Below are 72089 nucleotides of genomic sequence, written 5' to 3'. Positions count from 1 at the left end.
AAATACTCTTAGAATTAAATCTAGGTATCATATTTTTTTTTCTCTCTCCCTTCTCTCCTCTCTTGCCACAGCTCCCTCTCTTCTTCTCCATCTTTTTCTTCTTCTTTTTCTTCTTTTTTTAGCTTTTGCAATTTTACTATGCCCTTTAGAGACTGAAAAATTATTTTCAAGTTAAATTAAATTGAGGTTTCATTCAAATTATGAGGTTATACACTTCAATTCTCTTTATCTTATTTCTATTTTCTGTTAATTTTTTATTTCGATGAACATCACCTCCACTGTTATTTTCTTGAGAATTCAAGAGGTTTATTAAATCTCTTGAGAAAATAATGCTAATTAATTCAATTAAATCTGTAATTGTTTAATTTGATTAATAATGATTAATTTAAACGCAAAACTGACTAATTTATTCATAAGAAAGAATTGTGGGATTTGTGTGCTCGATTACTATAACCAAACAAAAATAATAACATAGAATTATTTTTCTAACCAATGATCAACCGCAAAACATCTCAATTTAATTACCTTCAGCTGAAATTTTTAATTAATTATTTGTTTCACAATTTTCAATTGTATTATTTATTATTTTTCTTTTAAGTTTATTTTTCTTGACTTACCCAAGATAAAACTATTTTCATCAAAAACTCTTTTTTCTCACTTTTTATATTAAACTACTCTTCTATTTCAGTTGGTCATCTAAATTAAACAGAATTAAGATTTTTGTAGGTTTGATGCTCACTTACCCTGTCTACAAAAAAGCCTCCAAAATTTCCACAAGATCTATTTAAAAGAAACAAAAAAAAAAACAAACAGAAAAGAACCTTCCGAAGATGGGGAGGGAGACTCACTCTTCAGGTAGCAAAGGAAGGGGCCCATCTGCCTCAGGAAGCCAACTTTATGGTAGAAACGGGAGAGACTTGTGCTCCTAAACAGAAGAACCAAAAAGAAACGAGAGAATCTCTCTAGATAGAAGCTAGAGAGATGTTTATAAATTGTTTTTTCAGGCAATTAATCTAAATAATCCAAACATTTTCAACAATTCACGATTTGTATTCTATAATTTTTATTTTGAACAATTAAATTAAATGTTTAAGATTTACGATTTTATCCATAAATTTAAATTAATTTTATTAAAATCTAAAATTGTCATTCTCTCATCCTACTTAGCTTTTTTATTATTTTTTAATTTATATTTTTGAATTATTGACTAAAATAATCCAAACACTTTTATAAATTGACATTTATATCCTAATTTTTTTAGATTATTAAATAAAATAATTCAAATTTTTCATGAATTCATATTATCACAATTTTTAAATATTAAATAATTACGAAAATAATTATCAAAACATCTAAAAAATCAGTCAGCATATCCTTACCTAAGTTACCAAAAAAAGAAAAAATCAAATTCCACATTGACTTTTTTGTAGCTTTGAATGTCAAAAGAGAATGAAATTTAAAGGAATGATAATTAAAAAAAAATTGAACAAGGGAGGCTATTTTGGAGAAGAAGACTGTTAAAAAGTGATAAATAATTATTTTCTTCTCAAATTAATCTCCCTTTATCCCTTGCTTCTTTTTCTATTGTCACTCTGTTTGTAACTAGAGCTGCAAAAAAAAGTCACGGATTAATTGTCTTGGTTAAGGATAGAGTTATTGATTTTTTGTATGTATTGATAATTGCATTTCCACCTTTCAAGTTTTAAATATTAGGATATAAATATAAATTTATGAAGATATTTGATTGTTTTGTTTATTAAAAAAAATAAAATATAAATGTGAAGGTACAAAAATATTTAGTTTATTTTTTTATTAGGTAGTTAATTAAAAAATAATATGTTATGGTCAAAATTAATTTGGGATCTGGATAAAAGCCCATGATAATTATCGCATAAACAAATAAAGAACCTTTGTCTAGATAGGTCTTCGCTCGTCTCTATCTTGTGTGTGTTGGACGATGTCTCACGAGATTTGCTGTCTATGTTCTCTAGCGTGTTCGAAGATGCGTACCGAGATAATTCACACTCTGTCGTGTAACCTGAACAAAGATCGATGCTATTCACGCTACAAAAGAACAAACAAATGTGTAAGATAGCATGTGAAGGAGCATTGGTTTGCTCATTTCACGTGAAAATATTCGAATTTCCAACACTCTCTTTCTGCTCCAAATATCAGTTTATGGCAGCTATATATTTGCGCAGATGAAAGAACGGAGAACTTGTTCCATTTCCGAAGTATTATTACCAGAAAGCTAGGCTGCAAAATAACACATATGGAGAAGAGATCTTTTGGGCTCTTATTGTTGCTGTTCATCGTCTTGGCTTCTCGTAAGCTATATTATATCTCTTTCTCTTTCTTTTAAACCAAATATATATCTCGTACATAACAAAAAAGTTTTGGTTTTAATAACTTAATACAACTCTTTTGAAATAACCTTTGACAAGTGAAAATAATTCTAGTTACGGCTTTATGTCTCCTTTAAGAGATTGATACAGAAATTTCTATTTAATGTGTTTGTTACGCATGCCCTGCGTGCAGAGGAGATGGTGCTGCCCATTGAAGCTAGGGTTTGCGAGTCAAAGAGCCATCATTTCAGAGGAGTGTGCACGATAGCCCACAACTGTGCTATAGTGTGTAGGAATGAAGGCTTCTCTGGCGGCAAGTGCAAAGGATTCCGACGCCGCTGTTTCTGCACTAGGCTTTGCTAGTTTTATTTGCATGAAAGGAAGGGACGTTGCTGCAAACCTGTTATGTTTACTTTGTGTTGCTAATAATGCTTGTTCCCTAACCGTTTTGTTCCAATATATTCCTCCTGTTGTTTGAAAAGTTCTCTCTCGTTTCTATTTCTGATATAGAAGTGTTATCTGTTTAATCCCTATTCCATTCATCTCATAATTTTTTTTCATTTTATTTTTTATACATATTAAAAAAATAATTTTTTAATTAATTTTTCAATTATATTTATGTTGAAAATATTAAATTTTATTAAATAATTAAATAAAATTATAATAATTAATTTATATATTATTATAATATAAAAAAATGATAATAATTTTAAAACAACTAAATAATAAAAAATGGATAAGAATTATGGGTTGATGAAATATAATAATTAATAATTTATTTTTTAATATAAAATTACAGAAAAAAAAAAAAAAAAAAAAAAAAAACACTGAAGAGTTGCTGCGTATACCGTTATCACGATGTTCCTAAACCTAAACCCCAGATTTGAACCAACTGAAGCAAGGACCAGTGAAGCAAAACTACCAGCGATCTATGCGATTTTTTTATAAAAATATTTATATGAAGTTTTGAATTACCGGTCAATTTTATTAACGGATTTTATTAATAAATTTTCATCCTTAATAATTTTAACAGATTTTTAAATTTATTGATAAATTTTAATATAAAAAATTTTAATTTTATTAACAGATTTTATTAATAAAAATATTTTAATTTTATTACCGAATTTTATTAATAAATTTTCATCCTTAATAATTTTAACAGATTTTTAAATTTATTGATAAATTTTAATATAAAAAGTTTTGTGTAAAAATTTATTAATAAATTTAAAATTCGTTCGCAATCTATTGATATTATTAACGATTTCAAAATTAGCAATATATAAAATAATTAATGTTGAAATTTATCAAACGAGCTTAAAGTTCGTTAGTAAATTTATTGATAATTCATTAATGAATTTGAATTTGATAGTAAATTTAAAAAAATATTTAAATTAATAACGGATTCTAAATTTATTAATAATGTGTTCGAAAAACTACTAATAAATTTAAAAATATGTTATTAAATTTTATTATTAAATTAATAAATAAAAAAATATTAAATTTACCGATGAATGTCATCTGTTAATAAATTTACATACTACTTAAAATTTTCATACTTTTTTTTTAAATTTACATTTTTCAATTACCAACATATTTACTATCAAATATCAAATCCATTGATAATTTTTAAGAAAAAAAATTCTTTTTTCTTCAAAATTTAATAACTAATTGCAAATTCGTTAATAAACCCATTAATAATTTACATTTATAAATATAACAGTCTATTCTCCTTTTATTATTTTATCATTTTCATTTCTTTCATTTCCTTTTCCTTTCTCTTATTTTCTTTTTTTTTCAATTATTTTCTTTTATTTCACTTTCTTATCTTATATTTTTTTCTTCTCATTTTTTTATCTATCATTTTCCTTTCATCTCTTATCCTTTTTTATCTTATTCTCTTCCCTCTTCTGTTTTTTTTCTTTATTTCTCTCCATAATTTTCTTTTCACTTTCTCTATTTTCTTTTCTATTATTTTCTTCCATTTCTTCTCTTATTCGTCATTTTCTCTATAATTATCATTCATATTATTTTCTATCATATAATTTTCTTCTATCATTTTCTTTCTATCTATATTTTTTCTTTTATTTTCTCTTTATTTATTTTCTTCTATAATCATTTTCTCCTTTTTTTTTCTCTCATTTTTCTAATCATTTTTTTACTCTACTCTCATTCTTCCTTCTTTTTCATAATTTTTATTTTTCTATCATTTTTTCTTTTTCTCTTTTTCTTTCTTTGTTTTTCATTATTTTCTCCCTTTTCTTCTCATTTTTCTAATTATCTTTTTACTCTACTCTCATTCTTCATTCTTTTTCATAATCATTTACTTTTCTCTTATTTCCACTCTCTATATATTTCTAATAAATATTGAACATAAATTAAAAACGTAATAACACTAATAATATAATTTTAAATCTTATTGAATTAATAAAAAATAATATTATTAATAAAATTTATTATTTAATTGAAATAATAATTATTTTAAAATTATTTAAATTTTTAATAAATTTATTCACAGATTTCAATTGTTAATAATTTACTAATGATTTTAGCAATGAATATAACAATTCAATTAATAAATTTCTCAGTATTATTAACGGAATATTACTAACGGACTAAGAAATTAATGTCAGTCAAAATTTGTTAAGGGACTTTCCGAAGTTCCTTTGGACTTGAGCTCTGCAACTAGTGCTGTGCAATTGATCAAATTCACTTTCAAACTAAATTAAATAAAAAAAATAAAAAATTGAAATGCATAATTATTAAGAATCAAACGAGGTCAGGAAGTGGGACTAGACAAATTGATAAATTTTAATTTAATTGGATTCAGTTTGATTAAGAAAAACTCAAAATTTACAGAGCTTTGCAAAACTTCAATAAAAAGTCAATATAAGCTTCTCAACGGTCAACAATCAAATTGTTTTAATAAAAAAAAATCTGTATACTTTATTTGATATGCATTTTTTTTAAGAATTCAATATAAATATATATTAATAAAATCTAATTTATTTTTATTCATGAAAAAATTTATTTTTATAGAATCAATTTAAATAAAATAGAATTCAATTCAACTATTTTATATTAAATAAATTAATAATAAATTTAAATATTAATTTAATTTATTTATTATTCTTATTATTTAAATTAAACATAAATATTTATTTTTATAAATAATAATCATTTTTATGATATTGATTGAAAAAATCCTTATTAATATTTTATAATATTTAAAATCTAAATTTTACATATTTTTTTACCATTAAAAATATAAATTAACATTTTTTAAAATTTATAAAATAATATAATAAATTTTTTAATATTAAATATAAATAAATTAAATATTAATAGTCAATATTAAATTAAATTAATTTTTTAAAGAGTAATTATTAATTAAAAATAAATTTAAAATTAAAATAAAAAAATAAAGAATAAAAGGAAAAAGAAAAGAGTTCTCAAGGTTAATTAAGTAATTTTGATTTACATAGTTTTGAGTAAAATCATTTCTTGTAAAATCTTATCAATTTTAGTATGATTTACTTCTAATGCAAAATAAATTAGTTTTATTAAATATAAAAATAAAAAAAAATTCATTTTTTTTAATTATTATTAATCACCGCGGGCCTCTCCGATTCTGGACGAGACCAGGTCTAAGAGAATAATAATAACCCGAATTTCATGAAGCCTTCCTCCCTAGTTGACCGGCCCAACGTATCAAGTCTCAGCCCAAACACATGAGGCGGGCCGGGTCAGATGCAAGCCTAAGACCAGTGAGAAATGATTCAGCCCGGTGATGTGATGTGAAGGAGAGGAGCTAATCCGGTCATTCCGCAGCCCTATCCGTATGAGCGTTGAAAGAATTAAATGGCCACCTAACGCGAAAGGTGGTCTGATATATCCATATGTATAAATATAATTAACAGAGACAGATAACAGATAACAGTGTAATAGAGAAGTCGTTAAACATTACTAGCAGACAAAAGAAAAAAAAAAAGTGATGAACGTCTTACTCTTCATTTAAGTTTACACTTACGCTACAAAACCTATTCCTTAGATTTTAGAACATCAATAGTAAAATTAGTTAGATATAAGTTTCAAAACTAAAAAATAAACTGAAATCCTCAGCTTGAATTTCAGTTTTAAATTGAAAACGGCTCACCCATGTTCCCAACAAAACTAAAGGAAAAGGCGAGTCCTAGATAGGGGTGAGCATTCGGTCGGTTCGGTTCAAAACCGAACCAAATAAATCGAAAATCGAAATTTTAGTGTTTATAAAAACCGAACCGAACCGATTTTGGTCAGAAACCGAATCGAACCGAACCGGTCTGATTCGGTTCGATTAAGTTCGGTTTGATCAGTTTCAATTTTTAATATTTTTTTAATTTTTTACACTTTATTTTTAATATTTTAAAATTTAATTAAAATATTTTAATTTTTATATGATTTAATTTCTCTATATTATTGAAAAAATATATTATTATCACTAATCGGTTCGGTTTGATTTTTTCGATTTTTTTCTGATTAAAATCGAACCGAACCGAAATAATTAAAATTTCTAAAATTAAAAATCAAACCGAACCGAAATGTATAAAAAATCGAATTAAATTTTTAAATCAGTTCGATTCGATCGATTTTTTCGATTTGAACCGAATACTGCGCACCCCTACTCCTACATAAAGAGTCCCAATCCAGTAGTTGACAAAGGATGCACTCTAGCTTTCTTTCTCTTTTTCTTTTGTTTTTTTTTTTTTTTTTTAATTTTTATTTTAAATTCCTTCTCTCTTTTTACTTTCTATTATGTTCCCTCTTTTTCTTTTATCTTCCTTTATTATTTTTTTCCTTTCTTTTATTTTCTTTTCTGTAATTTCTTATATTTCCTCTTATTTAACATTGCCAAAAAATACTTATATTTAAATATAATAATTATAAATTTATTTTTATTAAAATCTTTAATTTAATTAGATAATTATGTCTTCATGATCTGTCATCATCCACATTGTTCAGCCAGCTAAGTGCCTTCCGCATACCAACAGCTTCTACTATGCATGGTTGGCAAGTCTGCAACACCAAAACTGCCCATACCATCTCCCAAACAACCATCCAGGTGGTCTCGAAGAATCCAACAACCACCAAACTTTTACTTTGGTTAAATCTGCACTATATCATTAGGTTATTGTTGCAAAATATATTAACTTATGATTAAATTTGTATGATATTACTGAATTGTATATAATTTACCAAAAGGAAAATAAATAAATTAATTAATTATTTAGCTATTTGAAAGGTGATGCCTGTTAGAAATTTTAGCTATTTGAAAGGGAAATGGGTCAAATAAAATTATTAAAGTGTTGAAACTGGATTTAATTAACTTGACTGCCCTTAAATACCAACAATTAGCTAATTGATAAATACCAATCTGTCTTTATTTTATATATATATATAACTTGCAATAGAGTAAATCTCTAGCTATTATTTTATTTTTTTTGCAGGAAAATTGTTGCAGAAATTATACATTTTTTAGGAAATTTCTGCAGAAACATAGAGTTTCTACAGAATAATTCCTGCAGAAACAAGTTTTTGCAAGAACCATTTTCCACAGAAACTTGATTCTGCAGCAACTATTTCCTGTAGAAACAAGTTTCTGCAAGACCCCTCCTGCTGAAATATAAATTAATATATTTATAACATCTAACTTCTAGGGTCATTATATGTGAGATGATACAGAAGAGGAGAATGTCCATCTTGCTTGGAATAAAGTTGGAGAAGAAAGATTTTGTGATATTCTCTATATAATCTGGTATGAAATGTTAGTAAAGAAGTTGGATATTGCTTATTTGCATGATCTAGGCTAGATTGGATGAAGACAAAGGTATGAAGTCAGACAGTGGCTTATTAGAGTATACCAGAGTAGAAAAATAAATCACAGGTTGAAAAATTGAATCGAAGATAAAAAATAATGGATTTATTACAAAACATGTTGGTATATCAGTGAAATTTAAAATTTATGAAGATCGAGCGCTATATTTTTCTAAAATTAAGTTATAATATTTTTTTAGAGTTGTGCATAATGTTTTTTATATAAATCTTCACTAGTTATTTAATGTGTTATATTCAAGTCCAATTTTTAAAATGGTTTCAATTTTAAATCTCAGCCTGAATTTGATATGGAAATGTAGATTGAACACTGTAAAAAGACATAATATCTATAATGGCATTTGCAGCAGATTAAGATTTCATTAAAAAATCGTGATAAAAAAGGAAGGTACGAGTTTATTCTAGATTTTCAGGTTTGTTTGCTTTGTATTTCTCTTTTCTTCTATTATTAAATTAAAATATATTAATAATTATTAAAAATACTTAATAATAAAATAAAATTATTAATAATAAATAAATTTATAGTGAAATTATTTAAATAAAATTTTAATTATCTAAATAAAATATTATTACGTTTATAACAAGATTCAAATAATCTAGTTTGTATAATAACATTCAAATGTCAAGAAATTAACTAAATCAATGGCTAATTTTATTTATGGTCACTTAATTTAAATTATTATTTCATTATAATCACTAAATTTTAATTTATTTTAGAAAAATCAGCACTAAGTATTTCAATTAAATATTTAAATGTTAATAATTTTTCTGAAACAAATTGAAATTTAGTGACTTCAATGAAATAATGATTTAAGTTCAGTAATTCTGAGTGAAAATTACCCCTATATCAATAGTATTAAGATAAATAACTAAAAAAATTAAAACAACTCACTAAACTCGTATTATTACTAAAATATTAAAACTCACCCGAATGACTATTTCAAATAAATATTTAAACGTTGATGATTTTTTTGAAATAAATTAAAATTTAGTGACTGCACTGAAATAGTGATTTAAGTTCAATAATCATGAGTGAAAATTACCCCTAAATCAATAGTATTAAGACAAATAATCAAAAAAAATTAAAACAACTCACTAAACTCGCATTATCACTAAAGTATTATACTTGCATGGAAGTTGAAATCTAATTTAAATTTATTAACTTTTAAATTTTTTAATTAATTGTTATTCTACTATTGGCTTGGTGTACCTAAATCATCTAATAATTTGCCTCAAATGTAAAAATTGTAAACACCGAAAATTTACTTACTGTTTTTAATATAAATTAAAACTTTATTTATATAATTTTTATTTTAATGTTATATATGTAAAATATTTCATCAACCCGTGAAAATTACCCTCACATCTCATTTGGTTTTTGGAGCCGCGCCCATTCTCTCCTTATAGCCCTCCAAGCGGCTTCCTCCTTCCACAGCCGGCAATAGAGTTCAACCGATCAGTAGAAGAGCGACATTGCGCCACCAGCAAGCAAGATATGGGTGCAATGTGCGATCAACCGATCAGTAGAAGAGGACATCGCGCCACTAGCAAGCAAGACGCGGGTGCAGTGTGCGACCAGCTGCCTTCCGCGCGCTTGACCTAGTGCGTGCCTAGGTCTAATATTTCACTTCAATCACTTTTTTCTTTTTTCTTTTGCACTTCAGTTTAAGTATTCTTCTTACATGGGTTTTGCTTTTCTTCATATTCAACAATCTTAAATGTTGACAATCTTCCGTATATTTTAGAGCAGGCTTTGCACCGGCCAAAGGAGTCGCTGTAATACCCGGCTAGACTCCGGTATCGGAATTCCTACCGTCCGGTGGAATCTCGGATGTCGGAAACCTCTAGAAGGATAAAATTATGTTTTCATAAAATGTTTTAATGTATTTTAAGATTTTAAGTAAGAAAGAAATTGAATTTTGAATGAAAAAGACCATGGAGGGAAATCCAGGTTCGGCCGCCGAACCTCATGTTCGGCCGCCGAACTTGCATGAGTTTTGGAGGCACTTTAAGCTTCCGAAGATGGCCTGACCAGCCCCTATAAGAAGCCCCATGGCCGAAAATGGGCGAGTTTCTTCCCCATTTCCGGCCAGAGGTGAGTCCATGCCCTCCCGAGGTTGATTTTGATGATTTTCCTCAAATCTTCCAAGTTTTAACAAGTGGTTGTTTGGTTTTTGAAGTTTTTGAAGCTAAGAACGAGTTTTTGGAGCTTGGAGACCCAAGGAGCTAGATCTCTCCCATCTCCAAGTTGGGATTGTCTTTCCTCTCGATCTTCAAGAGGTAAGCTTAGATCCTACCTTTCTAGTATGTTTTAAACAAGTTTTGAGAGGTTGTGCGGTAGAAATGCATGTTTAGGTTAATATTGAGTTTATGGTTAATGTATGTTGTATATGTATGTTTGACGTGTTTGTGTTGGGGTTTAGGTTAGTTTGAGACCCCTATTTGCTTATGGAAGTATGTATGCATGTTTTGGGAGTATTGGATTTGAGTTGGAAGGTTTGGGAGGCAAATGTGCATTGAATGGCTGAGTTCTGCCACTTTGGAAGAACTCAGGTTCGGCAGCCGAAGGGACTTTCGGCCGCCGAACCTGCCTGTGGAGGCAAGCCTTTGGCTGCCGAACCCTGCACCCGAAAGTGGACTTTCGGCTCTGGAAGGGAGTTTCGGCCGCCGAAGGTGCCGCCGAATATGCACGAGTTTCAGATATGGAAAGAACCTTCGGCCGCCGAAAGTGCCGCTGAAGGTGCATGACTTTCGGCTCTGGAGGGACTTTCGGCCGCTGAACCTGCCGCCGAAAGTGTCCTGTTCAGCCTTCCTTTGCATGTTTTATATGATTGTTTTAAGGTGTTTTAGGGGGATTTTGGGGAGTAGTTTAGAGTTATGTTCATGTTTGTTTGGTCCCTCATTTGAGTCCACCTGTGTAGGTTCGGACCCGAGGAACTGAGGACCCCAGCAGTGAGTTAGCTGCTTCAGTAGTGTCTTTTCAGAGCTAGCCTAAGGTGAGTAGAATGGACTTTTATTTCCAAAGCAAATAAATAAATTTGAGCATGTTCATGCATCACGAATGCCATGTGATATATTAGGATGTTTGCATTAGAATTCACGAATATGTTGCATTACATAATATGATGATGATGTGGATGATCCTTTAGCCCTCCCTATGATATGATATGATATGGTGATGATACGGTATGAAAGACCAGTGAGGCCCATTCTACGCCCCTGGCATATAGGAACGTTATATTATGATATGTTAATGTAAGAGAAAGACCAGTGAGGCCCATTCTACGCCCCTGACACCTTGGAATGTTATGTAGAGGGCTATTGGTGACAAGTTCATCCTTGATGTGATTTGTCTGTGATGTGATGCATTTCATGATAGCATATATTTTTAAATATAATGTTTTACTATTCTGCTCACTGAGCTCTAGTAGCTCACCCCGTTCCCTTAATCCCCCAGGTTTGCAGGTACGAGACAGTCCGGGAAGTCAGTTAGAGTAGGAAGTTTTATATATGTAATAGCTAGTAAGTGGACATGAGAAAGAATATGATGTAATGAATAGTGTTGAACAGTCATGTAATGTAATGATGTTTATTGAGGTTTAGAGTTGTGCTTGACCCTAGTATGTTGGTTAAACCCTTTGCTCATGTTCTATAAGATGTTTTATTGATGTTTTATGTAAACCAAACTTAATGTATGGTATGTTACCCCATTGGAGCATTTGGTGAGGGCTCCAATGTGGGGTTTTATGATTATGAGTTGTGCATGCACAGGTTAAGCTTGGTGAATGAAAGAAAAAGTTTAAATTTTATGTAAATGTATGATCATGGATGGGATTGAATAGGTATTCAGGATGTATGTTAGGCTTGCTACGGGTCCCGGCGACCTTATATCGATCTGGATCCTAGCGCCGGTAGCGGTCCGATTTCCGGGTCGTTACAGATTGGTATTAGAGCCCTAGGTTCATATGGTCGGACCTAGAGTGTGTCGGGCTCATAGAGGTTATAGAAGGGCAAGCACAATAGGAAAATCATGTCCACTAAGATAGGATGTAGAGTCCTGTCTTGAATAATGATGTGAAATGCCATGATTTTATGCATGTGCATTAATGATATGTGATGTATGTGATGTGGGTTCATGTGCTTCCACATGAACCATATGATGCTAATGTTTTATGTGATGTGTGCTGTTTTTCAGTAAGCAAGATGAGAGGAACTCGTCGATCTGCACGATTGACTGGAGTACCACCTCAGGATGAGGGCACGGATGCTCGTCCTCCTGCATTGCCTAGGGCAATGTCCTGCAGGTCTAGTAGGGAGAGAACGTCAAGGGACCCTAGAAGGTCTTTTGATGTAAGCAGAAGAGGAACAGTTCAAGGTGGAGTATCAGAAGATGTGAGGGATGATATGGATCGAAGGAGGGATGGCAGTCTTGGTATTAGCATGTCAGAAGAGGGCATGGGAGAGTCTCAGGGAGGCACTCAGGCCTCGGGGTTTGTTCAACCACCCCAATACCCACCCTTTTCACAGAATCCCGAGTATTCGATGGGAGGTATATCGGATTACCCCAGTTTTCACCCTTATCCTTCTCACATGCCATACCCACCTTTCTACCCACCATACCCACAGTACCCTATGTACCCACCCCCATCTTTCTATCCAGGTACAGCAAACCCTAACCCAGGGGATGTTGCACCTCCTCCACCACCAGCAGAACCCATGGTCCCAGAAGCCCAAGTACCTAAACCTAGCTCATCTGGAGGGAGCAAGGTCAAGATGACCGACTACTTGAAGTTGGATGCTCCTAAGTATGAAACAGGTGATGACTTGTTTGAGTACCTCAGGACGGTCAAGATGATTACAGATGAGTTAGGGGCTGATGATAGTAGAGCCATTCAGATGGCTGGGTTCACACTGAAGTGCAAGAATACCCGAGAGTGGTTTAAAAACTATGTGAACCCGAGGTTGGATAGTTTATCATGGGAGGAGTTTGCTAATTAGTTTGCTGGATGGGCTTTCCCTGATAGTTCAAGGGAGTTGAAAATGATCGAGTTTGAGCAGTTGAGGCAGTCGGAGGAGATGAGTGTAGATGAGTACACAGATAGGTTCTTGGAGCTGTTGTCGTTTGCTGGGCAAAATCTTGACACAGATCAGAAGAAGGCTAGGAGGTATATCATGAGGCTTCATTCCAGGTATTCCTCCTTGATCCAGTCAGCAGAGAGGGAAAGTTTCCATGCCATAGTGGATATGGCCCGGAGAATGGAGGCTACTACAATCATTGAAGGGAAAGTAAAACAGTCTGTGGCACAGCCTTAGGGTTCCAAGACCCCTAGTGGGGGAAAGTTAGATCCCTCTTCTTTGAGTTCAGGCAGTAAAAGGTGGAGCAGTACCACCAAAAAGTCAAAGAAGAATAAGTTTTGGAACAAGATCAAGTCAGGCCTGGGATTAGGGAGTGGCTCAAGCTCAGGTGCAGACAATGCAGTATGTATGAAGTGTGGGAAGCCGCACAAGGGAGTATGTCGGTTTGGGACGTCAGCCTGCTTCAGATGTGGGTAGGAGGGACACATGGCACGGGAGTGTCCTAGAGCAGCTTATATGGCACAGTCCCAGCAGACAGCTTCTGGTAGTATGGCTCAGCCAGTAGCTCCAACTGCGACGCAGGCCAGTGGCAGAGGCAGAGGGAGAGGGGCAGCCTCTTCTTCAGCGGGTTTCAGGGGTGAAGGTCCATCAGCTCCAGCGCGGATCTTCACCATGACACAACAAGAGGCAAATGCATCAAACACCGTGGTGTCAGGTAATCTCATCATTGGTTGTTCAGATGTTTATGCCTTAATGGACCCTGGTGCATCTCATTCTTTTATTGCTCTGACAGCCGTTGAGAGGTTAGGTTGGATGGTCTCTAGGTTAGAGTGTCCCCTATGGGTCAGTGGACCCAAGTGTGACCCGTCAGTGGCAGAGTCAGTCTGCCAGTGTAGTCCAGTTTTTGTTGAGGGGAGATGCCTTTCAGCCGACCTTGTGGTTCTAGATTTGACAGATTTTGACGTCATTCTAGGAATGGATTGGCTATCTACCCATGGTGCTACCTTGGACTGCAGAGACAAGGTAGTCAGGTTCAAAGGTCAGGATGGGTCAGAGGTTGTCTTCAGAGGAGACAGGAGGGGTACACCTAGAGGTTTGATATCAGCCCTACAGGCTCGTAGGTTGCTCAGGAGGGGTTGTCAGGGTTTTCTAGCTCATGTGAGAGAGCTGGATAGTCATGTTAGAGAGCTCACCTCAGTGCCGTGGTCAGAGAGTTTTTAGATGTCTTTCCAGACGAGCTGCCAGGTTTACCACCTGCTAGGGAGATAGAGTTTGAAATAGAGTTGATGCCTGGAACCAGACCGATCTCTATCCCTCCTACAGGATGGCACCAGCAGAATTGAAGGAGTTTAAGGAGCAGTTGCAAGAGCTGGTAGATAAGGGCTTCATCCGACCGAGTACCTCACCTTGGGGTGCTCCAGTTCTGTTTATGAAAAAGAAGGATGGATCCCTTAGACTTTATATCGACTACAGACAATTGAACAAAGTCACTACCAAGAATAAGTACCCGTTGCCAAGGATCGATGATCTATTCGACCAGCTAGCCGGAGCGGGTTGTTTCTCCAAGATAGATCTGAGATCCGGGTACCATCAGCTGAGAATAAGAGAAGAAGATGTGCCGAAGACGGCGTTCAGGACCAGATATGGGCACTATGAGTTCCTTGTAATGCCGTTCGGGTTAACCAATGCCTCTGCAGTATTCATGGACCTCATGAACAGAGTTTTCAGTCAGTATCTGGATCACTTTGTTATTGTCTTCATAGATGATATCTTAGTGTATTCCAGGAATGTAGAGGAGCATGCCCATCATCTGAGGATAGTTCTGCAGACCTTGAGGGAACACGGCTTGTATGCCAAGTTCTCCAAGTGTGAATTCTGGTTGAGGAGCATTTCATTCTTAGGGCATATTGTGTCAGGAAATGGAATCGAAGTGGACCCCAAGAAGGTGGAAGCTGTAGCTAACTGGCCTAGACCCATTACAGTGACAAAGATCAAGAGCTTCTTGGGTTTGGCAGGTTACTACAGGAGGTTCATTCAGGACTTCTCTAAGATTGCAGCTCCTATGACCAGATTGACTAAGAAGAATCAGAGGTTTGTGTGGACCGACCAGTGTGAAGAGAGCTTTGAAGAGCTAAAGAAGAGGTTGACGTCGGCACCGGTGTTAGCTCTGCCAACTAGTAATGAAGACTTCACAGTGTATTGTGATGCGTCCCGTGTGGGACTGGGTTGTGTGCTAATGCAAAATGAAATGGTGATTGCTTATGCTTCTAGGCAGCTAAAGAAGCACGAGTTGAATTACCCTACACATGACCTAGAAATGACAGCTGTAATCTTTGCACTCAAGATGTGGAGGCATTACCTTTATGGGGTTAAATGTGAGATTTTCACAGATTATAAAAGCCTGCAGTACATCCTGAGTCAGAGAGAGTTAAACCTGAGGCAGAGAAGATGGGTAGAACTGCTTAGTGACTAAGATTGCAAGATTCAGTACCATCCGGGTAAGGCGAACGTTGTGGCAGACGCCTTAAGTCGGAAATCACTTGGCAGTCTATCCCATATCACAGCAGAGAGGAGACCAGTGGTGAGGGAGTTCCTCGAGCTCATTAATGGAGGTCTACAGTTAGAGTTGTCTGGTACAGGTGCTTTGATAGCCCAGATGAGAGTAACACCTATGTTTCTGGAGCAGGTGGCTCAAAAACAGCACGAGGACCCAGAGTTAGTGAAGATTGCCAGGACTGTTCAGTCAGGCAAGAACGAAGAGTTCAGATTTGACAGTAAGGGGATCCTCCGCTATGGGAATAGATTGTGTGTATCAGATGACGTGGGTCTGAAGGGAGACATTATGATGATGCGGATGAATGTTGAATGATCCTTTAGTCCTCATATGTTATGATATGATGATGATACGGTACGGAAGACCAGTGAGGCCCATTCTACGCCCCTGGCACCATGTAAGAGAAAGACCAGTGAGGCCCATTCTACGCCCCTGGCACAGTTGGAATGTTATGTTATGCTATGTTATGATTATGTAAGAGAAAGACCAGTGAGGCCCATTCTACGCCCCTGGCACAGTTGGACCATGTAGAGGACTATTGGTGACAAATTCATCCTTGATGTGATTAGCTGTGATGTGATGCATTTCATGTTATCATATATTTCAAATGTTTTATTATTCTGCTCACTGGGCTCTCGTAGCTCACCCCTCTCCCTTAACCCCTAGGCTTGCAGGTACAGGGTAGACCAGGAGGTCAGCAAGAGTAATGAAGTCTTATGTATGTAATAGCTAGAATGTGGACATGACAAATTGTATAATGATGTAGAGTTGTGAATAGTTATGTAATGTAATGACATTGAGGATTAGAGATTGTGCTTGACCCTATGTGTATGGTATCCCTTTTAATACATGATCTTAGAGGTTTTGTAATGCTTATGTAAATCAACTCAACACATGTTATGCCACCCATTGGGGGCATTGATGAGGTCCCACAGAGGGGCCAATGTTTATGATTATGTTTATGTTCAGTGCATGCACAGGTTGAGTTGGTGTATGAGAGAATGAATGAAAGAAAAGTTTTAATTTTTATGTATGTTGTTGATCATGTATGGGATTAATCAGGTTCACAAGATGCATGTTAGGCTTGCTACGGGTCCCGGTGGCCTTAACCCGACCTGGATCCTAGCGCCGGTAGCGGTCTGATTTTCGGTTCGTTACAGAATGGTATCAGAGCCCTAGGTTCATATGGTCGGACCTAGAGTGTTGGGCTCATAGATGTTATAGAAGGTCAAGCACAATAGGAAGATCATGTCCACTAGGATAGGATGTGGAATCCTGTCTTGCATGATGATGTGAAATGCCATGATTATATGCATGTGCATTAATGATATGTGATGTATGTGATGAGGGTTCATGTGTGCCCACATGAACCATATGATGCTAATGTTTGCTTGTTATGTGCTGCCTTTCAGAAAACAGGATGAGAGGAACTCGTCGATCTGCACGATTGACTGGAGTGCCACCTGAGGATGAGGGCATGAGCGCCCGTCCTCCTACATTGCCTAGGGCAATGTCTAGTAGGTCTAACAGAGAAAGAGCAGTAAGAGACCCTAGAAGGTCTCTGGATCTGGGTAGGAGCAGATCAGTGAGGGGAACAGTTCAGGGAGGAATTTCAGAAGACATGGGGGATGATATGGATGTAGAGCAGAGGAGGGATGGCAGTCTGGGAGTTAGCATGTCAGAAGAGGGAATAGGAGAGTCCCAAGGAGGCACTCAGGCCTCGGGATTTATTCAGCCACCCCACTACCCACACTTCTCACAAAATCCCGGGTATTCGATGGGAGGTACATCGGATTACCCTAGCTTCACCCCTTATCCCGCACAGATGCCATACCCACCCTACTACCCACCATATTCACAATACCCAATGTATCCACCCCCACCTTACTATCCAAATCCAGCAAACCCTACCTCAGAAAATGTTGCACCACCTCCACCACCTACAGAACCAGCAGCCCCAGTTACTCAACCTTCTAGACCTAGCTCAGCCAGTGGGAGCAAGGTCAAGATGACCGACTACATGAAACTGGGTGCTCCTCAGTATGAAAAAGGGGATGACCCATTTGTGTATCTTGAAAGGGTTCAGGTGATCACAGATGAGATTGGGGCTGATGACAGTAGAGCCATTCAGATGGCCGGGTTCACGCTTAAGTGCAAGAAGGCACGAGAGTGGTTCAAGAATTATGTGAACCCGAGAGTGGACAGCATGTCTTGGGAAGAGTTTGCAAACGAGTTTACAGGATGGGCTTTCCCAGATAGTTCAAGGGAGCTGAAGATGATAGAGTTTGAGCAGTTGAGGCAGACTGATGAGATGAGTGTAGAGGAGTTCACAGACAGATTCTTGGAGCTGTTGCCATTTGCAGGGCAAAATCTTGACTCGGACCAGAAAAGGTCAAGGAGGTATATCATGAAACTCCACTCCAGATATTCCTCCTTGATCCAGTCAGCAGATAGGGAGAGCTTCCATGCCATAGTGGATATGGCCCGGAAAATGGAGGCCAGTGCCATCATTCAGGGGACAGTTAAGCAGTCAATGGCACAGCCTTCTGGTTCTAACACCCCAGACTCTTCTTCTTTTAGTGCAGCAGCTTCAGGTAGCAAGAGGTGGAGCAGTACCACCAAGAAGCCAAAGAAGAACAAGTTTTGGAACAAGGTCAAGTCCAGTCTGGGACTAGGGAGTGGCTCGAGCTCTGGTGCGGATAATGCAGTTTGTGCAAAGTGTAGTAGGCCACACAGGGGAGTTTGCCGGGCTGGGACAGCAGCCTGCTTCAGATGCGGGCAAGAGGGACACATGGCTCGGGAGTGTCCTAGGGCAGCTTTTGGAACGCAGTCTCAGCAGACAGCTTCTGGCAGTGTGGCTCAGCCAGCAGCTCCAGCCACGACTCAGGCCAGTGGCAGAGGTAGAGGGAGAGGAGCAGCCTCTTCTTCAGCGGGTTTCAGAGGTGAAGGTCCATCAGCTCCAGCACGGATCTTCACGATGACTCAGTAGGAGGCAGATGCATCTAACACCGTGGTGGCAGGTAACTTAGTCATTGGTTGTTTAGATGTGTATGCCTTGATGGACCCTGGTGCATCTCATTCTTTTATTGCTCCGAGAGCCATCGAGAGGTTGGGTTTGATGATCTCTGAGTTAGAGTGTCCTATCTGGGTCAGTGGACCCAAGTGTGATCCATCAGTGGCAGAGTCAGTCTGTCAGTGCAGCCTAGTCTTTGTTGAGGGAAGATGCCTTTTCGCCGACCTTGTGGTTCTAGACTTGACAGATTTTGACGTCATTCTAGGGATGGACTGGTTATCTACCTATGGTGCTACCTTGGACTACAGGGACAAGGTAGTCAGGTTCAGAGGTCAGGATGGGTCAGAGGTTGTCTTCAGAGGAGACAGGAGGGGTACACCTAGAGGTCTGATATCAGCTCTTCAGGCTCGTAGGTTGCTTAGGAAGGGATGTCAGGGGTATTTGGCTCATGTGAGAGAGCTTAGCAGTCAGGTTAGAGAGCCCGCCTCGGTGCCAGTGGTTAGAGAGTTTCTAGACGTCTTTCCAGACGAGCTGCCAGGTTTACCACCTGCTAGGGAGATAGAGTTCGAGATAGAATTGATGCCTGGAACCCGACCGATCTCTATTCCTCCCTACAGGATGGCTCCAGCTGAGTTGAAGGAATTGAAAGAACAGTTGCAAGAGCTGGTAGAAAAGGGCTTCATCCGACCGAGCACCTCACCTTGGGGTGCACCAGTTTTGTTTGTGAGAAAGAAGGATGGATCCCTTAGGCTTTGTATCGACTACAGGCAGTTGAACAAAGTCACTACCAAGAATAAGTACCCGTTGCCTAGGATCGACGATCTATTTGACCAGCTAGCCGGAGCAGGTTGTTTCTCCAAAATAGATCTGAGATCGGGATACCATCAGCTAAGGATAAGGGAGGAGGATGTGCCGAAGACAGCCTTCAGGACCAGATATGGGCATTATGAGTTCCTTGTAATGCCTGTAATACCCGGCTAGACTCCGGTATCGGAATTCCTACCGTCCGGTGGAAATCTCGGATGTCGGAAGCCTCTAGTAGGGTAGAAACATGTTTTCATAAAATGTTTTAAAGCATTTCATGGTTTTAAGTATGAAAATTAAATGAGTTTTTGCATGAAAAGTCTTTGGAGGAAAACCCAGGTTCGGCCGCCGAAAGTCAAGTTCGGCCGCCGAACATGCATGCGTTTTGGAGGCACGTTAGGCCCCGAAAGCATGAGTGAGGGAAGTTCAGGTTCGGCCGCCGAAAGTCAAGTTCGGCTGCCGAACATGGCATGCGTGCGGAGGCACTTTCGGCCCCCGAACGTGGCCTGGCCAGCCACTATAAAAGGGGCACTTAGCCGAAATGGGCGAGCTTTCTCCCATTTTCGGCCACAGCTAGCTTCCGACCTCCCTCTTCCCAATCTAGTGTTCTTCCTTCAAATCCCCACCATTTTTCTTGAGTTCTAAGCTTGCATCGAAGGTTTTGAACTTTTTAAACAAGTTTTGGAGCTTTGGGAACCCAGGAGCTCATTTTCGTGGATCTCCAAGTTTAGGTCGTCTCCCTCTCGATCTTCAAGAGGTAAGAGCCGATCTTAAGCTCCTTATATGTTTTAAGTAAGTTTTAAGTTGTTTTATGGGTAGAGATGCATGTTTAGGCTTGTTGATGAGTTTATGGGTTTTGATGTTTTGATGAGCAATGTATGTTGTTTGTGTGTGTTTGAAGTGTTGTAGTTGGGGTATTTGATAGTTTGAGACCCCTAGGTGTGATGTATGGTGCTTATGCATGTTTTAGAACAAGTTTATGCATGATTGGTTGTGTAGGGGGTTGAAATGGGCATGAAGAACCAAGTTTCTGCCCTTTGGCAGAAACCAGGTTCGGCAGCCGAAGGCACTTTCGGCCGCCGAACCAGCTTGGGAGGCAGCTTTAGGCTGCCAAAGCCTGCCCCCGAAAGTGGGAGTTTTGTCTCTGTCTGGGAGTTTCGGCCGCCGAAGGTGCCGCCGAACCTGCCTGACTTTTGGCTCTGGAGGGACTTCCGGCCGCCGAAGGTGCCGCCGAAAGTGCCCATCCCAGCCTTTTCTTGCATGTTTTCTAGGGATGTTTTGAGGTGTTTTTAGGAGGTTTTTGGGGGTATGTTTAGAGTTATGTTCTTGTTGTTTGGTGCCTCATTTGAGTCCACCTGTGTAGGTTCGGATCCGAGGAACCGAGACCCCCGGTTGTGAGATAGTCGTTCAGAGTCCGTTGTTAAAGCTTCAGTCACCAGGTGAGTGGGATAACTCCCTAAGTTTCTAAGTAAAGTAATTGAATAAATGAACAAATGAATGAATCTGAAAGCATACTCATGCATCATTAATGCCATGGAATATTCCAGGATGTTTGCATTAGAAATTCACGAATATGTTGCATTGCATAATTTGATGTTGATGTGGATGGTTGTTGGGTGATCCATAGTCCTCTGATGTTATGTTATGATGATACGTTATGGAAGACCAGCGAGGCCCATTCTACGCCCCTGGCACTATGTAAGAGAAAGACCAGCGAGGCCCATTCTACGCCCCTGGCACTTTAGAATGTTATGTTATGTTATGTAAGAGAAAGACCAGTGAGGCCCATTCTACGCCCCTGGCATTTGGAGATGTTGAGGACTAATGGTGACAATACCATCCTTTATGTGATTAGCTGTGATGTGTTGCATTTCATAAAAGCATGAATAAGAAAAAGTTTAATAATAATAATAATAATAATTATGATAAGAATAAAATAAAATAAATAATAACAAACATAAAAATGGTGAAACTAAATCACATGTTTTTTTTATCTTTCTGCTCACTGGGCTTTATAGCTCACCCCTCTCCCCTAACCCCAGTCTTGCAGGTGCAGTGTAGATAGAGAAGTCAGCAAGAATAAGAGAAGTTTATGTAATAGCTTAGCTGTGGACATGGTTTATTTGTAATGTAAAAGTATGTTATGTAATGTAATGAAAGTTTAGAATGTGCTTGACTGGAGTTTGTTTTAATCCCTTGTGTATATGATCCAAAAATGTTTTATGATGTTTATGTTATCTAAGCCTATCATATGTTATGTTACCCATTGGAGTATTTGATGAGGGCTCCAATGAGGGGTTTATGATATGTTATGTATGCCAGGTTAGGCTTGGAAAGAAAAGTTCTCATTTTTATGTATGTTGTTGATCATGTATGGGATTAAACAGGTTCACAGGATGTATGTTTGGCTTGTTACGGGTTCTGGCGGCCTTAAGCCGACCTGAATCCTAGCGCCGGTAGCGGTCCGGTTTCCGGGTCGTTACAGAGTGGTATCAGAGCCCTAGGTTCATATGGTCGGACCTAGAGTGTCGGGCTCATAGATGTGATAGAAAGGTCAAGCACAATAGGAAATCATGTCCACTAGGATAGGATGTAGAGTCCTGTCTTGCATGAAAGTATGATATGCCATGAGATATGCTATGTATATGATGTGGGTTCATGTGTTTCCACATGAACCATTTGATGCTAATGTTTTGCTATCTGTGCTGTTTTTCAGTAAACAGAATGCGAGGAACTCGTCGATCGGCTAGATTGACTAGAGTACCACCGGAGGATGAGGGCACGAGCGCCCGTCCTCCAGCATTGCCAAGGGCAATGTCAAGCAGGTCCAACAGGGACAGAGCAGTGAGGGACCCTAGAAGGTCTTTGGATCTGGGTAGAAGCAGATCAGTAAGGGGTACAGTTCAGGAAAGAATGTCAGTTGATGGAGAAGAAGAGATGGATGTAGAGCAGAGAAGGGACGGTAGCCTTGGTGTAAGCATGCCGGAAGAGGGCATGGGAGAGTCTCAGGGAGGCACTCAGGCCTCGGGGTTTGTTCCACCACCCCAGTACCCACCTTTTTCACCATACCCCGGGCATTCGATGGGAGGTACATCGGATTACCCCAGTTTCAATCCTTACCCTTCTCACATGCCATACCCACCTTTCTACCCACAGTATCCACAGTACCCTATGTACCCACCTCCATCCTTCCATCCAGGCACAGCAAACCCTATCCCAGGGGATGCCGCACCTCCACCACCAGCAGAAACCGCAGTTACAGAAACCCAAAGACCTCAACCTACCTCATCTGGAGGGAGCAAGGCCAAGATGACCGACTATATGAAGTTGGGTGCTCCCCAGTTTGATACCGGTGATGATCCGTTTGTGTACCTGGAGAAGGTCAAAACAATTACAGATGAGATAGGGGCTGATGACAGCAGAGCCATTCAGATGGCTGGTTTCACCCTGAAATGCAAAAAGGCCCGTGAGTGGTTCAAGGGCTACGTGAAACCGAGGGTGGACAGTCTTTCATGGGAGGAGTTTGCGAATGAGTTCGCAGGATGGGCTTTCCCTGACAGTTCAAGGGAGCTGAAGATGATTGAGTTTGAACAGCTGAGGCAGACAGAGGGAATGGGTGTCGATGAGTACACCGACAAGTTCTTAGAGTTGTTGCCGTTTGCTGGGCAACATCTGGACACAGATCCGAAGAAGTCAAGGAGGTATATCATGAGGCTCCATTCCAGGTATTCCTCCTTGATTCAGTCAGCTGATAGAGAAAGTTTCCATGCCATTGTAGACATGGCCAGGAGAATGGAGGCTAGTGCAATCATCGAGGGGACAGTTAAACAGTCAGTGACACAGCCTTTAGGTTCTAAGACCCCAAGTGGGGGAAGGATAGACCCCCTTCATCCTTGAGTTCAGCTAGTAAGAAGTGGGGCAGTACCACTAAGAAACCAAAGAAGAGTAAGTTCTGGAGCAAGATCAAGTCAGGTCTGGGATTAGGAAGTGGCTCAAGCTCTGGTGCTGATAATGCAGTGTGTGCAAGGTGTGGTAAGCTACACAGAGGGGTATGCCGGTTTGGGACGACAGCCTGCTACAGGTGTGGGCAAGAGGGACACATGTCTTGGGAGTGTCCGAGAGCAGTTCCTACGGCACAGCCCCAGCAGACAACTTCAGGTAGTGTGGCACAGCCAGCAGCTTCAGCCGCAACACAGGCTAGTGGCAGAGGCCGAGGGAGAGGGTCAGCCTCTTCTTCATCAGTTTACAGAGGGGAAGGTCCGTCAGCTCCAGCACGGATCTTCACAATGACACAGCAGGAGGCAAACGCATCCAACACCGTGGTGTCAGGTAATATCATCATTGGTTGTTCAGATGCTTATGCCTTAATGGACCCGGGTGCATCCCATTCTTTTGTTTCTCCGAGAGCGGTCGAGAGGTTGGGTTTGATGGTCTCTAGGTTAGAGTGTCCCCTATGGGTCAGTGGACCCAAGTGTGACCCGTCAGTGGCAGAGTCAGTCTGCCAGTACAGTCCAGTTTTCATAGAGGGAAGATGCCTATCCGCCGACCTAGTGGTTCTAGACTTGACAGATTTTGACGTCATTCTAGGGATGGATTGGCTATCTACCCATGGTGCTACCTTGGATTGCAGAGACAAGGTAGTTAAGTTCAGATGTCAGGATGGGTCAGAGGTTGTCTTTAGAGGAGACAGGGGGAGTACACCTAGAGGTTTGATATCAGCCCTACAGGCTCGTAGGCTGCTCAGGAGGGGTTGTCAGGGTTATCTAGCTCATGTGAGAGAGCTAGACAGAGATGTCAGAGAGCCCGCCTCGGTGCCTGTGGTTAGAGAGTTCTTAGATGTTTTCCCAGACGAACTGCCAGGTTTACCGCCTCCGAGGGAGATAGAGTTCGAGATAGAATTGATGCCAGGAACCAGACCGATCTCTATCCCTCCCTACAGGATGGCGCCAGCAGAGCTGAAAGAGCTTAAAGAACAGTTGCAAGAGCTGGTAGACAAGGGTTTCATCCGACCGAGTACCTCACCTTGGGGTGCTCCAGTGTTGTTCGTGAAAAAGAAGGATGGATCCCTCAGACTTTGTATCGACTACAGACAGTTGAACAAGGTCACTACCAAGAACAAGTACCCGTTGCCTAGGATCGATGATCTATTCGACCAGCTAGCAGGAGCAGGTTGTTTCTCCAAGATAGATCTGAGATCTGGGTATCATCAGCTGAGGATCAGAGATGAAGACGTGCCAAAGACAGCTTTCAGGACCAGATATGGGCACTATGAGTTCCTAGTGATGCCGTTCGGGTTAACAAACGCCCCTGCAGCATTCATGGATCTCATGAACAGAGTATTTAGCCAATACCTGGATCACTTCGTTATTGTCTTCATAGATGATATCTTAGTGTATTCCAGGAATGCAGAAGAGCATGCCCATCATCTGCGGTTGGTCTTGCAGACTTTGAGGGAACATGGCTTGTATGCCAAGTTCTCTAAATGTGAGTTCTGGCTAAGGAGCATTTCATTCTTGGGGCATGTAGTGTCAGAGAATGGTATTGAGGTGGACCCCAAGAAGACAGAAACTGTGGCTAACTGGCCTAGACCCATTTCAGTGACAGAGATTAGAAGTTTCTTGGGTTTGGCTGGTTACTACAGGAGGTTCGTTCAGGACTTCTCAAAGATAGCAGCTCCTCTGACCAGGTTAACCAGGAAGAATCAGAAGTTTCTGTGGACCGACCAGTGCGAAGAGAGTTTTGAAGAGCTTAAGAAGAGGTTGACTTCAGCACCAGTTTTAGCTCTGCCATCTAGTAATGAGGACTTTACAGTCTTTTGTGATGCGTCCCGTGTGGGACTGGGTTGTGTACTGATGCAGAATGAGAGGGTGATTGCTTATGCTTCTAGGCAGCTGAAGAAGCATGAGTTGAATTACCCCACACACGACCTGGAGATGGCAGCAGTAATCTTTGCACTCAAGATGTGGAGGCACTACCTCTATGGGGTAAAATGTGAGATCTTTACAGATCATAAGAGCCTGCAGTACATCCTGAGTCAGAGAGATTTGAATTTGAGACAGAGGAGATGGGTAGAACTGCTCAGTGACTACGATTGCAAAATCCAGTATCATCCGGGTAAGGCTAATGTTGTAGCTGATGCCTTAAGCCGGAAATCACTCGGCAGTCTATCCCACATCACAGCAGAACGAAGACCAGTAGTAAAGGAGTTCTATAAGCTCATCGAAGAAGGGCTACAGTTAGAGTTGTCGGGTACAGGTGCCTTGTTGGCTCAGATGAAAGTGACACCCGTGTTCCTTGAGCAAGTTGCTCAGAAACAGCATGAGGACCCCGAGTTAGTGAAGATTGCCAGGACTGTTCAGTCAGGCAGTGGTAGTGAGTTCAGATTCGACAGTAAGAGGATCCTCCGCTATGGAAGTCGATTATGTGTACCAGATGACATAGGGCTAAAAGGAGACATTATGAGAGAGGCTCATAATGCAAGATACAGCATTCACCCCGGATCCACCAAGATGTATCAAGATTTGAAAAAAGTTTATTGGTGGCCAGCGATGAAGAAAGAAGTGGCACAGTTCGTGTCAGCCTGCGAAGTGTGTCAGAGGGTGAAGCTGGAACATCAGAAGCCGGCTGGAATGCTTAACCCGCTACCGATTCCAGAATGGAAATGGGAAAATATAGCTATGGACTTCGTAGTAGGGTTACCGGCGACGTCCAACAGATTGGACTCCATATGGGTGATTGTGGACAGACTCACCAAATCTGCTCACTTCATCCCTGTCAGGAGTGGCTACTCTGTGGACAAGTTGGCGCAGGTATATGTGGATGAGATCGTCAGGCTGCATGGGGTTCCTGTTTCGATAGTGTCTGATAGAGGGCCCCAGTTCACCTCCAGGTTTTGGCGGAGTCTGCAGAATGCCATGGGTACTAGGTTGGATTTCAGTACTGCCTTCCACCCCCAGACTGATGGACAGTCAGAAAGGACCATCCAGACTATAGAGGATATGCTCAGGATGTGTGTGCTGGACTTTGGCGGTTCTTGGAGGCAGCATCTACCTTTGGTGGAGTTTGCCTACAACAACAGCCATCATGCTAGCATCGGGATGGCTCCATATGAAGCTTTGTACGGAAGGAAGTGCAGATCACCTGTTTGCTGGGAGGAAGTTGGAGAGAAGGCCTTGGCAGGGCCTGAGCTAGTAGAGATTACCAGCAGGGTAGTACCCATAATCAGAGAGAGAATCAAGACTGCTGCAAGCAGACAGAAGAGTTATGCAGACATCCGCAGAAGGCAGTTAGAGTTTCAGGAGGGGGACCTGGTATTGCTCAAGGTGTCTCCAATGAAGGGAGTGGTTCGCTTCGGGAAGAAAGGTAAACTAGCCCCACGATACATCGGACCCTTTGAAATCTTGCAAAAGATTGGGAATGTGTCGTACAAGCTGGATTTACCTGTTTCAATGGCAAGAATCCATCCGGTTTTCCATGTTTCGATGTTGAGGAAGTTTGTGTCAGATCCGAGCAAGGTTCTTAGTGAGCCTGATATGGAGGTCCAAGAGGATCTCACCTATGTTGAACAGCCAGTACGGATCATAGACACCCAGATCAGAAAGTTAAGAAACAAGGAAATCCCGATGGTGAAAGTCCTGTGGAACCACCACAACTTGGAAGAGTGCACTTGGGAGACACGGGAGTCTATGCTCCAGCAGTACCCTCATCTCTTTTAAGGTTAGATCCCTATGTGTTGTTTGGTGAACATTCGGGGACGAATGTTCTTAAGGGGGGAAGAATGTAATACCCGGCTAGACTCCGGTATCGGAATTCCTACCGTCCGGTAGAAATCTCGGATGTCGGAAGCCTCTAGTAGGGTAGAAACATGTTTTCATAAAATGTTTTAAAGCATTTCATGGTTTTAAGTATGAAAATTAAATGAGTTTTTGCATGAAAAGTCTTTGGAGGAAAACCCAGGTTCGACCGCCGAAAGTCAAGTTCGGCCGCCGAACATGCATGCGTTTTGGAGGCACGTTAGGCCCCGAAAGCATGAGTGAGGGAAGTTCAGGTTCGGCCGCCGAAAGTCAAGTTCGGCCGCCGAACATGGCATGCGTGCGGAGGCACTTTCGGCCCCCGAACGTGGCCTGGCCAGCCACTATAAAAGGGGCACTTAGCCGAAATGGGCGAGCTTTCTCCCATTTTCGGCCACAGCTAGCTTCCGACCTCCCTCTTCCCAATCTAGTGTTCTTCCTTCAAATCCCCACCATTTTTCTTGAGTTTTAAGCTTGCATCGAAGGTTTTGAACTTTTTAAACAAGTTTTGGAGCTTTGGGAACCCAGGAGCTCATTTTCGTGGATCTCCAAGTTTAGGTCGTCTCCCTCTCGATCTTCAAGAGGTAAGAGCCGATCTTAAGCTCCTTATATGTTTTAAGTAAGTTTTAAGTTGTTTTATGGGTAGAGATGCATGTTTAGGCTTGTTGATGAGTTTATGGGTTTTGATGTTTTGATGAGCAATGTATGTTGTTTGTGTGTGTTTGAAGTGTTGTAGTTGGGGTATTTGATAGTTTGAGACCCCTAGGTGTGATGTATGGTGCTTATGCATGTTTTAGAACAAGTTTATGCATGATTGGTTGTGTAGGGGGTTGAAATGGGCATGAAGAACCAAGTTTCTGCCCTTTGGCAGAAACCAGGTTCGGCAGCCGAAGGCACTTTCGGCCGCCGAACCAGCTTGGGAGGCAGCTTTAGGCTGCCGAAGCCTGCCCCCGAAAGTGGGAGTTTCGTCTCTGTCTAGGAGTTTCGGCCGCCGAAGGTGCCGCCGAACCTGCCTGACTTTCGGCTCTGGAGGGACTTCCGGCCGCCGAAGGTGCCGCCGAAAGTGCCCATCCCAGCCTTTTCTTGCATGTTTTCTAGGGATGTTTTGAGGTGTTTTTAGGAGGTTTTTGGGGGTATGTTTAGAGTTATGTTCTTGTTGTTTGGTGCCTCATTTGAGTCCACCTGTGTAGGTTCGGACCCGAGGAACCGAGACCCCCGGTTGTGAGATAGTCGTTCAGAGTCCGTTGTTAAAGCTTCAGTCACCAGGTGAGTGGGATAACTCCCTAAGTTTCTAAGTAAAGTAATTGAATAAATGAACAAATGAATGAATCTGAAAGCATACTCATGCATCATTAATGCCATGGAATATTCCAGGATGTTTGCATTAGAAATTCACGAATATGTTGCATTGCATAATTTGATGTTGATGTGGATGGTTGTTGGGTGATCCATAGTCCTCTGATGTTATGTTATGATGATACGTTATGGAAGACCAGCGAGGCCCATTCTACGCCCCTGGCACTATGTAAGAGAAAGACCAGCGAGGCCCATTCTACGCCCCTGGCACTTTAGAATGTTATGTTATGTTATGTAAGAGAAAGACCAGTGAGGCCCATTCTATGCCCCTGGCATTTGGAGATGTTGAGGACTAATGGTGACAATACCATCCTTTATGTGATTAGCTGTGATGTGTTGCATTTCATGAAAGCATGAATAAGAAAAAGTTTAATAATAATAATAATAATAATTATGATAAGAATAAAATAAAATAAATAATAACAAACATAAAAATGGTGAAACTAAATCACATGTTTTTTTTATCTTTCTGCTCACTGGGCTTTATAGCTCACCCCTCTCCCCTAACCCCAGTCTTGCAGGTGCAGTGTAGATAGAGAAGTCAGCAAGAATAAGAGAAGTTTATGTAATAGCTTAGCTGTGGACATGGTTTATTTGTAATGTAAAAGTATGTTATGTAATGTAATGAAAGTTTAGAATGTGCTTGACTGGAGTTTGTTTTAATCCCTTGTGTATATGATCCAAAAATGTTTTATGATGTTTATGTTATCTAAGCCTATCATATGTTATGTTACCCATTGGAGTATTTGATGAGGGCTCCAATGAGGGGTTTATGATATGTTATGTATGCCAGGTTAGGCTTGGAAAGAAAAGTTCTCATTTTTATGTATGTTGTTGATCATGTATGGGATTAAACAGGTTCACAGGATGTATGTTTGGCTTGCTACGGGTTCTGGCGGCCTTAAGCCGACCTGAATCCTAGCGCCGGTAGCGGTCCGGTTTCCGGGTCGTTACAATGCCGTTCGGGTTAACCAACACCCCTGCAGCATTCATGGATCTCATGAACAGAGTGTTTAGCCAGTACCTGGATCACTTCGTTATTGTCTTCATAGATGATATCTTAGTATATTCTAGGAATGCAGAGGAGCATGCCCATCATCTGCGGTTGGTTTTACAGACCTTGAGGGAACATGGCTTGTATGCCAAGTTCTCTAAGTGTGAGTTCTGGCTGAGGAGCATCTCTTTCTTGGGGCATGTGGTGTCAGAAAATGGAATCGAGGTAGACCCCAAGAAAGTGGAAGCTGTAGCTAACTGGCCTAGACCCACTATAGTAACAGAGATCAGGAGTTTCTTGGGTTTAGCAGGTTACTACAGGAGGTTCATTCAGGACTTCTCAAAAATTGCAGCTCCTCTGACCAGGTTAACCAGGAAGAATCAAAAGTTTGGGTGGACCGACCAGTGCGAAGAGAGTCTTGAAGAGCTTAAGAAGAGGTTGACTTCAGCACCAGTGTTAGCTCTGCCATCTAGTGAGGATGACTTTACAGTCTTTTGTGATGCGTCCCGTGTGAGACTGGGTTGTGTACTAATGCAGAATGAGAGGGTGATTGCTTATGCTTCTAGACAGCTGAAGAAGCACGAGTTAAATTACTCCACGCATGACCTAGAGATGGTAGCAGTAATCTTTGCACTCAAGATGTGGAGGCACTACCTCTATGGGGTAAAATGTGAGATCTTTACAGATCATAAGAGCCTGCAGTACATCCTGAGTCAAAGAGATTTGAACTTGAGACAGAGGAGATGGGTAGAGCTGCTGAGTGACTATGATTGCAAGATTTAGTATCATCCGGGTAAGGCGAATGTCGTGGCAAACGCCCTAAGCCGGAAGTCACTAGGCAGTCTATCCCACATTACGGCGGAGAGGAGACCAGTGGTGAAGGAGTTTTACAAGCTTATTGATGAAGGTCTACAGTTGGAGTTGTCTGGTACAGGTGCTTTAGTGGCCCAGATGAGAGTGACACCTGTGTTTCTGGAGCAAGTGGCTCAGAAACAGCATGAGGACCCAGAATTAGTGAAGATTGTCAGGACTGTTCAGTCAGGCAAAGACAGTGAGTTCAGATTTGACAGTAAGGGGATCCTCCGCTATGGGAGTCGATTGTGTGTACCAGATGACATAGGGCTAAAAGGAGACATTATGAGGGAGGCTCATAATGCAAGATACAGCGTTCACCCCGGAGCCACCAAGATGTATCAAGATCTGAGGAAAGTTTATTGGTGGCCAGCGATGAAGAAAGAAGTGGCACAGTTTGTGTCAGCCTGCGAAGTGTGTTAGAGGGTGAAGCTGGAACATCAGAAGCCGGCTGGAATGCTTAACCCGCTACCTATTCCAGAGTGGAAATGGGAGAATATAGCTATGGACTTCGTAGTGGGGTTACCGGCGACGTCCAACAGATTGGACTCCATATGGGTGATTGTGGACAGACTCACCAAATCTGCTCACTTCATCCCTGTTAGGAGTGGCTATTCTGTGGACAAGTTGGCGCAGGTGTATGTTGATGAGATCGTCAGGCTGCATGGGGTTCCTGTTTCAATAGTGTCGAATAGAGGACCCCAGTTCACCTCCAGGTTTTGGCGGAGTCTGCAGAGTGCCATGGGTACCAGGTTGAATTTCAGTACTGCCTTCCACCCCCAGACTGATGGACAGTCAGAAAGGACCATCCAGACTATCGAGGATATGCTCAGAATGTGTGTGCTGGACTTTGGCGGTTCTTGGAGGCAGCACCTACCTTTGGTGGAGTTTGCCTACAATAACAGCCATCATGCTAGCATCGGGATGGCTCCATATGAAGCTTTGTACGGAAGGAAGCTTTGTACGGAAGGAAGCTTTGTACGGAAGGAAGCTTTGTACGGAAGGAAGTGCAGGTCACCCGGCTAGACTCCGGTATCGGAATTCCTACCGTCCGGTGGAATCTCGGATGTCGGAGGTCTCTAGAAGGGTAAAACCATGTTTTCATAAAATGTTTTAATGTATTTGATGCTTTTAAGTAAAAAGGAAAATGAGTTTTTTTGCATGAAAACAACCTTGGAGGAAAACCCAGGTTCGGCCGCCGAACCTCAAGTTCGGCCGCCGAACATGCGGGCATTTCGGGTGTGCCTTAGGCCCCCGAAAGCATAAGTGAGGGAAGTCCAGGTTCGGCCGCCGAACCTCAAGTTCGGCCGCCGAACCTCAAGTTCGGCCGCCGGATTAGAGATTGTGCTTGACCCTATGTGTATGGTATCCCTTTTAATACATGATCTTAGAGATTTTGTAATGCTTATGTAAACCAACTCAACACATATTATGCCACCCATTGGGGGCATTGATGAGGTCCCACATAGGGGCCAATGTTTATGATTATGTTTATGTTCAGTGCATGCACAGGTTGAGTTGGTGTATGAGAGAATGAATGAAAGAAAAGTTTTAATTTTTATGTATGTTGTTGATCATGTATGGGATTAATCAGGTTCACAGGATGCATGTTAGGCTTGCTACGGGTCCCGGCGGCCTTAAGCCGACCTAGATCCTAGCGCCGGTAGCGGTCCAATTTTCGGGTCGTTACAGCTCTGGAGGGACTTTCGGCCGCCGAACCTGCCGTCGAAAGTGCCCTGTTCAGCCTTCCTTTGCATGTTTTATATGATTGTTTGAAGGTGTTTTAGGGGGTTTTTGGGGAGTAGTTTAGAGTTATGTTCATGTTTGTTTGGTCCCTCATTTGAGTCCACCTGTGTAGGTTCGGACCCGAGGAACCGAGGACTCCAGCAGTGAGTTAGCTGCTTCAGTGTCTTTTCAGAGCTAGCTTAAGGTGAGTAGAATGGACTTTTATTTCCAAAGCAAATAAATAAATTTGAGCATGTTCATGCATCACGAATGCCATGTGATATATTAGGATGTTTGCATTAGAATTCACAAATATGTTGCATTGCATAATATGATGATGATGTGGATGAATGTTGGATGATCCTTTAGCCCTCCCTATGATATGATATGATATGGTGATGATACGGTATGAAAGACCAGTGAGGCCCATTCTACGCCCCTGACACTATATAAGAGAAAGACCAGTGAGGCCCATTCTACGCCCCTGGCATATAGGAATGTTATGTTATGATATGTTAATGTAAGAGAAAGACCAGTGAGGCCCATTCTACACCCCTGGCACCTTGGAATGTTATGTAGAGGGCTATTGATGACAAGTTCATCCTTGATGTGATTTGTCTGTGATGTGATGCATTTCATGATAGCATATATTTTTAAATATAATGTTTTACTATTCTGCTCACTGAGCTCTAATAGCTCACCCCGTTCCCTTAATCCCTCAGGTTTGCAGGTACGAGACAGTCCGGGAAGTCAGCTATTGTAGGAAGTTTTATGTATGTAATAGCTAGTAAGTGGACATGAGAAAGAATATGATGTAAAGAATAATGTTGAACAGTCATGTAATGTAATGATGTTTATTGAGGTTTAGAGTTGTGTTTGACCCTAGTATGTTGGTTAAACCCTTTGCTCATGATCTATAAGATGTTTTATGGATGTTTTATGTAAACCAAGCTTAATGTATGGTATGTTACCCCATTGGAGCATTTGATGAGAGCTCCAATTTGGGGTTTTATGATTATGAGTTGTGCATGCACAGGTTAAACTTGGTGAATGAAAGAAAAAGTTTAAATTTTATGTAAATGTATGATCATGGATGTGATTGAACAGGTATTCATGATGTATGTTAGGCTTGCTACGGGTCCCGGCGACCTTATGTCGATCTGGATCCTAGCGCCGGTAGCGGTCCGATTTCCGGGTCGTTACAGTCGCAGTATTGCGACAGGCAATTCTGTCACAATTCCATCTATTTAATTTTGTGACAACATGTTGTCGTTGCTAACTCCAATGCTAATGTTAGCAATAGAGCTGAAGACTGTCGCTAAATACTAGCGACAAGGGTTTCAATACGTTCAAAAATATTATAGCCATGTATTTTATCCATCACAATAGTCCTTTTTAATAGTTTCTGTGCATATCCAGAGAGAGCAATGGCTTTTGTTCAGATTACACATTCTAATTAGGAAGGATTATGGGTCCCAAAATATTTTTTTTTTTAATTCTTCATGAAATTTCCTTTAATTTTCATATATTATTTATAATTTTCTGAGTTTTCTTGAATTAGTTATGAATTTTTAATATTACAAAGATAATTAGGTATTTCTGAATAATTTCAGTATAGTACGTGAAACTCTGTTCACTAAATTAGATAATTCTTGAGTCTAAAATAAATTTTAAAAAAACTGTTACAACTTTTATTTTTTAAAATTTTCACATTCTATCATCTAACATAGTATCATATCACTTACAAGATTGATACACAAATTTTGATATGTATTGTGACAGCCTCAAAACATTAGCAATATCTTAAAATCTACACGTCATATTTGTATCTTTTCTTTTGTATTATTTTTTTATACATGTGTAAAATATCTCCATAAAATTTCATAATATTTTGAGCGCTTTTGATATTTTTCTCTTACATTTATATTCTAGTGCTATAATTATCTATAATTAGGTATAGCTTTTCGGCAGGTCTTATTTTGATACTTTTGTATTCTTAATGCTTTGCTACTGATTTTTTTTATTTTAATAATTGTTTTTACATTATTAATATTTTTTTATGTTAGAAAAAGAGATAGATAGTGGCTAGAGTTTTTCTTTGATGCTAAGTTTGGCCGAGTTTTGCTTCTAAAATTGAAAAAAAAAATGTCTGACTTTACTTTTTATTTGGTGTAACTCGCTTCTTTGTAATTATTGCTTGCGTTAATTAATTATTTCTTTCTTTATTTTTAATTATTTTTTTCTTATTTTTATTTATTTTTTACCTTATTTATTTTTATTTAATTTACTGCCTTTTTTTATTTTTTTAAATATTGTAATTTTAATTTTGATAAGTAGATCTAAAAAAAAGGAAAGAAAATCCAGTTGCTTAATTCGCAAGCCTTCGCTGGATTACTCTCCACGGTTGGTATGCAAGTCCTTTCTACGGTGGACCAATGGAACCCATGGAGGAAGCCTAATTAAGTAAGTATGGAAATCCAATGGAGCACTTTGAAAGCTAAAACCTTGTAATAATTTAGAACTACTTAATTAATTATTTCTATTTTGAGATGTAATTTAATTTTTTCTATCTCTCATTTCTTATAATTTTTGAATTTAATTTTATTCTCGTTCCTCTTCCTTTAGTTAAGGATTTAATTACTTTGTTAATCTTTTTCTTCTTACCCTTTTTATTTTTTTGCTTCATTAAAAAAATGCATATAATTGAATTAATAAATTAAATATATAATTTTGCAAGCTTAAATTCTCCCACTTTAGTGCGATTGAGCCATTGCATAAAATAAATTGAGTGACATGATTAATTAGAACAATTTAGTAACACCTCTACCTTAAGTATAAATTTTGCATGCTCAAACTAATGGATGTGCATGAAATGAGTGTTTCATGTGATCAATGCGCATATAATAAAATAGAAGTGCATATTCTTGAAAAGGGATATTCTAATAAGACAAAATATAAAAATTAATGTAGGGAACTAATATTGATTATCAGGTAAATTCTTGATAAGAAGGATATCTAACACTTTTCTTTTTTCATACCCACTATCTCAAATTTATACTATTGGATTATGGAGTATAAAAGATAATAGATCTTTGTTAGAGGTAAATTGCTCAATTACACCCTTTTATTTTCCGGCTTTTATTAAAGTGATAATTCGTTTTTCCCACTCTTCATCGAACACTATAATATATGAATTATGTGATAATATTATGAAAAAATTAACCTTAACCAGTTATAAAGAATTCGTGAACCCACAGTACTAATCACTGAATGCAGATCTACCTACACAATTGCCATTTTAGCATCACAGGCTTCAGATTGACGACTTAATCGAGCTAGCATCACTCATGTTTGAATTTGTAAGTGATTAATTGACTTTTTTTTTTAATTATTATTGTTATCAATAGGTTCTTAATTGATAATGTGTAATCTGCTGTGAGTAATGTTGAGTTTAAACTGAAATAATTAATTAAATTGAATTAATTTACAATTTTAGTCTAATTTTATTTTATTTTTAATTTAGGTCAATTTATTTTCTTTTCATTTCAATTTGATTTTAATTTTAAAAAAATTAGGTTATTTCAATTTAGTTTAGGTTTAACCAAAAAATTATTATTAGCGAAACAATAAGTTTTTTTTTTAAAACTTAGCCAAACAATAAATTAAAACACTTTATTTAAATTTTTTAATACTAAAAATAAAGAATAAAATAAAATGATATTAAAAAATTTAATTGATTAAATTGAATCGAACTAAATTAAATTTATATTACAGGTGTTTACAGTATCATAAAATAATTTCAATTTTAGAGTTATATATATATATATATATATATATATATTCACTTTCTTTCATTTTTTTTTTTCTGATGACAAACGTCATTCTTTTTTTTTTTTCTTATGACAAACAGTTACAGACATGAACTCGCGAAGTAGAAACACTAGCTGAAAAACAAGCCTTAGAATCAAACTCTGACCAATTGAATTAATTGGGGAAATAAACTTAATGGAATTAAGGATAAAAAAATAAAATCCAAGCATTTACTCAGGGTAATAAAAAAATATACTAATTAAAGATCTTCCATATATTAAATGGTATAGTTTCCAATTCCGAAACGATGGAGAATTGCAAGATATGAATTTGCATATATCCATAATTTCATGCAAAAACCAAAAAAAGAAAAAAATTAAAATAAAATAAATGTGAGAGTCCTAATATAAGCATTCCTTTCTCTTCGGATGGATGCACAGTGCAAACTGCAATATGTACAAACCAATAGAAATTTCATGAAACTTTGCATTTTAGAAAGATCAAACACATTCATTACAAACCAAAAATAAACCTCTCAAATTTTGGCGCAAATTCCTTTCTTTCTAAAATTCATTTTTGGAAATTTTTTATTCATGTAATTAATCCAATAACAGGGTAACATTCCTATAAATGCCTCACAAAACCCTTTCAGCTCCACAGCCAAACAGTCTTCGTTCTCTGTGCACAGAACAAATCATTGCAGCTGCTTCATCAACACGAAAAATGGGCAGACAACATAGCTTTCCTTTCCTTGTTGCAATTCTCACCTATCTCTTTACTTCATCTTTATCAAATGCAGCACATTATAATGTCCTATATTATGGAGCCAAGCCTGATGGCAGAACTGATTCCACAAAAGCCTTTCTTGCTGCCTGGATACAAGCTTGTGGATCAGTTACGCCAGCCACCGTGTATGTGCCTGCAGGGAGGTTCTTTCTGCGAAATATAGTGTTCCAGGGTCCATGCAAGAATGGTGCAATATTATTTCGCATAGTTGGTACCCTTGTGGCTCCATCAGATTATCGAGTTATTGGTAATGCAGGGAATTGGCTTTTATTTCAGTTCGTCAATGGTGTTACAGTTTATGGTGGAGTTCTTGACGGACAAGGTCCTGCTTTGTGGGCTTGCAAGGCATCTGGCAGGAATTGCCCCACCGGTGCCACTGTAAGTTACTTTCGTAAATTAATTAAGAATTTCAAAGGTCAATGAAGTGATTAAGTATGGCAATGACTATTCTGTATGCAGTCACTGGCGTTTTCCAATTCAAATAATATAGCAATCAGTAGACTAATTTCACTGAATAGCCAAATGTTCCACATTGTCATCAATGGCTGCCACAACGTGAAAGTGCAAGGCGTGACCGTGTCTGCCTCCGGCAACAGCCCCAACACCGATGGCATTCACGTACAATTGTCGAGTAGTGTCGCAATCCTCAACTCCTGGATTGGAACTGGCGATGATTGTATCTCAATCGGTGCTGGCACCAGTAATATGTGGATTGAAAGAGTCGCATGTGGCCCTGGCCATGGAATCAGGTGATTAAATAAAACAAGGGAATTGATTAAACATAACGCATATGATATACTAAACAAGGGAATTGATTCAACGTGTGCGTTTCTGTGCAGTATTGGGAGCCTGGGAAAGGAACTTCAAGAGCCAGGAGTAGAGAATGTGATTGTTAAATCTGTTGTATTTACTGGAACTCAGAATGGATTGAGAATCAAGTCTTGGGCCAGGCCTAGCAATGGCTTCGTGAGAAACATACGTTTCCAAGATGCTGTTATGAAAAATGTCCAGAACCCAATTATCATCGACCAAAATTACTGTCCTAACAACATAAACTGCCCTAATCAGGTACGTGCAATAAGAAAAAATTTTCATCCTTTCTGCTATAGTACTGTTCTTTGAATGATTGCTTGAAAATTAACTCTAGAAAAATTCCTTTTTTTTTGTATTGATCAGGGATCTGGAATTAAAGTGAGTGATGTTGCATATCATGGTATCTGGGGATCATCAGCAACACCAGTGGCAGTGAAGTTTGATTGTAGTAGGAAGAGCCCATGCACTGGAATCTATCTGGGGGATGTGAATCTGACATACAGGAATCAGCCATCTGAAGCATCATGCAAAAATGCCGATGGAGTAGCTATTGGTTTCGTTCAGCCAAGTAGCTGTCTGTAGATACTTATTAAAAGGGTTGCTGCCTGAATCTTGTCTCATTTTAGTATTTGTTCCTAAAATTTGAAGTAGCTCATCGGTGAGCAGTGTCTATATATTTGCATGAGCGAGTGGTTTTTCCAGCACACTGGGGATGCTTGGAGCCCGGCTTTGCAATGATATGGACAAATTGAAATTCCATGCCATAATGAATTTGCTATTTTATTATTTTGATACATACATACATGTGTATATATTATTAAATAATTACACTACCGATAATCTTAGTGGTAACTATGCTTTTTCCTTGTTTTACCGTTAGATGGGTTATTCCCCTCCTTCCTATTTTTCTCTCTATTTATTAATAAAGTAATCTCTACATATATAATTCATTTATCACTTCTAAAATTATTTAGATTAGAAAAGAAAATCATGGAATTGAACTATATATAAAAAAAAAACTATATCTCTGTTATTGTAATGCCAACGTCAAACATTTGTTTTTAAATGCTAATGTCCTTGGTTCTCCACATGAGATTGAATTTAAGAATTAGGAGCAGTCAAAGAAAAAGACAGTTTTTCACATGAGCAAACTTAATTGACATGGAGCAATTAGTTTAGAATTTTATAGCATATTTAATCAGGTCTGACTTTTACTGTCGATATTCGATGGAGACTCACGATAACTTTTCGGAAAGGAAATTTCGAGATGCACGACTTTCAAATATGTGACAAGGGCCATAAGCCTATCACAAAGTTCGATATGAAAATTCCATCGTTTAGAAGGTCAATTTTGTATTTTCATTATTTTTTTAGATATTTTTATAATTTTACATATTAAGATTTTTTTTATTATAAATAGCATTTTTTACAAATTAGAGACTTACTTTCCAATCTTTGAAAAATTTCAATAAAATTGTTCGTCTTCTAACTTATATTTTCTCTTATATCATCTTAATCAAACGATATTAGTTAAAACTCCTAACGAAATCTAATTAATACTTTATTAATTGGAGAAATAAAATTAATGGAATTAAGGATAAAAAAATCAAATCCAAACATTTACTCGGTTAATAAAAAAATATATTAATTAAAGATCTTCCATATATTAAATGGTATAGTTTCCAATTTCGAAACGATGGAGAATTACAAGATATGAATTTGCATATATCCATAATTTCATGCAAAAACCAAAAAAAGAAAAAAATTAAAATAAAATAAATGTGAGCACTTTCTGTCCTAATATAAGCATTCCTTTCTCTTCGGATGGATGCACAGTGCAAACTGCAATGTGTACAAACCAATAGAAATTTCATGAAACTTTGCATTTTAGAAAGATCAAACACATTCATTACAAACCAAAAATAAACCTCTCAAATTTTGGCGCAAATTCCTTTCTTTCTAAAATTCATTTTTGGAAATTTTTTATTTCTAAAATTCATTTTTGGAAATTTTTTATTCATGTAATTAATCCAATAACAGGGTAACATTCCTATAAATGCCTCACAAAACCCTTTCTTTATTTTTAATTATTGCTTGCATTAATTAATTATTTCTTTCTTTATTTTTAATTATTTTTTTTCTTATTTTTAATTATTTTTTACCTTATTTATTTTTATTTAATTTATTGCCTTTTTTATTTTTTTAAATATTGCAATTTTAATTTTGATAAGTAGATCTAAAAAAAAAAAAGAAAATCCAGTTGCCTAAAAAAAAGAAAGAAAATCCAGTTGCCTAATTCGCAAGCCTTCGCTGGATTACTATCAAGTCCTTCCTCCGGTGGACCAATGAAACCCATGGAGGAAGCCTAATTAAGTAAGTATGGAAATCCAATAGAGCATTTTGAAAGCCCTTTACAAAAGTGAAGGGTCTAAAACTTTGTAATAATTTAGAACTACTTAATTAATTATTTTTATTGTGGGATGTAATTTAATTTTTTTTTTCTGTCTTATTTCTTATAACCTTTGGATTTAATTTTATTCTCGGCTCCTCTTCCTTTAGCTAAAGATTTAATTACTTTGTTAATTCTTTTACCCTTTTTATTTTATGCTTCACTAAAAAAATACATATAATTAAATTAATAAATTAAGTAACTCACTTAGTAATTTCTAAAATTAATATTTGTATGATGGGAAGGGTGTTTTACATTTATCATAAAAATGATTAAATAGTGATGACCTTAGTATAAGTTAACTATAAAATTGGACTTATGAAATTCCTCTTTACTATGCGCCAAATTTTAAACTTAGGAACTATGCATGCTTATATTCCCCCACTTTGGTGCAATTGAGCCATTGCACAAAATAAATTGAGTGACATGATTAATTAGGACAATTTAGTAATGTCTCTACCTTAAATTAAGTATAAATTTTGCATGCTCCGACTAATGGATGCGCATGAAATAAGTATTTTATATGATCAATGTGCGTATAATAAAATAGAAGTGCATATGCTTGAAAAGGGATCTCCTAATAAGACAAAATATAAGAATTAATGTAGGGAATTGGTATTGATTCTCAGGTGAATTTTAGGCAAGAAGGATATCTAACACTTTCCATCTCTCATATCCACTATTTCAAATCTAGACTATTGGATTATGGAGTATGAAAGATAATAAATCTTTGCTACAGGTAAATTGCTCAACTACGCCATTTTTTTGTTCATGCTTTTATTAAGGTGACAATTCTTTTTTCCTACTCTTCACCGAAGACTATAATATATGGATTATGTGGTAATATTATGAGAAGATGAGATTCTAACTGGTTAAAAGAATTCATGAACCTACAATACTAATCACTGAATGCAGATCTACCTACACAATTGCCATTTTAGCATCACAGGCTTCAGGTTGACGACTTAATCGATCACTCATGTTTCAATTTCTAAGCAATTAATTGACTTTTTTTTTATTATTATTATACAATAGGTTCTTAATTGGTAATGTGTAATCTGCTCGTTAGTAATATTGAGTTTAAACTGAAATAGTTGACTAAATTGAATTAATTTAAAATTTTAGTCTAATTTTATTTTATTTTTCATTTAGGTCAGTTTATTTTCTTTTCATTCCAATTTGATTTTAATTTTTAAAAAAATTAGATTATTTCAATTTAGTTTAGTTTTAACTAAAAAATTATTATTAGTAAAAAAAAAAATATGTTAAAACTCTTCATTTATATTTTTGGATATTAAAAATAAAGTATAAAAGAAAATGGTATTAAAAAATTTAATTGATTAAATTGAACTGAATCAAATTAAATTTATATTGTAGATCAATTTATTTTTTTCTCTCATTTAATTCGATTTAATTTTTATAAATTTCTAAAACTGGTTTCAATTATATTACAAAATCTTCTTAATTCATAGTATGTGCATAGGTGAATCCACTTTAGAAAGAATGAACATTGGTCCTTTTATATGAATATTATTAACCTTTTATGGTCTAAATATTTTTTTATATAAATTATTTATGGAGCTTATTTAATTGAATGAAGGTTGATTATTCTTTAATAAAAAGTAAATATATAAATTATTTTTATAATAATAATAATTATATAACTATTTAAATTTTGATGCCCTTTATATAATCCGCATCCTCCCCTAACGAGGAATGAATATGTCCCTCATGTCGAAATTGATATTATACTAAGTAATTAAAACCTAGTCATGTAATTATATTAGTGTTTTATTTTTTAACTAGGGAAATCTGAGTTTCCTATTAATTTGTATTTAAACTTGTACATTCATGTGATATAAATATTAGTTTAACACAATTATTATCAAAAACCTTATATTCAATTAAAATTTAATAGATGGAGTAGTAATTGGTTGGGGTGAGTATTCGATTGGCTCGGTTCATATCAAAATTTTGGTATTTATGAAAATTGAACTAAACTGATTTTGATGAGAAATTGAATTGAAATGAATCGAATCGAATCGGTCTGATTCAGTTCGATTCGATTCGGTTTGATTTGTTTGAATTTTTAATAAATTTTTTTATTTTTTACTCTTTATTTTTAGTATTTTAAAATTTAATTGAAATTTTTAGTATTTTAAAATTTAATTGAAATAATTTAATTTTAATATGATCTAATCTCTCTGTATTATTGAAAATAATATACTATTATCACTAATCGATTCGGTTTAATTTTTTTAATTTTTTTCTGATTAAAATCAAATCGAACTGAATCGAAATTTTTAAAATTAAAAATCAAATCGAATGAATAAAAACAAAACTAAAATTTTAAATTAATTTGATTCAGTTAATTTTTTCGATTTGAACCGAACACTACTCACCCGTGGATTACATAAGATAGGTCTTTATTTTTCACCATAAAATTGATTAATTTTATTAGAGGAGATAAATAGACTTAAATCCCAAACTATTTTCTAACCCTTAAAGACCTAGAAAACCAATCATGCTTTACTAATTAGCTAATAAATTGGTGTTTACAGTCCTGTAAAATAGTTTCAATTTTAGAGTTAGATATATATATATATATATATATATATTTACTTGCTTTCATTTTTTTTTTCTGATGACAAACAGTTACATACATAAACCCGCGAAATAGAAACACTATTGGAAAAATAAGTTTTAGAATCAAACTCTGACCAATTTAATTAATTGGAGAAATAAAATTAATGAAATTAAGGATAAAAAAATCAAATCCAAACATTTACTCGGTTAATAAAAAAATATATTAATTAAAGATCTTCCATATATTAAATGGTATAGTTTCAAATTCCGAAACGATGGAGAATTACAAGATATGAATTTGCATATATCCATAATTTCATGCAAAAAGCAAAAAAAGAAAAAAATTAAAATAAAATAAATGTGAGCACTTTCTGTCCTAATATAAGCATTCCTTTCTCTTCGGATGGATGCACAGTGCAAACTGCAATGTGTACAAACCAATAGAAATTTCATGAAACTTTGCATTTTAGAAAGATCAAACACATTCATTACAAACCAAAAATAAACCTCTCAAATTTTGGCGCAAATTCCTTTCTTTCTAAAATTCATTTTTGGAAATTTTTTATTATGTAATTAATCCAATAACAGCGTAACATTCCTATAAATGCCTCACAAAACCCTTTCAGCTCCACAGCCAAACAGTTTACGTTCTCTGTGCACAGAACAAATCATTACAGCTGCATCATCAACACAAAAAATGGGCAGACAACATAGCTTTCCTTTCCTTGTTACAATTCTCACCTATCTCTTTACTTCATCTTTATCTAATGCAGCATATTATAATGTCCTATATTATGGAGCCAAGCCTGATGGCAGAACTGATTCCACAAAAGCCTTTCTTGCTGCCTGGATACAAGCCTGTAGATCAGTTACGCCATCCACCGTGTATGTACCTGCAGGGAGGTTCTTTCTGCGAAATATAGTGTTCCAGGGTCCATGCAAGAATGGTGCAATATTATTTCGCATAGTTGGTACCCTTGTGGCTCCATCAGATTATCGAGTTATTGGTAATGCAGGGAATTGGCTTTTATTTCAGTTCGTCAATGGTGTTACAGTTTATGGTGGAGTTCTTGACGGACAAGGTCCTGCTTTGTGGGCTTGCAAGGCATCTGGCAGGAATTGCCCCACCGGTGCCACTGTAAGTTACTTTCGTAAATTAATTAAGAATTTCAAAGGTCAATGAAGTGATTAAGTATGGCAATGACTATTCTGTATGCAGTCACTGGCGTTTTCCAATTCAAATAATATAGCAATCAGTAGACTAATTTCACTGAATAGCCAAATGTTCCACATTGTCATCAATGGCTGCCACAACGTGAAAGTGCAAGGCGTGACCGTGTCTGCCTCCGGCAACAGCCCCAACACCGATGGCATTCACGTACAATTGTCGAGTAGTGTCGCAATCCTCAACTCCTGGATTGGAACTGGCGATGATTGTATCTCAATCGGTGCTGGCACCAGTAATATGTGGATTGAAAGAGTCGCATGTGGCCCTGGCCATGGAATCAGGTGATTAAATAAAACAAGGGAATTGATTAAACATAACGCATATGATATACTAAACAAGGGAATTGATTCAACGTGTGCGTTTCTGTGCAGTATTGGGAGCCTGGGAAAGGAACTTCAAGAGCCAGGAGTAGAGAATGTGATTGTTAAATCTGTTGTATTTACTGGAACTCAGAATGGATTGAGAATCAAGTCTTGGGCCAGGCCTAGCAATGGCTTCGTGAGAAACATACGTTTCCAAGATGCTGTTATGAAAAATGTCCAGAACCCAATTATCATCGACCAAAATTACTGTCCTAACAACATAAACTGCCCTAATCAGGTACGTGCAATAAGAAAAAATTTTCATCCTTTCTGCTATAGTACTGTTCTTTGAATGATTGCTTGAAAATTAACTCTAGAAAAATTCCTTTTTTTTTTGTATTGATCAGGGATCTGGAATTAAAGTGAGTGATGTTGCATATCATGGTATCTGGGGATCATCAGCAACACCAGTGGCAGTGAAGTTTGATTGTAGTAGGAAGAGCCCATGCACTGGAATCTATCTGGGGGATGTGAATCTGACATACAGGAATCAGCCATCTGAAGCATCATGCAAAAATGCCGATGGAGTAGCTATTGGTTTCGTTCAGCCAAGTAGCTGTCTGTAGATACTTATTAAAAGGGTTGCTGCCTGAATCTTGTCTCATTTTAGTATTTGTTCCTAAAATTTGAAGTAGCTCATCAGTGAGCAGTGTCTATATATTTGCATGAGCGAGTGGTTTTTCCAGCGCACTGGGGATTCTTGGAGCCCGGCTTTGCAATGATATGGACAAATTGAAATTCCATGCCATAATGAATTTGCTATTTTATTATTTTATAATTACACTAATTGAAATTCCATTACCGTTAGATGGGTTATTCCCCTCCGTACTATTTTTCTCTCTATTTATTAATAAAGTAATCTCTACTTATATAATTCATTTATCACTTCTAAAATTATTTAGATTAGAAAAGAAAATCATAGAATTCAAATATATATACAAAAAACTATATCTCTGTTATGGTAATGCCAACGTCAAACATTTGTTTTTAAACGCCAATGGCCATAGGTCTCCACATGGGATTGAATTTAAGAATTAGGAGCAGTCAAAGAAAAAGACAGTTCTTCACATGAGCAAACCTAACATATTCCCACTAATCTAAGTAGTCTCAATCCTCCCTAGTACAACATGGAAGAAATCTGTATGACGTGAAATGATTGAATATGCACTATAATGCACGTTGGCCTAACCGGAGGCTAACTCATACATGAAATTACATAAAATGCTATGAAAAACTCAAAATGAGCCTTTTATTTCTTTAATTGAGGTCCAATTTGTAATACATAATTATTGTACTTACATTTAGGAAGCTCATAATATAAAGAGGGAACCGACTCCATAAAATTATTAGTGGGAGTATGTAGGGGTGAGTATTCAGTCGGTTCAGTTCAAAATCGAACTGAACCAAATAAATCAAAAATTGAAATTTAGATATTTATGAAAATCAAATCGAACTGATTTTGATAAGAAATCGAATTGAATTGAATTGGTCTGATTCTGTTTAATCGGTTTGAATTTTTAATAAATTTTTTATTTTTTACACTTTATTTTTAATATTTTAAAATTTAATTGAAATATTTTAACTTTAATATGATCTAATTTATTTGTATTATTGAAAATAATATATTATTATCACTAATCGGTTCGGTTCGATTTTTTTTTATTTTTTCCTGATTAAAATCGAACCGAACCAAAATAACTGAAATATTTAAAATTAAAAATAGAACCGAACTGAAATGAATAAAAAATCAAACCGAATTTTTAAATTAATTCGATTCGATCAATTTTTTCAGTTTGAACCAAATACTGCTCACATCTAAGAGTATGTATGCACTGAGTGCGTTCTATAATTTATTTTTATAATAAATAGATACTTTATTTAATTTTTTTTTAAATGGGAATTGAGGATTGAAGGAGTAGAACTTGAGACCTCTCAGATTTATTTAGATACACTTAACAACAGATTAAGCCTGTGAGTGCTTAATTTTTTTCTTCTTATCTATCACAGTACTAACCTTTTTCAAAAAAAATAAAAATTCTAGTTAAAAGTGTAAAATTGAAATCCGTTTTTATTTATTTAAAGCTTTCGGATCTAAATTTATGCACATGTATTTTATATTGTCTTAAAAATCATTTGTCATTAATTTATTTCATGTAAACGTTGTTGGAGATATATTCGATTTGTTTCCCATAAAAATTTTAAGAAAATATTTTAGTATTATTTAGCATTTGACGAAAACTTTAGTACTTAAAAAAGGTAAATAAAAAAATTGAACTATTTTTAAAGAATAATATAATATATTTACACGTGTGAATAAAATGGGTGTAATATTTTTATTAAGGCATGAAAAATTGGAGATAAAATATTATATGCTTATCAAATCTCATTCTGATTTCAAGTTTCTTGATTGTAATAGTTAAATGTAATATGATTTTGTAGATTTATTAATTTTAAATTTATATATTTTGTATTATATAAATAGGTCGATTTGTTTAATTTAAACATGCTAACAAATACTGTCTTCTTTTATCTTTCTCGTGTGCTTAAATTGTTGTGATTAATTTATGCTTGCAATGTCTTCATCGTCCTCCTCTTCATTTTACTCTCAATTCTACGATTGAGTTACAATATTTTTCTGAATTTAAATGGGGAGATTGTCCTAATGATTGTCGCTCTACTAATAGATGCGTGGTTATCTAGACATCAAACAAACAAAACAACTATTGATTGCTCATCTACTAAAAGTGGATAAAAACCACTCACCAATGCTCCAACTCAAGCAAAGTGGATTTAGTTCTACTTTCAAAACTTATTTTTTTAAGTCGAACTCCAGCTACTTTATTGTGCCATCTATTTACGCAACAATCTTGTTTTCTATGCACGAAAAGAAATGCCATTGCAATATAAGTTCAACTCAAAGTACTCAACGTAATCAACTATTTAACCAAGTATATTACTCTCAAGTTATCTCAAACTATATTGCAAGTAATTTTTCACAAGTTTAATATAACTCAATATAATGCGAAAAAAAAAGAGGGTAGGATTAGAGAGATTAAACACTAAGATTTATAGTGGTTTTGCTCTAATTAGTCTATAGTTAATCTCTCAAAGTTTCTTTTTGAATTTTAACTTCCAATATCTTCTCTTTTTAATGGGTAAGAGACAAACATTTTATATTCATAAAACATCACTAGGTAATTGCAACCCTTTACAAGTGTCTCCTTAATACTCTAACTCTTCAAGTTTCATTAGGCGATTGAACAATCCATATAAGTAGCAATTAATGTTGGTTTTTCACTCAACTCGCTTAATACAAATAAAATCTAAAAGGATGAGAGAGTAGACTTGTGAATAGAGCACAATAAATGTCACACTCGACTCTTCTAAAATTATAGGAAGAAAAGTATTTTTTATTTTTTTACTTTCTATGTAATAGGATACAAGGATTATATAGTAAAAGATATGATCAATTATACTTATGATTATGCTATCAATTATCGCCTAGAATCATGTTAGGATTATGCTAATTATGGTAATGTTAATAACTGATTAATTACAATTATGGCAGAATATTCTTTCGAACAGACTCTACTCTCTAGAGATAAAAACATACCAATCCATTCACTCTAACTAAGATGGGACAACTTAATTACAGACAATAAAAATATTTTTGCTAACATTATTCATAAAAAAACTTAATATAGTACATAAATTTAGCAAATAATTTATTATATAAAAAGTATAAATTAAAATACTAACAAGTAAATTCTCTAATATTGATAAAAGTAGATTGAATATGTAACTGCATATTATAGTTTTATCTAAAATTCTTTTTTTTTTTCTAATGTATATATTAATTATATAAACTCTACAACTTTTAATTAGCTTCAACAAAATTATTTTGAAGAAACTTATTATAAATGTAATTTCACTTTGACACTATAAGAAATTGAATTTTTAGTGATTATAATTTAACAAAGGGCGTCAAAAATAATAGCAATTGAATATTTTGAAGAACTAATTTTAATTCCCTTCGCAAAATTATATATTTTTTGGTACAGATAAAACTTCTCATCGCTATTAATCAAAGAGCCCCGTCCTTGTTTCTCCTAAAACACAATTCATTTCCACCATATTTTGCCTCTATTATCATTTAAAAAAATAAATTAAATAATCAAAGAATCTCCTCTCTTCTTCTCCAAAAACGACGTCATTTAAAGAGTGCATTATCTGCTCTTTGTCATCTTTGTTTTCAACCGAAACCTAGATGAGAGTTTGTCGTTCTTCCACACAGAGAGAGAGCAAAGGAGTGAAGCGGCTAGACATCGTCCATTGGCGATCGAGTAGGATCTCCATCACTGATCCATACTGAAAGTGAGATTACTATCTGTTGAGGTTGGTTGTTTGAAGGTCAAAATGCCCGGTGAGCTTTGATATTTTGGTCTTTATTATTTTCTTTTTTTTTTTTTTGCTTCTAGTTATGGAATTAGATGAGGTAAATGATAGATTTTTATATGAAATTGAATGGGCTCAGTTTGATTTTTCTTAGGATGACCCAGTGATAAAGGACTTATTACACTCCATTAGGTGTTTTAACTAATATCGTTTGGTTAAGACAATATAAGAGAAAATATAGGTTATAAGACGAAAGTCTTATTGAAATTCTTCAAAAGTTGAAAAGTGAGTTTTTAATAGCTAAAGGAAGCTATTTATAATAGAAAAACTCTAATATGTAAAATTATAAAAATATCCAAAAAAATAATTAAAATACAGAATTGACGTCCTAAACGATGAAATTTTCATATCGAATATTGTGACAGGCCTATTGTCCTCGTTACACTTTTGAAAGTCGTGCGTCTCAAAATTCCCTTTTCGAAAAGCTATCATGGGTCTCAATCGGACGTCGGCAGTAAAAGTTAGACCCTGTCCAAGTCTATCGTAAAATTCAAGTCTATCATAAAGTCCAAGGCTAATTGCTCCTTGTCAATATTAGTTTTAGATATCCCACATATCTCAATTTATGAGATCAGTTGCTTACTCTAATAGGAAAGAACATAATATATATCAATTTTAACAGTTTTAATCATTATCCAATCATGATAAGAATAATTATCAGAAATATTTGGAGACATTACTTAAATACAATAAGAATCTCACAATTATAACCACATTATAATTTTCTTTGCACAATAATATAATTTCATGGACTTTAATTTTACTCGAGGTTCAATTAAATTAATACTAAATATAAATAATAGTCTTTACATAATTTATTTAAATACTTAAAATATATGAAAAATAATATCCAACTACAGCCGAAAAAATTTATGTAGAGCATATTACTAACATATACACAATAATATAAGTATTTAGCATTACAACATAATGAAATGATTATGATACAATCTTAAGAAGATGATGGCCATAAAGGAATCTTCAAAATTCCAAGCAACAAATTACAAAGCTTTAGCTTCCGCCGTAACTTCAAAAACAAAGGAACATAAAACTGCATTAGCTTTTTTTTTTTCTGTGTCTTATCTTTACTACTTTATTATTGGGTCATTGTACTTCATTCATCTTATATTGATCTTAAGCACAACAAGTGAATCGGGTGATTAACTACTTCATTCAGTGAATGACTATAACCATACACTACAAGTTCTAGTTTTGGTTTACAAATTACCATACGATGATGTAGTAGGCTTACATAATATTAATATTTTTAAAACTAAAATAAATTACAACTTTAATTTATTACAAAATTAAAAACTAACCTTAATTCTTTTGATTAAATTCAAAAGTGAGGAAGAGGCTTCGAAAATTAAGGGACTGTGTGGTGGCGGCCGCGAGCGTCGTGGAGCATCGTGCAGCATTGCGTCGTGGAAGGGCAACGTCGTGCGGCGTCCCATCGCGAAGAAGAACATGGGCGTTACGAGGGGTGGCAACGTCGACATCAGCATTATCGTAGGAGTTGTCAGAATCTTCAACGTCGGCGACGGTAGCATGGGAGAGGAGATGACAACAAAAATGTGTGGGGAGAAAGAGAAAGTGCAGCAGCTGGCTCTTTTGAAATGAAAGAGATGTCAGAGTTTTTTATTTTAACTAGGGGTGACCATTCGGTCGGTTCGGTTTAAAATCGAACTGAATCGAATAAATTGAAAATTAAAATTTTAGTGTTTATGAAAACTGAATCGAACCGATTTTGGTCAGAAATCGAATCGAACCGAACCGGTTTGATTCGGTTTGATTCGATTCGGTTTGATCGATTTCGATTTTTAATAATTTTTTTATTTTTTATACTTTATTTTTAATATTTTAAAATTTAATTTCTCTATATTATTGAAAAAACATATTATTATCCGGTTCGGTTCGGTTTTTTCGATTTTTTTTATCAAAACTGAAGCCAACGGAAATAACCGAAATTTCTAAAATTAAAAATCAAACCGAATCAAAATGTATAAAAATCTAAATTAAAATTTTAAATCAATTCAATTCGATCGATTTTTTCAATTTGAACCGAATACTGCTCATCCCTAATTTTAACTAATTCTTTTAACATTTCGGAAGAATTAGCGGTTTTTTGTTTTAACTATTCTTTTAATATTTCGGACGGATTAAATTCGAAAACATCAAAGGACTTAAAATTTTTATTTTTTTTTTGAAAAACAATTAAAAATTTCAGGTTTTGTATATTATACAATAATTATCTAAATATTAATTATTTTAAAAAATAATCAAAGAAACATGGATTATTATGAATTTTTGGAAGATTATATATATATAGATGCATATTTATTTTATTTTGATGGGTATGTATGTGTGAAATGTGAATTAAGAAATTCAGAGAGATGTGAAGTTGTGAACTAAGAACTGTAAAAGAAAAGCAAAGCAGGCTAAGCATGTTTTCGGAGTAACTTTACATGGTTATTAACAAAAATAAAGGAAAAAGTATCCAATTTATAGTTAGGCAGTTAATTAATACGACCAATAAAATAATTTTGGTTTATCTATATTAAATTATTAAAAAATTACAAAAAAGAAAAATTATATATATATATATATATAAATTTACTATGAATTCCTGATTTTAATGAAATTCACTACTACTCTAATTAAAATATCCCTCATAATTTTAAAATAAAATTATTTTTGGATTTTAATGAAATTTACTACTAACTTCTTATAATTCTTAATTCTAATTAAAATATCCCTCATAATTTCAAAATAGAACTATTAGGTCCTTCTGTTAGAGACCGTTAATTGCTCCCATTAATTTTATGTGAAATGTTTGAAATAGCCTTCATCTATCCTCTAATTTGCAATGTTACACTCTCTCCAACCCTTGCAATTCTATACCAATTTTAACTTAGTTCAATCCACCATTTCCCTCATAGAAATTTTTTAAAATCAATAAATCTCTCAACCAAGCAATAACCAACACTACAAAGAGCATCTCATCTAATAGAAGGAGAGATTTCACTTTAATCCAATTATAATTTACAAAATACAATCCATCAACACAATTTGAAAGTAAAATAATATAAATTATTCATACATAATAGCAATCAAAACTGAGAAGCAATCGCCGCTCAAATTTGGAGCTAGCGACAGTCGGTTGAGAGTGAGACGAGATGGAGAGGAGCTTTCGAGAGAGATGATATTGCAATGGAAGATGAAGGTCAGTGATAGTCGGCTGAGAGTGAGACGGGAAGGAGAGGAGCTTTTGAGGGGGATGATGTTGCAATGGCCAATGAAGGCCAGCGATAGTCGGTTGAGAGTGAGACAGGATGGAGAGGAACTTTCAGGGAGATGATATTGCAATGACCGATGAAGGCCAGCACGGTCGACTGAGGGTGAAAAAGAATGGAGAGGAGCAATCGGCGGAGATGATGTTAAAACGATCGATGATCAGTAGAGAATAAGATGGGATAGAGATGAGCCATCGGTTGAATGACAAGTGAAAGAGAACTCTAATATAAAAAGGGAGGAGATGGCGTAGGGATTCAATGAGGCATATGCATTGTGGAAATGTCAATAATAGAAGCGCGAGAGCCAAAAGAGAGGGCAATAGATGAAAAGGAGATGAAGGAGAAACATGGGGAGAGAAAAAGGGAAAGGATGTGGTCTTAGCAAATAAATCTAAGGGTGATTTTGTAATTTTTTAATACTCTCTCTCCTTTGATTATGATTATATTGATAGGCTAACCGAATATTGAGTTGAAACAAAGTAGTAGTGCTTCATAGAGCTCCGGAAATAAGGGAAGAAGAAGAATGGAGGCAGCTTCCTCTACTACGTTACTTCCTCATGTGCCTTTCAGATTAATTTCAACCCTTTTGTGGTCGTTTCCTTTTAATACATTTTTTTTTCTTTAGGTTGCTAATATATCTATTATTTATTTATTCTAAATGGATAAGTTCTCTCCATCTTTGAATTTCTTTTCTCCCTAATTTGCAGTCCCAATTTTCCCTCTTATTGGATTGTTGAATGAGTTCTGTTATTCTGAAATCCAGAAAATAGAATTTTTTAGTGTGTGTGTGCTTAGCCCGGAAAGTTCACTCCTCCTTTATTCCTTTTCCTTTTGTTTTCTAGTAATGTATAACCGCATTCATGCTACAGTGTCACCTGTCTCTGTCACTCAAGCCGTACATACGGACGGGTCAGAGCACCTCTCCACACCCGACGGTCATTTAATTCCCCCGGCGCACATGGTGGCAGGGCTGTGAAGTGACTGGACTTACTTCCTTTACCTTCTATCACATCACCGGGCCAGACTTTTTATGGGTAGGCCCGCGTGCATAGTCAATGTTGGACCGACCTACCTGTGTATGACTTGATGGGTTTTGGGCTCGTATTGTAATACCCGGCTAGAGTCCGGCATCGGAATTCCTGTAGTCTGATGGAATCTCGGGTGTCGGAACCCTCTAGAAGGGTCATACATATGTTTTAAAGAATGTTTAAGTATGTTTTCACAGAGTTTTAAGGTTTTCAAGGGTTAGAGAAGTGAGTGTTTGAAAGAAAAGCACTAAGGAAGAACTGCAAAGGTTCGGCCGCCGAAGGTCACTTTCGGCCGCCGAACTTGCATGGCTTTCGGATCTCACGTTTGGCCGCCGAAGGTGGACTGGCCACCCATCTTTAAAAGGGCCCTAGGTCGGTCAAATGGGTAAGTTTGCTTCCCATTTCGCCAGACCTAGGTGAGATCATGCTCTTCCTTAGCTTAGTTTTGTGTTTTTTCAAATCTTCCAAGGTTTTGATGAGTTTTTATGGATTTGTGAAGTTTTAAGCAAAAAGGAGCAAAGTTTGAAGTTTGGAGCTTTGAGTGAGGATTTTGCCATAACTCTACGTTAGAGGCTTCCAACCTCAAGTGTTCCAAGAGGTAAGGGATAGATCCGAAGCTTTTACTATGTTTTTTTAAAGGTTTTATGGAAGATTATGGGGTAGTACGCATGAGTAGGGTTCTAGGAGATTTTTAGAGTTTTTGATGTTCAAGCATGTTTATGTGTTAGATGTTGTGTTTGTTGGGGTTATAGGCTAGTTTTAGACCCCTTTGAGCATGTCCAAGTGTATATGCATGTTGAGGAGTTGTGTGTGCATGTTGGGAGAGGGATAGGAGGAGGTGTGCATGAAGCAGAGCAGGTTTCTGCCCTTCGAGCGAAACCAGGTTCGGCCGTCGAAGGGAGGTTCGGCCGCCGAAAGCCTTGAGGAGGTGGCTTCTGCTGCCGAAGGCTGCTTCCGAAAGTCCTGTCATGCACATTCGGCCGCCGAAAGTGCCGCCGAAGGTTGAGTTTCGTCTCTGGACGAGACGTTCGGGCGCCGAAGGTGCACCCGAAGGTGTAGGTATAGGACTTTCGGCCGCCGAAAGTAGAGGTTCGGCCGCCGAAAGTAGGTGAGTTTCGTTTCTGGAAGGGAGTTTCGGCCGCCGAACCTGCCGCCGAAAGTGCCCTGTCCAGTTGGCTTTTGCATGTGTTATGTGATAGTTAGAGGGCTTTTGGGGGAGTTCTTAGAACTGTTATGGAGTGAGTTTCGTCCCTCATCTGAGTCCACTTGTGTAGGAACGGACCAGAGAAACCAGGGAGATCAGCAGTGAGCACTGCTCCGGAACCTGCAAAGTCAGTCTACAGTCAGCCAGATGTGAGTGGGACTAACTATGCATATTTTAAATTCAAGCATGTTTTAGCATGAGTCATGCATCATAATTGCCATAATGTTAGGATGGTTAAAATACAAGATAATAATGGATGAGCATGAGATATTAGGTTGTTGCATTAGTATTCACGAAAGTGTTGCATTGCATAATTTGATGAGTATGCGGATGAATGTTGGATGATCCTTTAGCCCTCAGTTTGGTATGCTATGACATGATATGAATTAAGTAAAGAGTCAAGCATGATAAGTGTGAGCAGGGAGGCCTAACCGCCCCTGTTAGTAAAGTTAGATAGCCAGGAGGCCTCATCGCCCTGGTAAAATGTTTTCAGAAAACAGTCAGAGAAGGCCTAATCGCCCTGACAAAACCTTTACAGAAAATGAAGTCCTGGAAGAGGCCTAATCGCCCCAGGCACTGTGCTTAGGTAAGTACGATATGTGAGTCAGTTATGTGGAGGGCTATAGGTGACAACTTCTTCCTTGATGTATATGGTTGTGAGGTGCTGCATGGCATAAAGACATCTGTTTTATAAACTGTTTTATATAGCTCCTGCTCACTAGGCTATAGAAGCTCACCCCTCTCCCCTATCCCCAGTTGTACAGGTTCAGAGTACAGAGAGATGTAAGAAGAGTACAGGAAGAACGTAAAGAGATGTATGTAATAGATAGTATGGACATGTAAATGTAAGAGATAAGGAAATGTACAGTGTATAGATGGTGCTTGATTGTTAAGAGTTGTATCCCTTTAAGTTTGTACATGATCTTATGTAAATGATTTATGTTTATGTATGAAAAGCCCGGCTTAACATAGTATGAGTTAGAGCTGCCTTGAGCTAAGATGAGAGCTCTGGCAGCCGTAGAGAAAGAAAAGTTTTAAATGTTTACAGCAAATGGATGATCATGTATGGGATTTCACAGATACACAGAGTTCACAGTAGGCTTACTACGGGTCTAGGCGGCCTTAAGCCGATCTGGATCCTAGTGCCGGTAGCAGTTCGGTTTCCGGGCTGTTACAGAGTGGTATCAGAGCAGTTAGGTTCACATGGTCGGACCTAGATGGTTAGAGATGGGTTCATAGAGGTTAGAGTGAGTCAAGCACCAGAGGAAGACATGTCCATAAGGATAGGATGTTAGTCTTATGATGTGGAGTGCCATGAGTCATGCATGTGCATTTTTTTTATGTGATGCATGTTAGATGTTCATGTGTTTCACATGGAATATGAGTCATTGATGTGTATGCTCAGATAGTTAAGATGAGAGGAACGCGTCGATCTGCAAGATTGACTGAAGTACCACCAGGAAGTGAGGGTACAACGGCTCGTCCTCCCGCATTGCCAAGGGCAAGGAGACACAGGTTAAGTAGGGAGGGAACGTCACCAGACCCTAGAAGGTCTTCTGATGAGAGCAGAAGGGGAGTAGCTAGAGGAGACAGATCAGAAGAAGTTCGAGAGGTTATGGATGGTGATCGGAGTAGAGATGAGAGTATGGGTATAGGAGGGACAGAAGAAGGTATGGGGGAGTCTCAGGGAGGTGCACAGGGCCCAGGGTATCCGATGGGAGGTACGTCGGATTACTCCAGTTTTGCCCCATATTCACCCCACCTGCCATATATGCCCTATCCTCCATTCTATCCACCATATCACATGTATCCACCCCCACCACATCATCCAAGGACAGCATACCCTGAACCAAGAGAAACAGTACCTCCACCACCACCAGAACCAGTAGCCCCTGTTGTTGAAACACAACAGCAGCCCAGCTCATCCAAGGGAGATAAGGTGAAGATGACTGACTACTTGAAGTTGGACGCTCCGAAATTCAATACAGGAGATGATCCCTTTGAGTATCTCAATGCAGTAAGGATGATAACGAGTGAGTTGGGAGCTGATGAGGGCAGAGCCATCGAAATGGCAGGGTTCACATTAAAATGTAAGAAAGCTAGAGAATGGTTTAAGCATTATGTGGCCCCTAGGTTAGACAGTATGACATGGGAAGAGTTTGCCAATGAATTTGCCGGGTGGGCTTTTCCTGATAGTGCCAGAGAAAGGAAGATGGTGGAATTTGAACAGCTCCGACAGACGGAAGAAATGAGTGTGGATGAGTATACGGACAAGTTTTTGGACTTGTTCCAGTATGTAGGACAAGCATATGACACGGAGAAGAAGAAAGCGAGGAGATATGCCATGAGGTTACATCCTCGGTATTTCTCTTTGATTCAGGCAGCGGATAAAGAGAGTTTTCACTCCATTGTTGATGCAGCAAGGATGATGGAGGCAAGTGTCAGTTTTCAAGGGACAGACAAGCCATCTGTGGCACAGTCTTTAGATCCCAAGAACTTGGAGACAGGTAATGTTGATCTCTCCTCTTTACATGAAGCAGATACGAAGAGTACAAAGGGAGGAAGAGGTCTGAGGAGATCAAAGAGGGGTAAGTTATGGGATACGATGAAAGCAGGATACTCGAGCGCAAGCTCAGAGATGCCAGTATGTGAGAAGTGTGGTAGAAGGCACGGAGGAGTTTGTCTCTTTGGGACGTCAGCATGTTTTAGGTGTGGCCAAGAAGGACACATAGCTCGTGAGTGCCCTCAGGCATTTTTCACCGCACAGTCCCATCAGACAACGAGGGGAAGTGTACCACGACCAGTCGTTCCAGTCACGACACAGAGCAGGGGTAGAGGAAGAGGGTCAACCCCTTTACATGTGGGTCCTCGAGGAGAAGGTCCGTCAGCTCCGGCTCGGATCTTTACTATGACACAACAAGAGGCAGACACGTTTAACACCAGGGTGTCAGGTAATTCCCTCCTTGGATGTTTTGACGTGTATATCTGTTTACGTTTTGATGTTTTTCCCTGTTGGTTCTAGAACCATAGAGCGAGTAGGTCTGATGACCTCTGGGCTTAGAATGTCATTAAAGTGAGTAGACCTCAGAGTGATCCATCTGTGATAGAGTCAGTTAGTGGGGAGTAGATGCCTTCCATCTGACTTTATGGTGCTAGATTGAACTGTTCGTCCTTCTAGTGATGGATTGGCTAGCTACTCGTAGTACTGCCGAGTTGGCAGAGACCAGGCAGATGTGTTTAGAGGTCCGATGGATCAGAGGTAGTCCCTAAGAAGGGACAGTGTAGGCTGCCTAGAGGTGTGATCTCAGCCTTACAGGCTTATAGGTTGCTCAGGGAAAGATGATCAGGAGAGGAAACCAGTTTCAGTGGTATCAACAGAGCTAAGAGAGTCAAGGTATCCGACCTAGTACCCCACTCTTGAGTGTTTAGTATGGATGGGGGGGGAAACGAAGGATACTACCTGTTAAGAGTGAGAAAGGAAGTTAGGATAGAAGAGATGAAGAGAGAAGGGCAAGGATTAGAGTGCGCAGCGAAAGCTTGCAGAGTTTAGAGGTAATGTGACGAAGCATGGCGAAAAGAACACCGAGGGAAGGTACATCAGTGTTGCTGGAGCAAGGAGCTCAGAAACAAGTAAGAAGAACACAGAGATGAACAAGTTATGAAGTGTAGAGGTTCAGGCAAGGGCTAGGGTATTGCTGAAGGAAGGTTACCTATGTTTGTGAGCGTTAGTTTTTCCCCTTTTCTATGTGTTTATTTGCTTTAAGAACATTCGGGGACGAATGTTCTTAAGGGGGGGAGAATGTAATACCCGGCTAGAGTCCGGCATCGGAATTCCTGTAGTCTGATGGAATCTCGGGTGTCGGAACCCTCTAGAAGGGTCATACATATGTTTTAAAGAATGTTTAAGTATGTTTTCACAGAGTTTTAAGGTTTTCAAGGGTTAGAGAAGTGAGTGTTTGAAAGAAAAGCACTAAGGAAGAACTGCAAAGGTTCGGCCGCCGAAGGTCACTTTCGGCCGCCGAACTTGCATGGCTTTCGGATCTCACGTTTGGCCGCCGAAGGTGGACTGGCCACCCATCTTTAAAAGGGCCCTAGGTCGGTCAAATGGGTAAGTTTGCTTCCCATTTCGCCAGACCTAGGTGAGATCATGCTCTTCCTTAGCTTAGTTTTGTGTTTTTTCAAATCTTCCAAGGTTTTGATGAGTTTTTATGGATTTGTGAAGTTTTAAGCAAAAAGGAGCAAAGTTTGAAGTTTGGAGCTTTGAGTGAGGATTTTGCCATAACTCTACGTTAAAGGCTTCCAACCTCAAGTGTTCCAAGAGGTAAGGGATAGATTCGAAGCTTTTACTATGTTTTTTTAAAGGTTTTATGGAAGATTATGGGGTAGTACGCATGAGTAGGGTTCTAGGAGATTTTTAGAGTTTTTGATGTTCAAGCATGTTTATGTGTTAGATGTTGTGTTTGTTGGGGTTATAGGCTAGTTTTAGACCCCTTTGAGCATGTCCAAGTGTATATGCATGTTGAGGAGTTGTGTGTGCATGTTGGGAGAGGGATAGGAGGAGGTGTGCATGAAGCAGAGCAGGTTTCTGCCCTTCGGGCGAAACCAGGTTCGGCCGCCGAAGGGAGGTTCGGCCGCCGAAAGCCTTGAGGAGGTGGCTTCGGCTGCCGAAGGCTGCTTCCGGAAGCTGGACTTTCGGATCTGTCATGCACATTCGGCCGCCGAAAGTGCCGCCGAAGGTTGAGTTTCGTCTCTGGACGAGACGTTCGGGCGCCGAAGGTGCACCCGAAGGTGTAGGTATAGGACTTTCGGCCGCCGAAAGTAGAGGTTCGGCCGCCGAAAGTAGGTGAGTTTCGTTTCTGGAAGGGAGTTTCGGCCGCCGAACCTGCCGCCGAAAGTGCCCTGTCCAGTTGGCTTTTGCATGTGTTATGTGATAGTTAGAGGGCTTTTGGGGGAGTTCTTAGAACTGTTATGGAGTGAGTTTCGTCCCTCATCTGAGTCCACTTGTGTAGGAACGGACCAGAGAAACCAGGGAGATCAGCAGTGAGCACTGCTCCGGAACCTGCAAAGTCAGTCTACAGTCAGCCAGATGTGAGTGGGACTAACTATGCATATTTTAAATTCAAGCATGTTTTAGCATGAGTCATGCATCATAATTGCCATAATGTTAGGATGGTTAAAATACAAGATAATAATGGATGAGCATGAGATATTAGGTTGTTGCATTAGTATTCACGAAAGTGTTGCATTGCATAATTTGATGAGTATGCGGATGAATGTTGGATGATCCTTTAGCCCTCAGTTTGGTATGCTATGACATGATATGAATTAAGTAAAGAGTCAAGCATGATAAGTGTGAGCAGGGAGGCCTAACCGCCCCTGTTAGTAAAGTTAGATAGCCAGGAGGCCTCATCGCCCTGGTAAAATGTTTTCAGAAAACAGTCAGAGAAGGCCTAATCGCCCTGACAAAACCTTTTCAGAAAATGAAGTCCTGGAAGAGGCCTAATCGCCCCAGGCACTGTGCTTAGGTAAGTACGATATGTGAGTCAGTTATGTGGAGGGCTATAGGTGACAACTTCTTCCTTGATGTATATGGTTGTGAGGTGCTGCATGGCATAAAGACATCTGTTTTATAAACTGTTTTATATAGCTCCTGCTCACTGGGCTATAGAAGCTCACCCCTCTCCCCTATCCCCAGTTGTACAGGTTTAGAGTACAGAGAGATGTAAGAAGAGTACAGGAAGAACGTAAAGAGATGTATGTAATAGATAGTATGGACATGTAAATGTAAGAGATAAGGAAATGTACAGTGTATAGATGGTGCTTGATTGTTAAGAGTTGTATCCCTTTAAGTTTGTACATGATCTTATGTAAATGATTTATGTTTATGTATGAAAAGCCCGGCTTAACATAGTATGAGTTAGAGCTGCCTTGAGCTAAGATGAGAGCTCTGGCAGCCGTAGAGAAAGAAAAGTTTTAAATGTTTACAGCAAATGGATGATCATGTATGGGATTTCACAGATACACAGAGTTCACAGTAGGCTTACTACGGGTCTAGGCGGCCTTAAGCCGATCTGGATCCTAGTGCCGGTAGCAGTTCGGTTTTCGGGCTGTTACACGTATCCTTCTCCAGGGCGGCATCGCCCCCTGGTGAGGAAAACCTGACGGTCATCAAGTTCCTTCATAGTGCAAAATACAGTTTGGATCACTAATTATCTTTTATTTTAACCTTAGAATCTACAAAAAAAAATTTTCATTAATGGAGCTGATAGTGTAGTTCTGTTATTCGTTCTTCTATTGATGCTTATTATTTGAACTTTTATGTGAACCATAGAGATACCTAAGTTCTGAAAATACAATATTTCATAAGTTTTTTTCAAAAGTAATGGATAAAAAGATTATTCTTCTTTAATCAAATGTTTATTTTTTTTACCCTTATTTAGAATAAAAAAATTTCATAAAAATTTTATTTTATTTATTTATTTTCTATCAAATTTCTTGTTTAAAATAAAAGAATTTATTTTTTTTAACTTATAAATTTTTTATTTGTAAAGTAAATGAACTAAAGAATTTAAAATTATTTAATTTTTTTTTATAAAATGATTTATACCGAATGAATAGTTATTCATGCCAAATGGAAAATTAATAGTTGTATTATTTCTTTATTCAAAAAAATTGTATTTTATTTATTTTCTAGTATTTATTAATGAATTACTAAATTTCCTTCTATAAATGCATATCTCATTTGAGATAAATATTTAAATTTAAATTCTCTCTTTTCATTTGATGTAGTATATAAAAATAAAATGCAAGGAAAAATAATGTATAAAAATAAAAATGGCACACCTATATACGCTTTTACGCTTTTACGTTCATTATTATCCTCCCAGCAATAAAATAAAATAACGAATATTTAACAGAATTTATCAAAAATAAAAAAATTCATAATAAAATGAACATAAGGGTGCATGCGTGGTGCCAGTAGGTGGCAGATAAAGAAATTTAGTTGAGTTGTCTAATAGAAAAAAAAAAAAAAAAATGTGTTGTGATTAGTTCAACTTAAAAAAAAAGAATATGAGGTGGTGGATATCCACAACAATCAATCCGATACTCAAGTCCATAAACTGGAGAATAGAATGAATATAGAATTTAAGAGTAGTTGTGTAAAAGAATTGCGTACTTTTACTTTTGTAATCGTTCTTTTTTTATATTGTAAGAAAATAGAGATAAATATAGTATTTTTTTATAATCTGACGATGGTGTGGCCGGTTAACCTGATAAGGGATTCTTCTGGGTTAACTGCTCAGGGATCTCGTGATTACCGGCGTAATGGGAGCTCGTTGGATTGTGCCTGCTAACGGTAACTTTATGTCGAGACTCGTCCTATCCAGGGGAAAGCGAGTCTTAATGATGAATCAGGTATTTAGGTGTCTCGGTCTTCCTTTTCTCGAGTAGGACCGTATTACCCACCTATCAAATTCTTGCCACGTGTCCCTATTTTGTGGTGATAGCTAATGAATTACTTTGGGCGATCATGATGTAATATTAGAGGTCCCTCCACTGGTCTTCGATTTTTCAGATTCGAAGGTTACAGTTGTTTTCACAATTTAGGGCACGCGGCTTTTTGATATTGGTCTTTCCCTACTCACGCCGTTTTGGCTACCTAGCTCTTTAATGATGGTTGTCCCGTTTCTCAAACCGTATTTAAAGCCTATTGTCAAAACTGTCTTATAAGAACCCTTCTTCTTCCCTAAATATCACTTTTGCTTACAATTATAATCTTTGCTTCTAGAAAGACTCGATCACTCCTTCTTTTCTTATTGTACTCCTTTGCTTTTCTCGGAAATTTCTTTATCCCTTTTAGAATGAATAGAGATACTTCCTCTTCTTCCCTTGGTGGAAACCCTACCTCAAGCTCCTCCTCCGACGACCCCATCCGTGCCTTGGCCCCTATCATTCGACTGAGGGTGACTCATGAAAGTGAAGGCAGCCTAATTAGCAACGTCCCTTTCATACTATCAGAGCAAGATATAGATCGTCTTCATGACTAGTACCAAATTTCTCGAGAGGCTTTCCATATTTTGGTTCCTTTCTTGAGCGTTCGTGTAACTGATTAGATTTTTGCAAAAGATACTATCGTAATCTTTAAAAAGCAGCTAAAGGCGGGTCTTTGGTTTCCCATAAACCCATTTTTTTTATTGAGGTCCTTCGATTTCATAAACTTACTGTTGCGCAATTGTATCCTAATGGTTCGAGAATTTTGGAGGCCTTCCGGTTTATTTGTCTTAATAACAACAGTGAGCCGAGCGTGACCCTCTATACCCAACTATACCAGCTGGATACTCGCAAAAATAAAGAGTTCTGATTTTTTTAGCAGTCGAAAATGCCAAATGATGTTTGACCGGATACCTTCTTCATTAAAACGATGGAAAAATAAGTTTTTTGTCCTCCGTCACTGGACTTTCGAGGGTTTTGGGTGCCTCCAAATAAGTTGGAACAGGTGGAACTGAGGAAGGATGAGGTCCAGTCACGAAGGGATAAGGATGATACTCTACACTTTCTTTTGACGATGGCTAAGTCCCCAAAGAAAATGGACATCACCAAAGCGGTGAGGAACACCGTTTTGTCTTAGCAAAGTCATCTCTAGGCGGGCCAAATTCAGGGTTCTCACCTGCCCAACCTTCCCAGCCTTGGAGAGAATACTTCCTTGGCTAGAGATCAGGGTGTTTTTCTTTCTACCTTCTTTTATATTTCAAACTGCCTTACTTACTTTTCAATTTACGCAAATATGGTTGGGTCAAGAAGCAAATTTGCTGAAGCAGCACATGCTGCCCGCAAAGGCAAGATTGTCGCTGGGGCAATCGGTCCCCTTCCCAAGCATTGTCATTGAGCAAAAGAAGTGATTATGCTTCCTCCTCTTCCTTCCCAAACTACAATAAAAGATTCAGCTCCTTCGCAGCCCGAGTCTTCTGCAATGGGTGCCTCTGCATCTGTCCTAGTTATCGAGCCTTCTACTGTAGTTCCTACTCCTACTGAGCCCGTTCCTGTGAATGTGGGGGTTGATTCTTCATGGCCTCCTAGCATCCAGCACCTGGCATTGGTGTTAACCTAGACACCCTCTCTCCTTGAGGATCCTAACCTGGCATCCTATTAATCAAGAATGCCCCAAGGCCTGGAGACTGTTGTTGTCTGAATGAGTTCGAGATGGATGAGCTTTTTGACAATGTCATGCAATCTGCCCTAGAGAGTGCCTGATCAGTCCAAATTTAGACCATTTTATCATATTGTTATTGATGTTAATTTACACTTTTTCTGCCTAATTTTGTGGTTTTGATCTTATTTTGCAGAAAATGGTATAAAGAGGTAATTTGGAGAAAATGCCCTTAAAACTGCCTAAAATGGAATAAAGGAGAGCAAGCATGCCAAGTTGCAACTGAAAAGGAGATAAACAAGGAAAGTAATTTGAAATTCAAATTTCAAATCTCCAAGAGCATTCAAAATTCAAAATTCAACATTCAGCTTATTAAGGAAAGTACTAAATAAGGAAAGTGCAAATAAGGAAAGTGCAAATAAGGAAAGTACAGTCAGCAGAGCAATTTGAAATTCAAATTTCAAATCTTCAAGAATCTCTTTCCTTATTGAGGAAGCCAAATCTCAAGAAGATGCACATTCAAAATTTGAAATTCAAAATTCAGCTTGTTAAGGAAGCCAAATAAGACATACTTGCCCCCCAAGTCTTGCACATTCAAAATTCAAAATTCAAAAGGAGGCTCCACCTCATTAATGTACACTTGGGCGGCAAGGGCAGCAAGTTGGGCAGCAAGGAAGACCAACTTGGGCATCAAGGAGACCTAGGGCAACACTTTTAACTATAAAAACACACATAAGGAGCCGCCCCATACTTTTTCTACTCTCCCTTGGACACACATACGGGATTGCAAGTGGCCACATCTCTTCTTCATCTCTTTCTTTATTTTTGGTTTTGTTTCAGCCATGAGTGGCTGAAACCTTTTTTTTTCTAGTTGAAGATTGGTTGAAACTTTAGTTGTTTTATGGATTGGGAGATCTGAACATACATTGTTTAACTTTTATTTTTCAATATTCATGCAGTTTCATGCTTAATTCCATTGTTGCTTTGAGATTTAGATCAATAAGGCCAATTGAATCTTGATTTCAAGGTAATAATTTGTTAGTTTGAATAGTTTTAAGTCCGTAATTGCTTGGATTATTCAAACACAAGTAACTCTTGGTATAAAAACTAAGAAAATTGCATGATCTAGAAATATCACCATGTGTTTGGGTAGCTAAAATTAGATCTCTCTATTTCTTAATGCAATTGACAGTTGTTAGATGCCAAAGGCCCAAGGACGTTCCTTGGCAACTTGTTGATTAGTGATTGCTTAGAGGACGTTCCCTAATTAATTTATGCTTAAGGAGGGATATGGTGGTGAGAAGCGTCTTCCATCTCCATAACTAATTTATTGAATCAAATAAAGGAACCTAAGTATCAATGATCAATCCTAACAACTGAAGTGGATCCAATTCTTCAACTAGAGCTTTTCTCATATTTGAATTCCTTTAATTTAATTATTAGCTTTATTTTATTGCTTTCATTATTAGTTTAATTGAATCAATCTCAAAACCCCCCCTTTATTTTACTTTCAGTCTATTTACTTTCAGTTTATTTACTTTCAGTTTATTTTCTTGGTCTTGTTAAGGAAAATAGGTAAGTATCAATTCCCTGTGGATTCGATCCTTTTGCTGCTATCTACAGTTGTAAAATTGTTGATAACTAAAAAGGTTATTTTTGACCGGCTTCGACAATCGCACAGTAAAAAATTAGTGCCGTTGTCGGGGAGTTGATTTAACTTATTTATTTTTCTTTCATGACCAGATCTAGACGCAAGGAAACTCTGCCTTTCGATCCAGAAATTGAGCGCATACTCAGACGACTTGGGAAGCAAGTCACCACCGAATCTGCCACAAAGGAGCCTGCCATCGTGGAACTGATTCATGGCTAAGGTAAGTACATCTACTCTTTCTTCGCAAATCTCTGAACTAACCTCTGTTGTGAAAAGTTATGTCATAGATCAAGCTCAACGAGCTCAAGAACTTTAACAATCTTGGCTATGTGGGATTTGTGTACATGTAGGACACTCAACTGATCAATGTCCTACACTTTATGAGGATGACCAACAAGTACATGCATTTGGAGGATTCTATAGCCAGCCAAGACATGATCCCTACTCTAATACATACAATCCAGATTGGGGAAACCATCCAAACTATGGCTATGCTAGGGCTAACAACCACCAAAATTATCAAAGAAATCAAGTACAACTAGCACCTCCAAGTTCCAACCAGCACCTTGAGAAGATGATAGAGACATTAGCAAATTCTATGCAAAGTCTCCAAGAGCAGATGGGAGAAATGACCACCTCAATGAATGCAATCATATTAAGAAGAGAGGAAGAGCTTCAAGATGTCGACGCTGATGATGAAAGTCTGCAAGTACAAGAACAAGCAGCTGAAGAAAAAAGCCAAAAAACTGTTTGTCCGAACAAACTGATCAAATAGAACCTGTTGATAGTTTAGATATCATTGATTGTTTGAGTCAAGATGTTTTTTATATGAATCAAGATGATATGCTAAACAATGATTTTTGCAGGGAGGCTAGCCAAAAAGATGAAGAAAGCCAAATAGAGCCAAAACTGAAAGCTAAAGTCTGCAGCATTCAGCAGGTGGACTGCGACCAAACGCAGAAAGACAAAGATCCACCCGCACCTCTTCAGCTTAGTTCGCAGACAGACCATGCGCAAAAGGAGAAAGTGGAAGTCCAGTCGCCCAAACCAAAGGAGCATGCGGATCAATACCTGCCCGAACCATCGGATAAGGTAGAATTTGTTTTGCCCACATTCAGTACCAAATTGCAACCACCTATGGAGAAATATGAATTGAAGTTCGAAGTGCTGCCCAATCATCTAAAAAATGCAAACATAAGGGCTAGAGGCACACCTCACCTGAAAGAGGAGAAGCTAATCATGTTATTTCATGAGTACATGAAAGAAATAGGATGGGTTATGACCAAAACAAAAGGCGTGCTATACTTTTTACTTAATTCGGTTGGGACCCTTTTCCCTCCTCCAATTACTTGAGCCTTGATCAAGTGGAGAAGGTCCAGCCCGTGACCTTAAACAAGGGCGCTCACAACCACACCAGGAGAGTACTCAGTTTCCTTTGAACTTTAATTTTTCCATTACATTAAGGACAATGCATGAATTAGGTGTGGGGGTGCATATCTATGAACTTTTATTTTTAGTCCATTTTTGCTTTCAGTTTTAGTTTGAATTGCCACAGTTTGAATTTTTTTTTCATTTTTGTTATTTTTGCTTTCAATACACACACATGTAGCCATAGTTTTTTTTCTTTTTTTTTTTTTTTCTGTTTTGATATGCTTTACTCATACTCATAGACTTTGATTGGATGAGCTTTCTTTCCATGACCCCATTGATGTGATGACTCTTTAAACCTATGTTGAATCAATTGCAGTGAGTTGTATTCATCTTTGGAAATTACCTTTGAATTGAATCCTTGAGCTTGCCATGGTGAAAAATATATATTGCTCATTAGAGAGAATGAATTGAAAGATGTGTGAATGAACTTAACATGACTTGTTTTAGCAATTGGTGTTGATTTGCCCAATTCATTGAGATAAGAAATTCGGCAAAGGCTTATACTTCAAAAGCACAAATTAAATTGTTCCAATGGTCAAAAGACTATGAACAGAGCTAGTAGCCACTTGAATAGGTGACCAATTGAGTAATTGGGGGTGGGTATCACCAATATGCACTTTCACGTCAAAAGGTTGGTGACTTTTTCAAGCAATATTAAAGTACAAAAGGCTGAATAAAGTGTTTCAAGGTAAGGACAAGTCACTTTGAAAGCTAGAAAAGGTCTTAATTGAACAAGAACATATGCATGTATGATCTCTCTCTTGAGTAAAACAAATACTAGCCATGGTAGGTAAAGGGAAACAAGGAAAGAAGGAGAGTAACCTTGATGCATACATTCTTCACTGCAATGCTTTAAAATAGGGATCTAGAGAAAGAGCTTAAGTGGAAATAAAGGATCAAGCAGCAAAGAGAGCTTGTTTGACTAAGTTTATTTGCTTGAGGACAAGCAAAAGGCTAGGTGTTGGGGTATTTGATCAGTCCAAATTTAGACCATTTTATCATATTGTTATTGATGTTAATTTACACTTTTTCTGCCTAATTTTGTGGTTTTGATCTTATTTTGCAGAAAATGGTGTAAAGAGATAATTTGGAGAAAATGCCCTTAAAACTGCCTAAAATGGAACAAAGGAGAGCAAGCATGCCAAGTTGCAATTGAAAAGGAGATAAACAAGGAAAGTAATTTGAAATTCAAATTTCAAATCTCTAAGAGTATTCAAAATTCAAGATTCAGCTTATTAAGGAAAGTGCTAAATAAGGAAAATGCAAATAAGGAAAGTGCAGTCAGCAAAGCAATTTGAAATTCAAATTTCAAATCTTCAAGAATCCCTTTCCTTATTGAGAAAGCCAAATCTCAAGAAGATGCACATTCAAAATTTGAAATTCAAAATTCAGCTTGTTAAGGAAGCCAAAGAAAACATACTTGCCCCTCAAGTCTTGCACATTCAAAATTCAAAATTCAAAAGCAGGTTCCACCTCATTAATGTACACTTGGGCGGCAAGGGCAATAACTTGGAAAGCAAGGAAGACCAACTTGGGCATCAAGGAGACCTAGGGCAACACTTTCAACTATAAAAACACACATAAGGAGCCGCCCCATACTTTTTCTACTCTCCCTTGGACACACATATGGGATTGCAAGTGGCCACATCTCTTCTTCATCTCTTTCTTTATTTTTGGTTTTGTTTCAACCATGAGTGGCTGAAACCTTTTTTTTCTAGTTGAAGATTGGTTGAAACTTTAGTTGTTTTATGGATTGGGAGATCTGAACATACATTGTTTAACTTTTGTTTTTCAATATTCATGCAGTTTCATGCTTAATTCCATTGTTGTTTTGAGATTTAGATCAATAAGGCCAATTGAATCTTGATTGCAAGGTAATAATTTGTTAGTTTGGATAATTTTAAGTTCGTAATTGCTTGGATTGTTCAAACACAAGTAACTCTTGGTGTAAAAACTAAGGAAATTGCATGATCTAGCAATATCACCATGCGTTTGGGTAGCTAGAATCAGGTCTCTCTATTTCTTAATGCAATTGACAGTTGTTAGATGCCAAAGGCCCAAGGACGTTCATTGGCAACTTGTTGATTAGTGATTGCTTAGAGGACGCTCCCTAATTAATTTATGCTTAAGGAGGAATATGGTGGTGAGAAGCGTCTTCCATCTCCATAACTAATTTATTGAATTAAACAAAGAAACCTAAGTATCAATAATCAATCCCAATAACTGAAGTGGATCCAATTCTTCAACTAGAGCTTTTTTCATATTTGAATTCCTTTACTTTAATTATTCGCTTTACTTTATTGCTTTTATTATTAGTTTAATTGAATCAATCTCAAAACCCCCCCCTTTATTTTACTTTCAATCTATTTACTTTCAGTTTATATACTTTCAATTTATTTTACTTTCAGTTTAATTTCTTGGTCTTGTTAAGGAAAATAGGTAAGTATCAATTCCCTGTGGATTCGATCATTTTGCCACTATCTGCAGTTGTAAAATTGTTGATAACTAAAAATGTTATTTTTGACCGGTTTTGACAACCGCACAGTCAGTATCCTCTATACTTATATGGCCAAAGAGCATAACAAAGTCATGAGGTAGGAGTTTGGTGCTCAAGAAATGGACAGGAGGCTCTTAGTAGAGGAATGCTCGAGGCTGCAGACTCGGGTCGACGAAGTGGAAGGCTTTATGAAAGAGATTCTGAAGTCAGTAGAAAAACTCCTGGTAGACTTGGGTGAGGCCAGCGCTTCTCGTCTTGCCCTTGAGAATCAGGCTAAAAGTGCTGAAGATCAAGTGGTTATGCTTCAGTGCCAAGTTTAGACCTGCAGTCTCAAGCTGAGGAGGCCCAGGTCGCCTTTACTAGGATGATTGAGCTTGAATCAGAACTTCAAGAGATGGTGGCCTAGTGTGGAAAATATTCGTACAAGGCCAAGACTCCATCAAGAATGAGCTTCTCAAGCGTTTCCCTGTAGAGGACTTTTCTTGGATCAACGACATCTTCCCTAATGAGGAGAATGAGGATGAGGAAGGGCGGGACGAGCAAGGGCGAATTGAAGACAACCCTCCTAACCCGACTTCTAGTGTAATAGCCAATGATGAATCTGTAATAGAAGTTTGGGAAAAGGCGATTGATGATGTCCCTCCTGCCCTATAATGAGTCTTTATTTTAATGAAAATATTTTATTTTGACAATTTTATATGATCAGTATTCAACAATAAATCTTGTCTACTCATGACTTAAATGATTTCTTTTAAAAGACTGTTAAGCGACTGACACCCGACCATCATAGTGGTGATAAAATAAATAACTTGAAAACTTTTAAAAAGCGGGGTTAACACCTGGACATATGGCCTAGTGGATGCCTGCCTTGGGCCTGAGATACCTTATAATGTTTCTTATAATCTTGAGGCTAATACTCATCTGCGAACACCCGTCTTGTGGCTTGAGCCTCAAATGCCTCAGAATTTTTATATGGGGCAAACACCTAGTATTTGAGCCTAGCAAAACCTGCCTCGTGGCCTGGCATGAATGTCTTGATTAATGGGACTAACACCGGCTTGGCTTATACTCGCCTTGTGGCCTGGCCTGGCGAATTCCGCCTTGTGTCCTTGGGCATCAAATGCCTTAAGACTTTCTGTGAGTCGAGACTAACGTGTGGTCACATTGCTTGGCTAACACCCGTTTTATGGCTTTGGCATAAAATGCCTTTCTTAGTGGGACCAATGCTCTATCTTCTGACCTGGTAGGACCTCCTTTATGGCTTTGATTAGTGGGACTAATGCCCAGATTATGGTCTGGCAGAACCTACCTTGGGACCTAGCCTGGCAGAACTCGCCTTGTGGTCTTGTTTAGTGAATCTGAAACCTGGATTGTGGTCCAGCGGAACCTACCTTGTGATTTGGCCTGGCGAAACCAGCCTTGTGGCCTTTATTAGTGGGATAGATGCTCAGGTTGTGGTCTGGTGGAACCCACCTTGCGACCTAGCCTGGCAAAACCTGCCTTGTGGCTTTGATTAGTGGGACTGATGCCCGGATTGTGGTCTAGTAGAACCTGCCTTGTGACCTGACTTAGCAGAACCCACCTTTTGGCCTTGATTTGTGGGACTGATGCCCGAAATATGGTCTAGCTAAACTCACCTTGTGACTTCGTCTGACAAAACTCGCCTTGTGCCTTAATTTGTGGGATCGATGCCTAGATTGTGGTTGAACGTCCCGGAAACCGGACCGCTACCGGCGCTAGGATTCAGATCGACTTAAGGTCGCCAGAACCTGTAGCAAGCCTAACATACATTCTGTATACTTGCTAAAATCCCATACATGATCAACAAATTTCATAAAAACTTTAAACTTTTCATACACCAAGCTTGACCTGAGCATACACCAAAATTGTATACATAAAAACCCCATACTAGAGCCCTCATCAAATGCTCTAGTTAGGTCAACATCTCATATAACAAGCTTGGTTCATCATATACCATCATTAAAACATTTACATAAAGATTATGTACAAAAGGGATTAACCATACATTAAGGCCAAGCACAATACTAATCCTCATTACATCACTGTACAATACCTTACATTACATTACATGTCCACCACTAATCTATTACATATACAAAGCCTCTACCCTTGCTGACTTCTTATACTAACTCTGACCTGTAAACTTGGGGGTTAGGGAAAAGGGGTGAGCTACTAAAGCCCAGTGAGCAGAACAGTAAAAACAGTTCATTAAACATATGCCATCATGAAATGCATCACATCACAAACAATTCACATCACGGATAGTGTAATACCCGGCTAGACTCCGGTATTGGAATTCCTACTATCCGGTGGAATCTCGGATGTCGAAAACCTCTAGAAAGGTAAAAGCATGTTTTCATAAATGTTTTAATGTATTTCATGGTTTTAAGTCAAAAGGTAATTGGGTTTTAAATGAAAAAGGCCAAGGAGACATTTCCAGGTTCGGCCGCCGAACCTCAAGTTCGGCCGCCGAACGTGGGATGGTTTAGGGGGGCAAGTTAGGCTTCCGAAAGTTTCAAAGGTTCGGCCGCCGAACCTCATGTTCGGCCGCCGAACTTGCATGAGTATTGGAGGCACTTTAGGCTGCCGAAAGGTGGTCTGCCAGCCCCTATATAAGAGCTCCATGGCCGAAGCGGGCGAGTTTTCTCCCCATTTTCGGCCACGGTGAGTTCTTGCTCTCCCATGGTTCATTTTAGATGTTTTTCCTCCAATCTTTCATGTTTTAACAAGCTTTATGTTGATTTGAAGATATTTGAACAAAAAGAGCGAGTTTTGGAAGCTTGGAGACCAAAGAGTTGAGATCTCTCCCATCTCCAAGTTGGATCGTCTCTCCTCTCGTTCTTCAAGAGGTAAGAGTAGATCCATAGTCCCTTTAATGTTTTAAGTAAGTTTTATGAAGTTTCTTGGGGTAGAAATGCATGTGTAGGTTTATGTGGAGTTTATGGGTTTA

The 72089-nt window shown here is 37.6% G+C and overlaps 3 protein-coding genes across 3 annotated transcripts; all 3 read left to right on the top strand.

The window, feature by feature from the left end:
* Positions 1 to 2172: 2172 nt before the first annotated feature.
* LOC110619802 (defensin-like protein 1) lies at positions 2173 to 2878 on the top strand. Its single transcript, XM_021763356.2, has 2 exons — positions 2173 to 2327; positions 2539 to 2878. Exons 1-2 carry the CDS (start codon positions 2273 to 2275, stop codon positions 2706 to 2708), a joined length of 225 nt encoding a protein of 74 aa, XP_021619048.1. The 5' UTR covers positions 2173 to 2272; the 3' UTR covers positions 2709 to 2878.
* Positions 2879 to 36910: 34032 nt separating this feature from the next.
* LOC110618420 (polygalacturonase) lies at positions 36911 to 38368 on the top strand. The gene is made up of 4 exons (XM_021761550.1): positions 36911 to 37351; positions 37433 to 37722; positions 37813 to 38041; positions 38150 to 38368. Exons 1-4 carry the CDS (start codon positions 36911 to 36913, stop codon positions 38366 to 38368), a joined length of 1179 nt encoding a protein of 392 aa, XP_021617242.1.
* A 5150-nt stretch (positions 38369 to 43518) lies between these two features.
* LOC110618421 (polygalacturonase) lies at positions 43519 to 44977 on the top strand. Its single transcript, XM_021761551.1, has 4 exons — positions 43519 to 43959; positions 44041 to 44330; positions 44421 to 44649; positions 44759 to 44977. Exons 1-4 carry the CDS (start codon positions 43519 to 43521, stop codon positions 44975 to 44977), a joined length of 1179 nt encoding a protein of 392 aa, XP_021617243.1.
* Positions 44978 to 72089: the final 27112 nt, after the last annotated feature.

This window comes from Manihot esculenta, chromosome 7 (assembly GCF_001659605.2).
Source record: "Manihot esculenta cultivar AM560-2 chromosome 7, M.esculenta_v8, whole genome shotgun sequence".
In the NCBI taxonomy this organism is placed as follows: Eukaryota; Viridiplantae; Streptophyta; class Magnoliopsida; order Malpighiales; family Euphorbiaceae; genus Manihot; species Manihot esculenta.
The sequence above is the reverse complement of the archived record's forward strand: the minus strand, read 5'-3'. Positions and strand labels throughout refer to the sequence as shown.

What these genes read in the sequence shown, in the direction of transcription:
- LOC110618420 (XM_021761550.1), top strand. Translation starts at nt 36,911, where the DNA reads ATGGGCAGACAACATAGCTTTCCTTTCCTTGTTGCAATTCTCACCTAT. An exon ending in ATTGCCCCACCGGTGCCACT is followed by an intron (nt 37,352 to 37,432) that starts GTAAGTTACTTT and finishes TTCTGTATGCAG; the next exon opens with TCACTGGCGTTTTCCAATTC. An exon ending in GGCCCTGGCCATGGAATCAG is followed by an intron (nt 37,723 to 37,812) that starts GTGATTAAATAA and finishes GTTTCTGTGCAG; the next exon opens with TATTGGGAGCCTGGGAAAGG.
- LOC110618421 (XM_021761551.1), top strand. Translation starts at nt 43,519, where the DNA reads ATGGGCAGACAACATAGCTTTCCTTTCCTTGTTACAATTCTCACCTAT. An exon ending in ATTGCCCCACCGGTGCCACT is followed by an intron (nt 43,960 to 44,040) that starts GTAAGTTACTTT and finishes TTCTGTATGCAG; the next exon opens with TCACTGGCGTTTTCCAATTC. An exon ending in ACATAAACTGCCCTAATCAG is followed by an intron (nt 44,650 to 44,758) that starts GTACGTGCAATA and finishes TGTATTGATCAG; the next exon opens with GGATCTGGAATTAAAGTGAG.
- LOC110619802 (XM_021763356.2), top strand. Translation starts at nt 2,273, where the DNA reads ATGGAGAAGAGATCTTTTGGGCTCTTATTGTTGCTGTTCATCGTCTTG. An exon ending in GTTCATCGTCTTGGCTTCTC is followed by an intron (nt 2,328 to 2,538) that starts GTAAGCTATATT and finishes CCCTGCGTGCAG; the next exon opens with AGGAGATGGTGCTGCCCATT.